Source organism: Trachurus japonicus, chromosome 8 (genome assembly GCF_045865225.1).
Source record: "Trachurus japonicus isolate A0001 chromosome 8, Traja_1.0".
In the NCBI taxonomy this organism is placed as follows: domain Eukaryota; kingdom Metazoa; phylum Chordata; class Actinopteri; order Carangiformes; family Carangidae; genus Trachurus; species Trachurus japonicus.
This window is the reverse complement of record NC_140914.1, coordinates 33,721,600-33,782,547: the sequence shown is the minus strand read 5'-3', so window position 1 is coordinate 33,782,547 and position 60,948 is coordinate 33,721,600. Positions and strand designations below refer to the sequence as shown.

The 60,948-nt window shown below is 42.4% G+C and overlaps 2 protein-coding genes across 5 annotated transcripts in view; one reads left to right on the top strand and one right to left on the bottom strand.

Annotated features, from left to right (window-relative positions):
• Window positions 1-11,495: 11,495 nt before the first annotated feature.
• gng13b (guanine nucleotide binding protein (G protein), gamma 13b) lies at window positions 11,496-29,408 on the bottom strand. The gene is made up of 3 exons (XM_085785259.1): window positions 28,809-29,408; window positions 15,630-15,756; window positions 11,496-13,887 (listed from the first exon to the last, which is right to left on the bottom strand). Exons 2-3 carry the CDS (start codon window positions 15,725-15,727, stop codon window positions 13,782-13,784), a joined length of 204 nt encoding a protein of 67 aa, XP_085641385.1. The 5' UTR covers window positions 15,728-15,756; window positions 28,809-29,408; the 3' UTR covers window positions 11,496-13,781.
• A 26,887-nt stretch (window positions 29,409-56,295) lies between these two features.
• The window catches only part of traf7 (TNF receptor-associated factor 7), a 16,906-nt gene continuing 12,253 nt past the window's right edge, over window positions 56,296-60,948 (top strand). Inside the window, exons 1-6 of one of the 4 annotated variants that reach the window (XM_085785258.1) lie at window positions 56,296-56,379; window positions 59,771-59,942; window positions 60,084-60,141; window positions 60,269-60,357; window positions 60,533-60,649; window positions 60,774-60,866. In XM_085785258.1, the coding sequence (XP_085641384.1) occupies window positions 59,829-59,942; window positions 60,084-60,141; window positions 60,269-60,357; window positions 60,533-60,649; window positions 60,774-60,866 (471 nt within the window). In that variant the 5' untranslated portion in view covers window positions 56,296-56,379; window positions 59,771-59,828. Of the gene's footprint in view, window positions 56,380-59,770; window positions 59,946-60,083; window positions 60,142-60,265; window positions 60,358-60,532; window positions 60,650-60,773; window positions 60,867-60,948 lie in introns of all 4 variants that reach the window. The other 3 variants (XM_085785257.1, XM_085785256.1, XM_085785255.1) reach the window with 3 other exon arrangements.

The following is a 60,948-nucleotide window of genomic DNA, read 5'->3' as shown; positions in this document are numbered from 1 at the left end:
TTGCTTGCACCTGCTGTATAATCCCCAGCTGTTCTTTTTTTTGTTTTGTTGTACTATCGAGTTTCTGTTGTTATAAATTTTCCTCACAGCACACTGCGGATTAATATTGGGAAGGAAGTATGAGGGATGAGATGGATAAAGGAGAAAAGCCTGGGATAGACAGAGAGGGTGAGAGACCAAGAGGCACTGACAGGGTGAAAAAAGTGAGAGCCCTCGTATATCTCCCGCTTTCTATTATTCATGGGTTACAAGAAGCAGTGGAGGGGACGGAGGAGAAGAGATTGGAGCTTTCTGTCTTTGCCTTGAAAGTGGCCCTCATCTGCCCCCCCCCTCATCTCTGCCTCCTATCTTTTAATCTCTGCCACTTCCTCTCCAGGTCTCTGCCTCTGTCATTCATGTATCTCTTTGTCTGCTCAGGAAGATTTGAACTTTAGAGTTTTGCTGCAGGAGACAAAAAAAAACTTGCAGTAATCAAATTAAAACCTTGTGCTCAGAGCTAAAGAGCTGCAGCTGAGGGGAGAAGAAGAAGAGTCTGAAGGCTAGCACTCTGCTGCCTAAAAATAGCTGTTTCATCACTGCCCTCCATAATCGCTTCTTAACTAGACAGCCCAACACGTTCTCACTCCCAGTGCGTCAACCCCCTGACGAACGGTCACTGTCCCTCCTCGTCACATGCCTGACTCATTAGGTACCCGTTTTTCGTCATGAGGTGACGAGCGGGGATTTCAATTCATTCCAATGCAACCCCCTTCGCGGCGATATGTGACGCTCAGAGTAAAGTGATCCAGCCGACCGGACGCGGCGCTGAACGACGCACTGAGCTGGAAAACTTTTTTTCCCCTTTGAAGCTTTATTGAACCTGGTGTGTCTGACATAGCTTTCATCCAAGCCGTCATTTTGGTTATTATTTATTTACTGATCTTGGCGTTGGTGCAGAATAATAAATAAACAAACAAACAAACAAATAAATAAATTACATCCTTGTCGGAAGACCAGACGGGGTGGGGGTGTGTAATAAATAAATAAAGAAATAAATATTTTTGTCCCGTGCGTAATTGTCAAGATCCGCATTTCGATTAAACTCGCCTTTCTTCTTTTGTACGAGTTGTTGGACGACTGCATTTTCATTTTATTTACTTATTTCCCTGTCCTAAGTCATGTTTATGGATACACAGTTGAACATATTGTCATTTTACCCTCGGCATTTTCCCCTCACTTTGCTGAATATCTGTTGATTCATGTCATAAACACGTTTTGTTCATTAAAAATATGTGGTGTTTATTAAAAATATGTTGTTCATTCAAATCGGTTGTTGTTCATTGCAGAACAATAGAATATTAATACGGTGATTTATATACAGATATTGATCGCGCAGTGTGACCACAATCACTACGCACGGAGGCGTGAGGGACATTTGAAACAGCTGCAGCGACTACTGACACTTCAACCTGTTTTGGCTCTAAACTTCAAAACTATGACATTGCATAGTTTAGGACCTGTTTATGTACGAATTCATCTGTTGTTAGGTCATATTATTATTGCATGAAACACACAATACAACTTTTGATCACAAAAAAACTACCGCACGTAACATTTTACTTTCCGTAGTAAAAAAAACAGGTTCGCGCTAATAACTTTTGAATGGCGTGACGTAATTTCACAAGCTTTCCCAGGATTGGTCGGTGTTGAGTGCTGAACTAGAGGATGTGACGTCATTGCAACGGCGCCACCGGTCGCGACCATAGACTGCGACACTGCCATCTACGGCGTCTGGACGGAACTACAACACCTTAACAGTGTTTGTGATCATGAGGAGTGGAAATTAAGCCATGTTGATTTAATTCAACAGCATGTGAATAAACAGTGAGGAATCAGAACAGTTAGACAGCTCTTTTTCAACAAAGTCCAAATAATTCAAGTAACTCAAGTCATATAGGCCTTTTTTTTTTTTAATTGCAGAAAACAACATTTCTCCCCCCTTCTCCCTCCTCCCGCCCAGGAACCTTAGTTTATAATATAGTGTAGAATGAACCCATCCACTGTAGTAATGTTTATGCACAACTGCACCACTTTAGCCAGCTCCTTTATTTCTGGTTTTACATTGGACAAACTGATTAAGGCTCCATTTTCAGGAGACACAGCTATTCTTTAATAACTTCCACATTCGTTGGGTTACGTTCAGAGGTTTATCAGGGCAGGGCCTAGGGTCATCCAGTGTTAGCAATTACAGACCCATCTGACCTTCACAGGGGTCACAGGTCAACTTTTCATGTGAAATTTGACGATTTTTGCTATCAATTCAGGCATAAAACACCAATACTTGGAGCTGGGAAGCTGAAATCTTTAGATTCTAGTCCAGACCTTGGAGCAGATTGACGGTGCCAAATATCAGAGCTCTGCTCCACTCGGAAGTGTCCAAAATGGCCAAAAAGCAGTGTTCATTTCTAATCCCCCATTGTGTACAAGACTAAATTCAACAGATAGTCTTTAATAACTTCCACATGCTTTGAGCTGGAAGTCTGAAAGTTTCAGGGTTTTGTCAGGGGCCTAGGGCCACCCATTATCTGCAATTTCAGACCAATCCCACATTCAGAAGGGGTCAAAGGTCAAGGTTTAGTGTGAAATTTGACGATTTTTGCTATCAATTCAGGCATAAAACACCAATACTTTGAGCTGGGAAGCTGAAATCTTTAGATTCTAGTCCAGACCTTGGAGCAGATTGAAGATCAGAGCTGTGCTCCACTCAGAAGTGTCCAAAATGGCCATGGTAAGTGTCAAAGGTCACAGGGGTCAAACATCAAAGTTAATCCTAACAAAACACACACGCTTTAAGTAATCATCATGAAATTTAGATGAGTTGTATATCAGAGAGTCCTCTATCATTATATTGTATTCCCATTGCTCTGGGGGCCACGGGGGGCCCCTGGGGGCCACTTCGCTTTCCCATGCTCTCACAGATTTGGGTGTCGGGTCAGTGGATAAGGGCCTCACAATGAGTCCACAGGCCAAGTTTCAAGTGATTCGGTTGGTTTCTATGGAAACAGCGGCCTCCTGGAGACAGAGGAATGCGGCTGTTTGAAGCCCCGCCTCTCGAAAAGTAATGGCTCAATCAGGACCGAACGCACATCAACGCGTTCGTCTTGGGCCCCCGGAACCACTGATATCAAATTCAGAACTGTACGACTTTTAGAAATATATTTCATCCATTTCAGCTTTTCTGACTCAGAAGGTCTCTCAGGCATTAAGTCTGAGAGGCTCTGAATCAGAAAAGCTGAAATGGATGAAATATATTTCTAAAAGTCGTACAGTTCTGAATTTGATATCAGTGGTTCCGGGGGCCCAAGACGAACGCGTTGATGTGCGTTCGGTCCTGATTGAGCCATTACTTTTCGAGAGGCGGGGCTTCAAACAGCCGCATTCCTCTGTCTCCAGGAGGCCGCTGTTTCCATAGAAACCAACCGAATCACTTGAAACTTGGCCTGTGGACTCATTGTGAGGCCCTTATCCACTGACCCGACACCCAAATCTGTGAGAGCATGGGAAAGCGAAGTGGCCCCCAGGGGCCCCCCGTGGCCCCCAGAGCAATGGGAATACAATATAATGATAGAGGACTCTCTGATATACAACTCATCTAAATTTCATGATGATTACTTAAAGCGTGTGTGTTTTGTTAGGATTAACTTTGATGTTTGACCCCTGTGACCTTTGACACTTACCATGGCCATTTTGGACACTTCTGAGTGGAGCACAGCTCTGATCTTCAATCTGCTCCAAGGTCTGGACTAGAATCTAAAGATTTCAGCTTCCCAGCTCAAAGTATTGGTGTTTTATGCCTGAATTGATAGCAAAAATCGTCAAATTTCACACTAAACCTTGACCTTTGACCCCTTCTGAATGTGGGATTGGTCTGAAATTGCAGATAATGGGTGGCCCTAGGCCCCTGACAAAACCCTGAAACTTTCAGACTTCCAGCTCAAAGCATGTGGAAGTTATTAAAGACTATCTGTTGAATTTAGTCTTGTACACAATGGGGGATTAGAAATGAACACTGCTTTTTGGCCATTTTGGACACTTCCGAGTGGAGCAGAGCTCTGATATTTGGCACCGTCAATCTGCTCCAAGGTCTGGACTAGAATCTAAAGATTTCAGCTTCCCAGCTCCAAGTATTGGTGTTTTATGCCTGAATTGATAGCAAAAATCGTCAAATTTCACATGAAAAGTTGACCTGTGACCCCTGTGAAGGTCAGATGGGTCTGTAATTGCTAACACTGGATGACCCTAGGCCCTGCCCTGATAAACCTCTGAACGTAACCCAACGAATGTGGAAGTTATTAAAGAATAGCTGTGTCTCCTGAAAATGGAGCCTTAATCAGTTTGTCCAATGTAAAACCAGAAATAAAGGAGCTGGCTAAAGTGGTGCAGTTGTGCATAAACATTACTACAGTGGATGGGTTCATTCTACACTATATTATAAACTAAGGTTCCTGGGCGGGAGGAGGGAGAAGGGGGGAGAAATGTTGTTTTCTGCAATTAAAAAAAAAAAAGGCCTATATGACTTGAGTTACTTGAATTATTTGGACTTTGTTGAAAAAGAGCTGTCTAACTGTTCTGATTCCTCACTGTTTATTCACATGCTGTTGAATTAAATCAACATGGCTTAATTTCCACTCCTCATGATCACAAACACTGTTAAGGTGTTGTAGTTCCGTCCAGACGCCGTAGATGGCAGTGTCGCAGTCTATGGTCGCGACCGGTGGCGCCGTTGCAATGACGTCACATCCTCTAGTTCAGCACTCAACACCGACCAATCCTGGGAAAGCTTGTGAAATTACGTCACGCCATTCAAAAGTTATTAGCGCGAACCTGTTTTTTTTACTACGGAAAGTAAAATGTTACGTGCGGTAGTTTTTTTGTGATCAAAAGTTGTATTGTGTGTTTCATGCAATAATAATATGACCTAACAACAGATGAATTCGTACATAAACAGGTCCTAAACTATGCAATGTCATAGTTTTGAAGTTTAGAGCCAAAACAGGTTGAAGTGTCAGTAGTCGCTGCAGCTGTTTCAAATGTCCCTCACGCCTCCGTGCGTAGTGATTGTGGTCACACTGCGCGATCAATATCTGTATATAAATCACCGTATTAATATTCTATTGTTCTGCAATGAACAACAACCGATTTGAATGAACAACATATTTTTAATAAACACCACATATTTTTAATGAACAAAACGTGTTTATGACATGAATCAACAGATATTCAGCAAAGTGAGGGGAAAATGCCGAGGGTAAAATGACAATATGTTCAACTGTGTATCCATAAACATGACTTAGGACAGGGAAATAAGTAAATAAAATGAAAATGCAGTCGTCCAACGTCGTACAAAAGAAGAAAGGCGAGTTTAATCGAAATGCGGATCTTGACAATTACGCACGGGACAAAAATATTTATTTCTTTATTTATTTATTACACACCCCCACCCCGTCTGGTCTTCCGACAAGGATGTAATTTATTTATTTGTTTGTTTGTTTGTTTATTTATTATTCTGCACCAACGCCAAGATCAGTAAATAAATAATAACCAAAATGACGGCTTGGATGAAAGCTATGTCAGACACACCAGGTTCAATAAAGCTTCAAAGGGGAAAAAAAGTTTTCCAGCTCAGTGCGTCGTTCAGCGCCGCGTCCGGTCGGCTGGATCACTGAGCGTCACATATCGCCGCGAAGGGGGTTGCATTGGAATGAATTGAAATCCCCGCTCGTCACCTCATGACGAAAAACGGGTACCTAATGAGTCAGGCATGTGACGAGGAGGGACAGTGACCGTTCGTCAGGGGGTTGACGCACTGGGAGTGAGAACGTGTTGGACAGCCAGCTGATTTTCCATGACCATGAATGTTAATATCGTCATGAATATCACTGATACTGATACATAGAATGATTTCTTTGACATTTAATGAAGAATTTCTGATGGACTTCGGATGTATTTTGAGGACAGTAAGCCTGTGAATATTCTCATTTGTCCAGGTCATCGTTATCCCCAAAGAAATTTAAGTCAAAAGCAACTGGACTTGGTTATTTGTCTGGGAAGACGTTTCACCTCTCATCCAAGAGGCTTCATCAGTTCATGTAGCATCTGACCAGGCTGGGACTGACTAACTATCTGGTGTGGAGACCCAGGTATTTAACCTCTTGTGGGGGCGTTCACAAAACCGATTATGTCACTGGAAACCCTTTGTGCTCCATGTGCCAACGACAGTCGTTGGAGTGACAGTCGTTGGTGGGAAGTTGGTTTGGACTTCGTTAGTGCCCTACTGTGTTATAACGACAGTCGTTGGAGTCACAGGAGGCCACTTGTGAACAGTTGTTCTTTGAGATTAGATTGTTGAATCTCCTGGGAAGGGATGAAAGGGCAGCATTGTAAATTGGAGATAGGTGGTGTCGCAGACCTCCTCCTCTGTTTAGGGATGGTTTCTCTACTTTTACATAGATGGCTTATTTTACTCTTTCAAACCATCTGTCCTCTCTGTCCAGGATGTGGACATTGCTGTCCTCAAAGGAGTGGGCTTTCTCCTTGAGATGTAAATGGACAGCAGAGTCCAGGCCTGAGGAGTTAGCTCTCCTGTGTTGGGCCATGCGTTTATGCAGTGGTTGTTTTGTTTCTCCAATGTAGAGGTCTTTGCATTCCTCGTTGCACTGGACTGCATACACCAGATTGCTTTTGTGGGTGTGTGGTGTTCTGTCCTTGGGATGTACCAGTCTTTGTCTGCGTGTGTTGTTGGGTTTGAAATACACAGGTACGGTGTTTGTTAAAGATCCTCCTGAGTTTTTCTGATACTCCAGACACATATGGAATGACTATGTTGTTTCTCATGTTTTGTTTTTCTTTCTCAACCACTTTGCTGGTTTTCTTTCTGGAAGCAGCTGCAGTTTTCACAAAAGTCCAACTGGGGTAACCACACCTCTCAGGTGCTTGTGTTCTGCCCCTTGGGCCTGTGAGCTGGTGGACACGTTATCAGCTCTGTGTTGCAGGGTTCTGATAACACCAAGCTTGTGTTCCAGAGGGTGGTGTGAGTCTAAAAGTAGATATTGGTCTGTATGTGTGGGTTTTCTGTATACCCCAATGCGGAGGCTCCTATCATTCTCCATATGGACGTCACAATCTAAGAAAGGCAGACTATTGTCCTTGACATCCTCTCTGGTGAACTTGATGTTTTTGTCCACTGAGTTAATGTGTTCGGTAAAAACTTGCACCTCTTTGGTTTTGATTTTAACCCATGTGTCGTCCACATACCTGAACCAATGGCTTGGTGTTGTTCCTTTGAAGGAGTTCAAAGCCTTGTCCTCTACCTCCTCCATGTATAGATTTGCCCCAGTGGGGGATACTGGTGAACCCATGGCACAGCCATGTTTTTGTCTGTAAAATTTGCCATTAAACTGGAAATATGTGGTGTTCAGGCACAAATCCAGAAGTTGGCAAATGTGTTCTGGTTTGAGATTTGTTCGGTTGTGTAAGGAGTTGTCCTGTGTGAGTTGCTCTCTTACTGTGGCCAAAGCCTCCATGGTTGGAATACAGGTGAACAGGCAAGTCACGTCATAGGATACCACCGTTTCATCTGGATCCATTTTTTTTAGGACATTTCCTTGAAGCAGAGCAGCAAGAGGCTAAACTCTTTCACTGTACTGGAGCATCAGATGAAAGCCAAGCAAAAATGAAAGACGGGGGATGTTAAAAATGTTAAGGATAGTGCTCTTGTTTCATTTAAAACATATTTTTAATAGGCTTTAGTGACGTATTCACACCTGCAGTGTTAGTTACTAAATTTGGTCCCGTTTGGGTCAGTGTGAAAGCACATCACACTCTAATGCGCACCAAAACTAGTGCGGCCTGAGGAGGTGGTCTCGGCTCGGCTCGGCTCCAGCCGAACTCTGGTGCGCACTAGTTGATGTGTGAAAGCAACCGCACTCGGATGCGACCCAACTGCCAGGCGAACTCAACAAGTTTGAGCTAAAAGGGCTCCCGTAGTCGTTGACAATGGGTTAATGCAGCGGGGAGACCGCCCGGTGCTCTGGTCCCACGCAGCTCTGTCCCCACAAACGAAGCACCAGCAGCGGGGCAGCCGGTCGGTGCGTGTCCGCTGAGTCGCTCAGATACCGGACAGGCGGCTCCGTCCCTCGGGTCCGCGGAGCAGCTGATTACCGAGCTGCAGCAGCAGAGGTCCGCCCTTGTTTAACGTTTAACCGGGAACTAACGGGACCGAGCTGGGTGAACGCAACCGGAAACCAGCCGGAAGTACCAAACTAGAAAAGTAGATCGGAACTGTCGTTTGCCAAGAGTTATACATACAAACAATATATGACCAGAGCTAACAACCGGCTCTTGAGTCTCCATCATGAAAGTTTTATCAATCAGTGCTTCCAGATTTCAACCGGTAGTCATGGAGACATGACGCTCTCCAAGTTTGGTCCCGAGTGATAAAAAGCAGGTGTGAAAGCAACCGCACTAACTGAAAAATGAAACAATGTATCATTTTAACATTTGGTGCGCACTAAACAAAACAAACTAAACAACACCCTATGACTGGTGCATTGGTCAGTTTACAGTAAGATTTGTTATTTCAGCTCCACATCCTGTACTGTTGCATTGATCTCAGCTGGGGTTTTTGTGTAATTTTCTGTGATTTCTTAAACCTGTTTTGATTTGCCAACTGTTTTTTTCTGACTCAAACAGTAGAAGATGACACCACCTCAGTGAGCACAACACCACACCAGACCTGCAGTATTCAAATCGAGGTCAAGCACCAAGCTGGTGTCATTTTTTTTTTTTTTTTAATTAGCCTTTATTTAACCAGGTAAAAAGACCCGTGGATTTGCAGTGGAAAAGACACTTGCTGAACAGTTTATTATGGACACCATGCTAATACTGTTAAAACTGCCTTAGTTCTTCATGGCATGGATTTTTACAACATGTTGGAAACTTTCCCTTTGAGACTCTCCACCAATGTTGACATGATTGCATCACATTGTTTCTACAGATTTGTCAGCTGCACTTTCATGTTGCCAATCTCCTGTTCCGCCACATCCCAAAGGCCACGGAAGTTCACTGAACTCACTGTGATGTTTAGTTTGAAACAGCTTTAGCTTTATGACACAGAGCATTATGCTGGAAGAGGCCATTAGAGGATGGTAGCAGTCGCCAAAAAGAGATGCTTCTGGTCAAATTTCTCTGATAGATTTTTCGTCTATCTGAGAATTGGTCTATGAATTGGTATTATGGGGTCCAAAGTGCAGCAAGAAAACTTTACCCACACCATTACACCATCACTAGCCTGGACTGACACAGGTTGGGTCGGATTAATGGATCCATGCTCTTGATGCCAGATTCTGACTCGACCATCTGATGCCTCAGCAGGAATTCAGTCATCAGGCCAACGTACAATTTGTCAGCCTTTAACTGCTCAGTGTTGGCGCCTGTGTCCACTGCGGTTTCTGTTTCTGTCCTTGACTAACATGGACAAGGAAGGGGAAGAGAAAGTGGGGCCTGATATAGTCTCCTCCTGCTGTCCAGGTCCATCCACCTCAGGTTTTCTCTGAAAAACGGTTTTGCTATAAGCATAGTTGTAAAGAGTGGTTATCTGAGTGACCATATCGTCTGTCAGCTCCAACCAGTTTGACCGTTCTCTGACCTCTGTCATCAGCATCATCTTTCAATGTTTTTTTTCTATTTGGCTCCACTTTGGGTCAAATCTCAAGAGACTGTCGTGTGTGAAAATCCCACAAGACTTCAGAAATACTCAAACCCGTCAGTCTGTCTGGCACCAACGGTCATGTCTCAGTCAAAGTCACTGGAATCACATTAACTGAAGCTCCTCACTCATATCTGCGGTATCTTATTCACTGCACTGCTGCAACACGATTGGCTGATTGTGTGAAGAAGCAGATGCACAGGTGTTTGTAATGAAGTGCTTGATTGGTGTGTATTTATGGGACTCACAGAGGCGCACACAAAACAAAACAAAGACAACCAAGCTGTCTAAAAATCTTCTACTTTATTCAATAAGATAAATGTTTTTGTAAAACATTCAATAAAAAATGATTTTAATTTATTGCTCATTGTCATCTTTACGTTAAGGACTTGATCTGATGCATAATAATTTTTCCAAAGCACTCTCACGAGGAATATGTTGCTAGATATTTAGACAAGGTTTTATGCTGTCATTATAATAGTAGTAACATACATACGTACGCACGTTCTGATTATATAAAAACAAACCAAACAAGTAAAGTTACAGTAGCAAGACAGAAAAAAAAACAGACCAGGGACAGGAAGAATCAGAAATCCTCTCACGTACTACCATAAGTTTGTTTTGGGCTGATGTGACGCAGCATTTATAGCTTTCCCAGTGGTGGTGGTGTACAAACTTAAAGAAAGCTTGAAATCTTTAAATACAAAAATCATGTTGGAAGAAGGAATAAACTTAAACCAAACACTGGAAAAGCAAAAAAATGTGAACTTCTTTGCACCATGGAGGCCATTTTAAAAGTCCCTTATCATGCATTAATTACTAAGCTATTTTTAAAACAAATTACTAAGATACATTGAACTTTCCAACACCTAAACTAGGAACTTAAATCAAAATATCAAAATAAGGACGGTGTGTACATGCCTCTAATTGATCCATGGGACTTCTAAAATGGCTTCATTTGTAGTTCGTGTTGCATACAGTATTTGTACTGGACATCATAAATTCACCGGCCACACTTCAGAGTCAGTGACATGTATATACCCTAAATGTGAAACATGTTAGTTTGACTGGATGAAACCTTTGCCTGTACAAGTTACATGCAAGCAATAATTCAGATAAATAATTTATAAGCACATCATGAGCCATTTGATTGTTTTGATTGTGTCAAAGGAGGAACACTGAATATTTGAGTTACACATAAGAAGTCCTCCGAGCTCTGAGCAGCCATTAGGAAACCAGCTCGTCATGAGGAAAATGTACATGAGTCTCATTACAGTACTGAGATGATGTGAGGCTCTGCTTGTCCCCAAGTCTTTTAGAGAAACCCACATCCTTGCCACTCCTCCCCTCATACACATTCTCACTAAGCAGTGTGTGTGTGTGTGTGTGTGTGTGTGTGTGTGTGTGTGTGTGTGTGTGTTTTGTTGATCTGTGTGGCCTCAGGCCTGCCTGTGTGTTTGTGTTGTGTGTGTGATGCAGCTGTATGTGCATGTGTATCATAATCCACATGGGAGCCTGATGTCCAAATTGAAGCATTTTGTTTGAAAATATGCACACACACACACACACACACACACACACACACACACACACACACACACACATGCATATACAGACGGATCAGAGGTCAGTGGTGATGTTCCAACCTCATGCCATTATATTTACATTCTTATATTAAGGAAACTGTGTACAAGGCAGTAGTAGATGTGATCTGGCAAGGTGTAGTCGTCTTTTTTTTTTTGGGGGGGTCTTTGTGTTTTTTTTCTTCAAGTCTGGGAAGAGGGAGTGCAGACAAAGGAAACAAAAACTATAGGCGAGAGAAAGGTCTCATCAATAAATAAATAAATAAATAAATGAACCAAGTCTTGATCAATAAGTTAATAAGTTAAAGGGGTCTATCTGTACATGTGTGGAGTAAGATAGTGTGTGTGTATGCTTTGTTTGGATGTTGAATGTGCATGTGTGTGTGTTTGTGTGTTGCCTTAGGGTCCGTAGCTAAGGAGGAGAGGGAACAGAAAACTCCAACCCCCTCCAGAGACCCAGAGCTTCACTATGCTCTGACAACACAAACAGAGCTGCCATGACTCTCTCTGACCTCATGACACTGAAGCAAAAACAACACTGGTGGCAGATCTCTACCTCCAACATGTACATTTGCTAACCATGCATTACGAGCTGTAGGTAGCGCCGAAAGCTCAAAACAACATGACTAAACGCTGCAGTCGCGGTGAGCGCCTCTTGTGTTCATGCACGGCGGTTGTTCGGTGTAAAGGCTTCGTTCGTTTTGGTCGAGATCGCTGGGAGTAACATAAGTCTTGTGAGACTTTGTGCGTGTGTGTCAGGCATTCTCTCAAGATGTCAGTATGACTCACATGAACTGCAGAGGGAGTGGGGTGCGTTCAAAACCTACAAAGTACCGTCAGAAACTGAGCACAGTTTTAGCCTTCAATTCACTTCTCATGTACAACCAAATTCAACACTGTGATTACCTTAGATGATATATGGTCAGAAAGTGTGCGCCATTGTTACCCTCATTTTTACCCCTTTTTTCCAATAAAAGCCAGAACAGCTACTGACATCTTTAGACAATTAATGAACTTGTTTCCATGTAACAGATCCTTGGTATTCATCTTTGAGTGATCAGATCTGTAACAGTCACATTTGTCAGTTAAGTTTGTGGTTAACATATCACACACACAGAGAGAGTAATTAGACAATAATTAACATGTTACAATCAGTAAATGCACCATAGGAACCTATAACAACTTAAAATTGGTAGTAAGGATAATTCATACGGCTTATGATGGTTGATGGTTTTAGACCATAGGGATTTAATGTATTAAAACTGCCCCTATGATGACTGGCGTCAATGCAGACATCAAAAAAGCTAAGTGGAAATGTATCCAAGGAGCATTCAAGATGGACTTCAGTCTGATTGCTCAAATCATGTTAGAGGCTAGTCTATAAATATGATTCATCTTCAGGGGAATAAGCACCACCCTCTGATCTGAAACAGAGCCAACCATGATTCACATGTATCCTGGGAGAAACATCATATTCCCAATCTGACTCATGTAGCTAATTTAATGTGTAACAAAGTGTAAATGGGGCTAAAAATGTTGCATCTTATTTTTGTTGAAGCAGGCAAATATGTATGAAGACATTATCTTCAAATGTTACACAACTTAATGTCCTTCATCCGCAGATCCTCCATGTCTTGAAAACCCAATTTTTAACTTCATTTCTGACTTACTAAAACATTAAAAGCATGGTATGTAAGTCATCATTAGTAAATCATTGGGGTATGATCAAGTGGTATGGACTAAAAATGATCCTCATTTAATAATAAATCATTACAGGTTCTTCTGGCCACATTAGTTTAGGTTAAACAGCCTTATTGTAGATATTTCGTCAACCACAGACTTGAGCAAACCATTAACGTTCAATCTAAAAAGTACCACAATTTTGTTTTAGCTTTATGCGTGGTTATATGATTTACATCTCACTATAGAGCTCCCGTCCCCGAGCAGATTTACAGTCAGATTTTGAGAATCTGACTCTACGTTTCATTATGCTCATCATTTTATCATAAATGGAAGAAATAAAAAGTGCTATGCTCAGAATGAAGATAAGAGGTTACAGAAAGCTCATGACTGGCAGCTGCATAAATAATTATGTATTCATATAGAGACATGTAGTAGGAGTATTGATCATTGTCGTAATATCATAGTAACAATGCATTGCCATGGCAGGAATAAAGTTGCAGTGAATGTGTGGCAGTCGGGGGGGGAAAGCCCCAAAGTTTGGAGTGCAAGTGTGTAAGTGTGTGTGTTTTCTGTGCCCTTGTTGGGATGCGTGGTCAGGACAGGTCAGGGGGAATGGGCTGTTGTACATTCACGGTGAGAGGTTAGGAGGCTGGAGGATGTCCTGTCACTGCTGTGGCGGGACAGGGAGGGACAGGTTGAGGGTCGTCTGTAGGTGCGTGTTGGTCGGCGTGGTGGAAGTTGATAGGTCGTGACGGGACGGGTGCTTTCTTCTAGAGAAGGATGCATTTTCCTTTCTCCACCCATGGGTTGTTCTTCATCAGCTCCGGGTTCAAAAAGGGATCCTCTGGGACGCCGTCTTCTATCCACTTTACCAAACTTTGAGAGGAGACAGAAAGAGACAAGAGACATTTTTTAAATTCCACTGGGACTTTATTACCACAGTCTGTCCTCTATCCATTTCCTCTTTTCCATACAAGGCAAGACAGTGAGGAAGAAGCTAAGCAACCAGATGTGACTGATCACATTTACTTCTGCAGCTTTTGGAGTACTTTTGCTTTTTCCATCAATAACTGTCTTTTTGAGTTTTGCTGTGAAATATTATGTGAAATAAAACTTTCACTTTTTTGCATGCAAAGTAGATGAGATGTTCAAAAGCACTCTAATGTCTTTGGAACAATGAAACCACTCTAAATATGCAACATGTTGCTTTTACACTTCATGTTTGTACAAGTTAAACAAACAAAAACAAAATGTTAATTAGTGAGCTTTGGATGGGCAGAATATGACTAGCTGCTGCTGCTGACTGCTAATACGCTAATTTATGGTGAGCTAAGCTAACCTGCTGTCCTGCTGCTGCATGTAAAGAATCCTTAAACCTGCAGCATTTAGGCACTTATGGTTCCCTTGGGCTGGATTTTTTGGTTGCATGATTAAAAATGAGTTTAGCACTAGCTCAAGCTTTTACATTTTCCACAGAAAGCTGATACAATTGGTTAATGACACTAATGAGAATGTCATGTTATTTGGGAACATGCAAAACGCAAAAATGAAGTGTAGTAGGTTAGTTCAAGATCAACTACAAGATGTGTTAGCTGGTGTTTGTTAACTTAAGCTGCTATGACTGATACTGACTTAGTTTGGAGATTTGATTACTCTGTGTTTGTGATGTCAGATTAACATTTCAATAAATGCCTAGTCTTTAATTCTAGTTTTATAACAGATTTAGTGCCAGTTGCACAGAAGTAGCTGTTTTAATCAGTAATGACACCTAATATTAGCCACCACGACTACTTGGCATATCAGATGAAGTAGCAAAAAATCCTGAGAAAAGTGTATTACTGTAGCTCATGAATTTCATTTCCATTTGTAAGACAAAGAATATGTAATTTCTTCTCTGAAAAGTTGCATACTCTCACTTAAAATTCAGTTAAATGTCCATAAAGTGCACTCGTGCCATCAGAGCGCCTTCTGTTTTTTCAATAGTTCCTCTTTTTTGTTTTTTTTTTACATTCACAAGACTTTCAAGAAGGGTTTCAAAACACTGCCTGTGAATACTCTGGCACTTTACATGAAACACAGCATTAGTCAAAAGACAGTCTGCCTGAGCAGTGCTGATGAAGCCTCAGATGAAGTGTTTTTTCAGAGTTTCCTTGATTGGCCCTTAATCTACTGGCACCACAGACAAAGAGAGAGCTGCACAGATCCTAATGATGGCTGCAGCTTTGCTTAATGCTCAGATCTGCCTCTGGCTGACAGTAGCCTTCAAGTTTTAGTTAATGAAGTTATATATTGCTGCTTTATCATTGTGCTGGAATGCTTAATACTATCATCACCAAAATCATTACATTTATTGAATCATTGTATTTATTACAGCAAACAACAAGATAAATCTATGTTTTTGCAAATCAAATTGGTAACATTAGATCATAGCTGTATTAACCACAAAAAGATCTACTACTGATAACTCTAATTGTTAGATAATTTTGGGTGCGCTTATTGCATTTGGCAAAAAAACACATTTTATTTTTAACATCAGAACATATTGTTCTGTCCAAAGCTGTTTCAGCGGCTTTAACTCTGCCAGAAGTTTGAAGAGATATTGTGGAGTAACTACTCACTCAGTCACTGTTTTGGAGGACTTCTCTCGTTTGAAGGCCAGCTGGTACTTGAGGCTCTCCACCTCCTTCTTCATCTGGGGCAGGTCCATCTCATCCATGGTTGCAGTTTGATGTAGGGCTTCTCTACCTGTGCACAGCAAGAGGAGGGCAGAGTTATATTTATTCTGTTAAATAGTAGGCAGACACACTCAATACAACTCTGCCCTGCAGCAAGAACACCACCAAGTACATCTGATTTATAACCGCTGCTTAGAGATTCCACCTACAGGAAGGAGAATAGAGGCTGTTAAATTCGCAGAGTACAACCAAGTGCTGCCAAAACTGGCAGACCCACTTAACACCACAGGATATATTCAGTTGCCTTCTTTTGTGTCTTTTGGGCTGCATGTATTCACTTCATGGTAAGCCATAGCTTTTCTACAGCCTCCATAGTTGAATCTGCCACATGTAATTATGTTTGCAACCAATATGAGAAACATTTAACATGACAAACCTTGGTTTATCCTGTATGTTGCCACCTTTAGTTAGGTTATTTCATACAAAGATTAATGACAGTGAGGTAGAGTTGAACTGCTACTCAATACCTGAAAATGTTCTGCTTCTATAACCAAAGAGAAGAAAAGGGACACCATGTACTGGCTCTATGTCCCATTTTGTCGTATCTTATTGCATGTGCTTCAGAAACATAGTGGTGTCCCAACACAAAACTTCCAAATAAGTGTAAAGCCACCCACTTCCTTCCACATCCCACTGCATCCAGGATTATATGAAGAAGAAAAAATTGTATAAGTCAAAAGTGCAGCTTGAAACTTAAATTTAAACAAGTGGTACAAGTGTGGTCTTGCCTGACTAAATTAAATTATAAATTACATTTTAAAACATCAACATACCTATAATTACTTGTTTCAAGTCAGAGTATGTGAAATATAGTAAGCTTTTGTATAAATAGTATGAAGTCACCAAAGTAGTTGAAAGTATATTTAATGAGTTGAAACAGTTCTCTCAAAGTAAACAGTCCAACTCAACAGACTGGTGAAACAGCTGAAAGTAGGCCAATGAAAGAGTAAGTAATGCAGTAATGAATAAATGCATTATAATGACAATATCCATTTTTAGATATTCTTTGGTACTTTTTCTTTTTAGTATTTTTGTGTTTATTCAATCAGTAGTGTTATATAACAAATTGATTCAAAAGAACCGGTGTTGATGAAGGTGTGCTCGAGTTAATTTGATCATCCAATAAAGGTGGGGGAGGGGGGTGTCCTTTGCAGCTCTCTCACTAGAGAACTGCTCTGGACCAACTCACGTGACACAGGCGCTTCTCAGATTGCTGAAGATTAGATTTTCGACACAAATCTTGCACTGAGTTTCTAAAACTGTCTGCATCTGCAGAATCTGAGCCACCCACCCAGCATAATACGATCAGTTCTCCCTTTACAACCTGCACAGACCAAAGCGTCAGTAATATGCACTTTACCAGGTCGTATCCCTTTCGTTTTGCACTGCAACACAGCGAGAGGAAATGCATTTAGCTTAAGACAAAATCTAGCCTATGGAGACAAAGATGGCACATTTGTGAATGATCTGAAATTAAAGTTAAAGCAGATATCAGTGGAATGTTTTTGTTAATATAAGTCCTAAATAGTCCTATTTTCCGTCAGCAATCACTTACATGAAGTATTTCAGCCTAAACACGAGTCTCTCCGTCACTCTGCTCTGCTGTAACCCGAGGAGAAAATTTTCCTTGTGGGATACAAGTGTTATCCAATGAGGGGAGAGAACGGCATGAAGGGCTGTGTGTGCAGCCAAGGGATGCGCGTGAATGTGGTGACGTAGCACGAGGACCAATTGATGCCTGACAAGGGCGGGGGCTGCTAACTCATGGTGCGTTCAAGGAAACTCGTACTTTGTGGTTTTCCTTCCTGTGAAGTCATACCAGTTCGATCTGGTACGAGTTCACGGGTCGGAAGTTACGAGTGGCCGTTATAGGGAACTTTCACAGACAACAGGACGGTAAAAACACGAGCTACGGGTTACCTGGAACGCTACCAAGTCGTAGTTGTGACTTGAAGCTGTAACTTACGGTTTCAAAAGCCTGCCTTGAACACAGCATTAGCCGAAACGGCCGTGCCGATGATATCTGCTTTAAATATTGGTTAGTGATTGACAAAATGTACTGGATTTAAAATTGTATTCATTAACTAGAATTGTGGAAACTAAAATCACCATGTGCTGTTTCTGGTACACTACAGCCTTGGGTGAGTGGAAGAAAGACACATGTAACCAGGTCAAAGTCATTGGTGTCTAAACTCCTGTGTAAAAGCACTCTAGTATCCAGGTTAACTGAGCCACAGAGATGATTTAAATATCCCTTTAATATAAGAGTTCTTTCTTTCTTTCTTTCTTTCTTTCTTTCTTTCTTTCTTTCTTTCTTTCTTTCTTTCTTTCTTTCAGAAATAAATAAAACCAACAACAAATGAACTACACCTGCTGACACTGTCTGTTTGTATTGATTTATTATACAAGATGTGTTATAAAGATGATTGAGCTTCATGAGATGTTGATAAAAGTCATTTAGTGTTGTTTAGAGCTTGGCTGTTGCCTGCTGTAAATGCTAAAATGTCCTGGCTCTACTCAGCACACAGTTATGACTGTGGTGTTAATCTTCGCCACTCACTCTCAAAGGTCAATAGGCTATAGTCAGTATATGTAGTACATTTTACAGCCCACACATACACATTCAGTTGAAAGGTTAGAGTGAAGTGAAATGTATTTTGGGCCATGCACAGTTTACTAACTGGGCCGATTAGGAACAGAAAGTAATTCATCACATACTGTAGTCCATATTATAAATAATTCAACTCTGTACAGCAATGTTGTCTTCATTCTCTTCCACTGCACCTTTTTCTTTGTCTCTTCCTCTCTCCTGCTCCCTTGCACTCTCCACCCACACTCTGTGTCCACGATACTCTCTCAATAATACTCTTCCCTCCTTGAGTGTGTGCTTGTGTATGTGTACCTTTGCGTGTGTGTCTGTGTGAGTCATTTGAGGATTCGGGCGAGCCGAGTGCTTGTGTAGTCTGCACTCTGCTTCAACACAGAAAAAAACTATGGTATTTTTAAGGGACATTAAATAATACTTGATATTACGCAATTGTTCTTTATGACAGTTTAGTGAATGAGGGGGCATTTTTAGGCAGGAGACTGCAGCTCTGAATTCAACCACTTCACCATGGTCAGGATGCTAAACAGCCATTTTTATGTTTGAATGCTTCTCAAAATCTCCACTTCTGTTTTTACTGTAACACGCAGGCTGTGGTTGAGAAACTAAAATGCCAAATAAAAGTGAAGATTAATAAAAATAATTTAAAAAAGAAAAACAGACCAATGCTTTTGTTCTGAATCTGTTGTTTAGGTCTGTGCAATCTTCAACACCAGAATGCAGTTTAAATATCATTGGTTAAAAGAATAGATGAACTAATCTTTCTTGCTAAGAGGTGGCCTATAGAAGATCAATACGGATGTCATGTTTTTAACACTGTAAAGCTACAAGGCTACAGCTAGCTGCCAGTTAGCTTGGCTTAGCATAAAAAATGGTAACAGAATGTTTGAAGCTGCTTTCCCTCCTTGTTGCTACTCTTTACACTAAACTAAGCTATAACAAGCTGCTGGTTATAAGATTCATAACATATCAAGAATGCAATAACAAACTTTTTTTTTTTAAATCTTTTTTTTTTTTTTTCAAACACATTTAACACACAAAAGTTAGGCCTACATAATCAAACCAATTATTGTACCCAATTACAAATTATGCCTTAAGATGAGAAGTAGGTAATGATTCTTCCCTTTACAAAATGCATATTAAAACACGGGAACTAATCAAGTAGCCTTTGTGATAAGCTTTATGTATAGGCTACATGTGTTTGGCTGATTTATTAGGACAGACAAGAGACGGACTGGAGAAGGAAGTGTGTCCTTTAGCAAGTCTGAGGAAAACACCAGGTGAAATATTGAGGTGAAATAGTGTGTGTGTGTGTGTGTGTGTGTGTGTGTGTGTGTGCGCGCGCGCGTGCGTGTGTGTGTCCTACCAATATTAGACAGACAGAGAGAGGCAGAGCGACTGGCTGAGATCAGGTTTCAGCAGCATCCTCCAGAGACGACAGGAGGATTGAATGCTTTCCTTTTTCTTACTCTATCACTCACCATCTCCTTCATCCCTGTTTTCACTCTCTGCCTCTCTTCCACTTTCACTTCTATTTGTCCACTCTATCCATCTGTTTCTCTGCATCGGCCTCCCGTCCACCTCTTTGTCTCACTTCTTCTCAGTGTCTCTGTTTGTTTGCTGTCTTTACCATTTTTTCTCTACTAATTCATCGTCTTATCTTCTTTCTTTTTTTTCCATTCTTCCTCTGTCACCATCTTTTTGAAAGACTGCTGGGGTTGACCTGGCTGTAGGTGGCGGCTGATAGGACACCATGTACTGTACAGCTAAATTTCACTCCATACATGCCAGAAAATGCCCCAAAACACAAACCATCCGAATCAGCCATATTGATTTTGTATTCTGTAACAGCAGCTTTAGCATCAGCCTTCTACGACATGGTAGGTAAGTGCACCTAAAGACTATTGTCATTTCAATCCACAGAATCGACATCTGCAGGCTATAGATGGGAAGCCAACTATTATTACTGTACTTCTTTTTTTTTTTAGAACAATTTCTCTTCTTCATCTCAATGAAAAGTAAAGTCAGTGAGTGTTCAAGTGAATAGGAAAGTAGGCTACTGTCAGTTGATGGTGTCTGTTGGACACCACTGTATACATGTGGCCTACTGCAGTGGTTCTCAACTGGTGGGTCAGGACCCAAAAGTGGGTCGCGGACCCGTTCTGGATGGGTCGCGGACAGCTGGTCAAAAAAGTAAATAATATTTAATGCACATCTGATGTTGGACATGTCTTTTATTTTGAAAAATAACTTATTTTGAAAGGCACAGAGACACATGAACACATGCAGTTGTTATGGTCCTCCTCACTTTCTTATTATTTGCTCCATTTCTCTGAATGCAAAGATATCAGTTTCTTATTGATGTGGCCTGAATGCAGTTTTGTGGGTCTTTATTTTGTGCAATTTGATATTTATTCATTTTTGTGAATATGCTCTGAATGCGGAGATGCATTAGAAGTCAAATATATCGTTTTGTTGGTCTCCATTTTGTGCAGTTTGATATAACCCTATTCACTTCTGTACATGCAGTTGTCATGGTCCTCCTCAGTTTCATTCATGTGCCCTGAAATGTACTTTGCTCAATAAAGAGCAAAATGAGTTTTTAAAGGCTTTAAAAAAAAATTCTTGGTTTGAATTCTATAGAAGTGGGTCGCGACTTAATGACCATGGGAAAATGTTGGTCCCAGAGTGAGACTAGTTGAGAACCCCTGGCCTACTGTACATAAGGGGGACACAGTCCATCCATGTGTGCCATGCTGCTCAGTACAGGATGTCTGCTTTGGTTAAAATTGAACGTTATCAAGTTTTAAACATGTATGTTACTTGCATAACAGCTAAAGCGAGCCCACATATCCTCTTGGTGCACTCCAGTGGTTCCCCTAGAGCACATACCATAAAAGCTTACAGCAGCCTGTCATCCTCCCTCTCTCTCCTTGACTCTCTCTCTCTCTCTCTCTCTCTCTCTCTCTCTCTCTCTCACTGTCACTATCACAATGAAGGTAAAAAATGCTGCACTTATAACATGTATTTACCATTTGATAACCTCCCGAAGCACTACTTGTTAGTAAATCCAATCTATCAATGAATTATCAATAACATCCAGGTGGCTTAGGGATGTTTTATCTTTTTAAAATGTCTTTTTAAATAAATATGTGCCCTTATGTTTAAAGAAATATATGTATCCAATTTGAAATCATGGGTAGTTTGGTTGCAAGTTTACGATTACATGTTTATGTTGACACATTACATTCATGTAAGAAATGTAAGATCTTTGTGGTTTTTCACACTGTTTCACTCATGGCATTAGATTTTCTCAAAACATCTTTGTTGTTGGAAATCATAAGTATACAAACTTAATTTGTAGAGATGAGGTTACACACCTACAGAAGAGATTAAAACATGGATGGTCAGAAACATGAAGAACTGTTCTCCTAGGCTGTATTCGAAACCGCATACTATACTGCTAGTACGTACTGATTTGGCCAAAATGTAGTATGCAGTATGCAGTATGCAGTATGCGAACAAAAGCAAAATCTGCAGTATGCGAAAAGTTCCCGGATGTTGTACTGATTCGGAAAATATCTCCAGTATGCATCTGACCAGTCTACATCGCGTACTGTAACCCACAATGCAATGCTCCCCTGACGTCTAACCGTAACCAGAGCGTAACCAAAGACGGTAGTGTAGCCGTGTACCGTAACTATAGTTTAATAAAATAAAACTTAATGCAGACTGATTGGTTCATTGTAAAATATTTATTTATTTTTTGTAAATGTGGTGATTTCTGTACATAACGTTAGGCTCCAGAGCCCCGAGGCAGCGCTGCTTACACACAAGAAGCTTCACTTTACATTCAAACAAACTAATGCTACTGCCACAATTGAGATTTCATCAATGAGACCAACATTTATCTCCTGAAAATAATTTAACCAGCCGGTGGTAAACCTTTAAAAACCTGCGGGTAAGTTAATTAGCGACCGTTTTCTCCTCCGGAATGACGTCGTAGTGCTGGCCGGCCGAGCACGTCAGGAGCCGGGCTGCTGCCTCTGTGATGTCCTGGTCGCTGCGGAGCTTCACTTCTCCGAAAAACATCGGAGCAAACTTTTAAACAGCCGTCATTTGGATAAACTGGCCGTATATTTGGGGTCTTAACAAAAAATATTACAACTTAATAAAGTTACATAATTACAGCGCTAGAGCGAGAAATAAAACAGCTTTTAGCCTGTTTTACAGCTACTGCTACCGGTTGCCGTGAAATGCATTCTGGGAAACTCGTATACTGCATACTGCGATGAAAACGGCATCGGTCTGCTCAAGTAGTATACTGAATCCCACATTCAGTATGCAGTATACAGTACATATAACGCAGTATGTAGTAGGCAGTACGGTAGTATGCGGTTTCGAAAACAGCCCTACACTCGGGGAGAATATACTCATCTATTGTCACTCTATCCAATCCTCATCATGGGCCTACACATGAGTGGGGAAACAGGTGATGTTCAAGTCAGTTTAAACGGACAGTCCCCTATGAAAATAGTATGTTCCCATAGTATAAATTCAGATGTGAATCACCATATGAAATTTTACAAAAGCAGAAAGAAATGTATAAATATATAACAGTATTTCTGTATTTGTGTGACAGTAAGAATGTAGGTGTATGTCTTATAGTGTTGTCACGATACCAACATTTTGGTACCGGTATCGGTACCAACATGTTTTTCGATACTTTTCGGTACTTTTCCAAATAAAAAGAGAATACAAAAAATGTCATTATTGACTTTATTTTAATAGAAAATCTTAAAACTATAACATCAGTAAATCAGTAAACAATCACTGCTGCTACAGGATTAAAATTTAAATTTCCATCAAGATTAATCTGAACTCTTCCTAAATTAAAACATTAGTGGTCTTGTTTTAAAATGAATATCGACTTGTTTTCTTTGCATTATTTGAGGTCTGAAAACACTGCATCTTTTTTTGTTATTTTGACCAGTTGTAATTTTTGGGAGAAATTGTTATCAGTAGTTTATAGAATGAAACACAAACGTTCATTTTACTCAAACACACACCCATTGTTTCCCATGCATAGACCAATGTGTGGTGCAGCACTTTTTTTCCCCACACACACAAACACAGGCACATGGACAGGTGGCGCTGTAACGGTACTAATGTACTAACCCTAGAGTACTAACCATAATGTCTTATCTACATACATTTGGTAAAAACAATATTTCTAGACCATAATGAACCTCCTGTTTCTCCTCTCTCTCATGTATCCTGCACCTGTCACTATCCATTATCTTCTCTCCATCATTTTACCTTTTCCATTTTACTCTCCCCTTCTTCTTCTCAAATTACTCTGCCTGTTGTTTGCTCAATAACCGTTCATGTGTCCCTCTGTTTATCTTCTGCATTTCTGCTACCATCTAATTAAAACCTGGGCAAATTTTAGACCTCAGACGCCACGTCATGGTAAACATATCACTTGTACAAGTGGCTTATCCCTTTCTTACACTGTGAGGTTTAAATCAAAAACATGTGAGTGGGGGCAGGAAGGTTTTTACCCCCTCCATCGCCTTCTCACTTTCTTCCTCTCAATGCTCCGATATCTGTTTTCTGTCTGTCTCCTGCTGTCTTCCACAGATGACTCCTCACTAAGTGCTCCCTGTCCATTTTGACAAATTCCACACAGTTAATCCATTTCTCCACACATTAGCGATCTCTCTCTCTCTCTCTCTCTTCCTCTCTTTCTCTCTCTTTGTCACCCAGCTAGGAGCTTGTCAGCCATGTTTCTACCTGATAAAACCATCCAATATGACACAATACATCTCAACAAGCACTTGCATTTAAAGGTGATAATGACGTTTGTTGAAGAACCAATATCTCTTTTGTGCTGTGTCGTGATACGGCCACTTTTAACTAATTTCAAAACCTCGTCTGCTTACTGTCACTGAGAAGTCATTGTCTTCCCCAAATAAACTGCCAACCATCTGCCACTGACAGAAACTAAAAGCTTTGCTCCGTGCTGTCACAGGATACATTAAGGATGTGTATTGGCAGTATTCTGCTGGGTTTTGACTTCTATGTTGATACTTGCTCAGGATGTGTGGATTTACAGAGATACACAATGGTCTAAGTTGTATCAGCCCTCAGAATCAACTGTATATATTCATCAATCAACTTGACTGCGATGCTGCTGCTGTTGGTTAATTTATACAGTTTGAAGTGTTTTTTGGGGGTTTTTTTGCTGATGATGTAGGTCTGTTGGCTTCACTGAACTGTGACCTCCTCCCTCCACACAGGGGGCAGTTGGCAATCAAGTGTGAAACAGCTAGGCTGAGAGTCAGCACCTTCAGGTCTGAGTTCATGGTACTGCAAACACTTGATTTCTCCCCTGTGGATTGGAAACAAGTTATTGAGCCAGGTGAGAGAGCTGGGCAGAGAGCTCTGGATCTTGTTCATTCAAGAGTTGGACACAACATGGGTTTTCAACATAGACTGTGAAAAAGATGGATGTCGCTTTTGCAGCAGTTTTGAAGCCCAAAGTTGGCTCCTCAGCTGTCACCATCTTGCCAGTGCTCCAGTAAATCGCCAACATAAAATGAGTCAAAGAGAAGGGGGGGGGGGGGGGCTATCAAACCAAGAACTTTGGTGGATGCTGGCTTGTGTGACCACGCCCTAATTTAAAGTTACCATCCCGGGCTGGACTAAGGATCTGATAAGCACCCACCCCCTCCGTCCATTCAGGAGTCACCAAAACTGTTAAACAGACAGTTGCTAGGGACACCGCTCTGGTCAGAGTAGCACAGAGCAGAAGAACTATGCAGGATATTTACCATACGTTTCATTTTTGCCATCATTAAACAGCTTGGGACTAATAGTGATGTTAGATAAATGTAACTTGTTAGAGGGAGAGTGGAGGCTCTCTGCCTTCCACACCACTGCTGAGATCCAAACCTGCTGATCACAGCCCTGGACACCGTGAGTCTGTGACAAAAACCTGTCCCGTACACGTATATGATTTAGCAGTTTGACTGACAGACGGGCCATCCAACCAAAATTGTCTGAGACTAATTTGATTGGTGGGCCAGATTTTGGCCCCTGTTCCTTACACAGATGACCAAATTTCGTCATTGATATGTCAAATCACTTATGTCATCAATTACTGTCTAATACTTACCAGATACACTCAGATTTTATATTTTTGCCAAAAAATTAGCCGCCCGGAATGGAACCTTTAAGCAGAACTTTAAGCCATAAAATATGTGAGTTACCGTATATGAAAAATGTATCCCACGTACTGTTGTCATGAAGGATGAAATCAGCTGTGGAGACCAAAACTACTGGGTCCATACATGTGGGAGAGAGGTGGATCAGTTATGTAGGAATTATATAGGATCCACGTTAGTCTGAGGCAAGGCGAGGCAAGGCAAGGCAATTTTATTTGTATAGCCCGTTTTTACAAACAGTTTGTCTCAAAGGGCTTTACATTGCATCACAACAACATCCTCTGTCCTTAGACCCTCACATCCACTGAGGAAAAACTCCATGGAAAACCCTTTTAACAGGGAAAAATAGGAGAAACCTCAGGGTGAGCAACAGAGGAGGGATCCCTCACCCAGGACGGACAGACGTGCAATAGATGTTGTTACATACAAGAAAACAGTTTAGGCCGAGGCCAAAAAGAACTTGACTGGTTAACGCACAAATTTAATTTTTTACCTAAAGGTGGCGCTAAAGAAAATGTTAAGGGATCAAAGTTATTAGGGTCCATGCTATGGGCAGCATTAATGTCTGTGTCAGATTTCAGGACAATCCATCCCACAGTTGTGAGGACATTTTTATGAAAAACCACAAATGTGAAGGTCGTGGTGGCAGAGTCAGAGGACCGCCAAGGTTATTAGGGTTCATCGGCTGGGCACCATGAATGTGTGTGATAATTCAGTTGGGACCAAAGTGTTGGGCGGCCACTTGTGTTCGCCTGCTGCACAGGATCATAGTGTACTGTATGAGGTGTTTTCGCTGAATCACTGTAGAATAAACTTCCTGTCATCTCATACATAATGTGTACACCGTCTGTACCAGCGTCTGTGTCTGTGTTTGCACTGAAACAACAGAGCTGTGTACCTTCTGGCTGATTCACCAACAAGTCTGACTGACCCGGAGCTAAAAACTAATGAATAAACACGGTTGGTGCAGAGGCCGGTCTTCATGGCAGTGGTGTCATTTTTGCACAATTCATACTAGAATTAATGATTCACTGTTGTACTCTCGGCACATTATTCCCTCAAAACTGGAGCCATTACAGGTGGTGTAATGTCAAAAATTAAAACATAAAGTTGAGATTAGCAGTGTGAAGTGTTGGGTTCAGGTCTGGGTGTGTGTGCAGCCGTTTCTGCAGCGGAGATGGAGCTGTGAGTCTAAACTGGGACACGTCTCCACAAAGCGAGGCCACATTCGCCTCAAGATTTTTGCTCAAGTATCATAAAAGATGTCAAAGTTAATTACATTTTCTTTATTAACATTATTTTTGGAGAACTTCTAATCAAACATTTTCTTTCCCTCTACTCCAGCAGCTTCACATGTTTCAACAACTCACCACGCGACAATGGAGATTTGTTGTTCGGTCACATTGTGGCTTTCGGTTCGGCGTCCAAAAGGCTGTTGTGTGTGTGTATCTGTGTGTGTGGTGTGGTGTGATGTGCTTTTTGAGATATATTTGGGTGGGTGTGTGGAAGCAAAAGTGGGGTGGTTGTTTTAGGGAAGGGGTATGTAGGTCGCATGGTGATTTGGGTCAAAAGCATCCAGAGATTAACCTCTACCCCCGTCTCCTCCACAGCCTCTAACAGTGATGTAGTGCATGTGGGGCAGGTGGCAGTGTGTGAGCTGCTACCAGTGTTTCATGTGTTAAATTGCTCCGTTTTGACTAGTTGAAGGTTGAACTGTTAAACCTTAAAGGTAAAAAAAGGGACATACAGAGGTGAAGGTGAGTGAACGATGTGCAGATTGAAGGAATACGATCAGGATGAATAAGAGGTAGAGAGAGACAGATGAGGAGAAACAGTGAGCAACTCTTCTTGCCTCTATAGCTACTGCATTGTAAATAGAGACTAAAAATAGAAAGGAACAGGCAGAGCGCCTCTGACCAGCTGAGAGTGGAGACTAAGACAGAGAGAAGAGGCGCCGTGCCGTTAAACTGAGGAGGAGATGCTGCTGAGGATAATAAATGCCAGGCACTGACGGATGATGTTTGAGCTTTTACAACCATGGCGATCTGCACGGCACCTCAATGAGCTCCGAAGCCGCCGGGACCAGTCCAGCTGATACCACACACACCAGCACCCGGCTCCAGCAGTCCAGCAGTCGATCACATCTGATCAATACAGGCCTGAACCAGACTGGATGGGATACATGTGTGCATGTGTAAGGACACACTAAGGTCAGCCGTTAACATCTGCCTCCACTGCTGCCTCAGAGCGAGGGAGCCAAATCAGAGATCTGAGAGTGTGTGAGGGGAGAGCGCGAGGTGGAAAGTGGGGACTGGCTACCACTGCCTCAGTGAAGAGGTGGTTGTTAGTTGGCTTATTAGTATCATGGATGGATGACTGAACAGGCCCAGGGGTCCATGGACTAGAAAGTCAATCAAATGAACACAGATGAGATGATTACAAAGAGGCATATAACACAAACACAAGAGAGACACTAATAACTATAAAGAGAAAGAAAATCATTACAGAGATGCACAAAATGACAAAGAGAGGCAGAAGAACCCCACTGAGACACAAAAAGCAACAAAGAGGCACTTAAAGCTGTCATGTAATTAAGAAAGAATTTGCCATCTCTTTTTTTTTTTACACTAAATTAATTGTGTCTGTTATTCCTTGTAATAATACCCAATTAAAATTTGAGTCTTAGCAACTTTAATGCACCTCCTTTATTTATGAAAAAAATAGTCTGTCCCACTCTATAGCAGAACCAGGCCAGAGGAGAGAGGAGGAGGAGGAGGAGGAGGAAGGAGAGTAGCGAAAAAATGTAAGTTTTATATAATATTCGTGGGTACTAAGGCGTGTGTGTGTGTGTGTGTGTGTGTGTGTGTGTGTGTGTGTGTGTGTGTGTGTGTGTGTGTGTGTGTGTGTGTGTGTGCGTGTGCTGGGGAGCTGGAGGCGGACAAATCCTCCACCCAGGTTGTTGCACTTTGTGAAGTATAGCCTGCTCTTAAAATAAACTACTGATGACACACACAGCAGCATGTGTAAACAGTCTCTCAGCCTCCAATAAAGAGCAGGAAGGATTGGATTCACCAGGACATGTACACAGCCACTGTATCATGCAAACTGATGTTCTGCTGCAGAAAGGCCTGTAGCTAATGTGCAACCACAGACCCCCCCCCCCACTGTGGTGGTGGATGACTGGAGGTGTAGAGTGTGTGGCTGAACGGAGAAAGTCGCATCTCTTACCTCACTGATGCGCCGGTGGAGGCTGTTGCTCTTTCCAAGTCTGGCCGGTGCAGTTAAACCGGAGAGAGAGGGAGGGGGGGGGCAGCTGGAGCCGCACGCCGACAGCAGGACTTGGTGTCCCCCGGTGAGAGCAGACTAGTGTCCGTGGAGTTTGTTGGTGTCAGGGAGGCGGCGCGCGCTCTCTGTATCCACTGGAAAAGATGAGGGATAAAATCCGCAGTCTCCCTGGAGTAGAAGGAGGCGATGACGACCAGTCTGAGTCTGAGTCTGTCTGAGAGCTGGAGGAGGACTCTTCTTCTGCTTCTGGATGGCCGCTGAGGCTTTGCCCGGTTGAAAGAAGGGAAGAGGAGGAGGAGGGGGGCAAGAGATAACGAAGCGGACAAGTTAACGAGACGGTCCGGTGCGCGCTCCGCCGTACACTGGCCGCTCCGCTGCTGGGATCCTCCTATATGAGCGGCTGTGCGTGTGCGCGTACACGCGTGTGCGCGTGTGTGTCTGTGCAAGAGAGAGAGAGAGTTGAGTGAGGGAGGATGCGTTTAGAGAGTTGACCAGGCTGAGGCGGAGGGGGGGTGTGGGGGAGGGCTGAGCAAGTACCACAGTGCCACAGTCAAGGAAGCAAAGACTTCAATCTGTCCTCCCTCTCCCTCTCTCTCTCTCTCTCTCTCTCTCTCTCTCTCTCTCTCTCTGTGTGTGTGTGTGTGTGTGTGTGTGTGTGTGTGTGTGTGTGTGTGTGTGTGTGCGCGCGCGCGTGCGTGTGTGTGGACCCTTTTTCACCCCCATTGCCAGACTCTGGATTTCTGCCCTAATATGGCCACTTATAGCTCCATCTGCAAAAGGCAGATTTAGTTTCCCACTGAGAGGGGGAGAAAAACATATTTGGGTTTGTTTTATTTCACATGTGAGAGATACTGCATTAGAGCTGAGACACTACTCTACAGTACTATACATGTTGTGTGTAGCTTCACACCTCGACCTGTGTGAGACAGACTGATGTATTTTAGTTCACAAACCCTTCCCAGGGTGCACTGCTGCTTTCAGAACATTTTCATAAGACCATTCAGTCGGCGGCAGAAGAATCACTTTCTACATTGATAATCATGAAAATTAAAATTCCGTTTCAGAGAACAGACTGAAAAGAATGATAGACATGAATAAAGAAAGATCACGGTCAAAATCAAGCACAAAAGCAGCTGGGAACAGAGCTCTGATCACCAACTGGTGAGGTGTATAGAAAATATTAGATTTTCTTGACTTTAGTATGATAAACTCACCAATGGTTGGTTGAAAACCACCAACAGTGGAACCACCAGAGGTTTTTTTTTCATGTAGTTAGAGTAAATTGTTTTCAGTCATTGAATACATTCATCTAGCCCATAAAAACAGATGCACACATAAGGAATGTCTCATTTCACTGGAGAATCAATGTTTGATTGTTAAACCTGACAACTCAATCAGCTGTGGCTCATAATTAATAAGAATATGGTAGATTAATAAACATGAATAACTACATCTCCATGGGATATTTCATATGCAGAACTGTCAGAGTATTAACATAGTATTATGCATATTGTACGTTCATTGTGAGACACAATTTCACAAATTCACATGTGCAGGTCACACGCCAGTCTTAGTTCAAAATGAGTGTAGGTGAAACATCTGGAATAGTTGAAATACATCACAGATGCTGTGGTTGAAATACAGGCACTGGATTTAGTTGAGTTAGCAGCTAAAACACAAGTTAAATTACCAAATAATTTGTTATTACTGAGTGAAGTTGAAGAGTCAGCAGTGAATGAAGTTGTGATGTCAGCAGAAGACAAAGTGCTGCAGAGGTTGGGAAGTCAATGGAATTTGAAATAGAAGTGAAAGGAGTTGAAGTGTCAGGTGCAGTGGAGGTGCTGAGAGATATTAAGGTTATTTCAACTGAGGGGCGATGTGAGTTGAAGTGTGAGCTGAAGTGTAAGAAATGAATGCAACAACAGCAGCAACAGTGATTTATTTGTAATAAACAAGTAGATAACATGATTGGTGACCTGCAGAGACTCAAACAGGAGGCCCATTAAAAGACATAGCTGTACTTGACAAGCATGGGTCGCTGTAGATCTCACAATACAGTAATTAACATATGTAAACATACATATAATTGATTACTACCCCTTTAAATCGATTATGAACAGTAGTGAGGAGCAGTCAGGGAGACAGTAAGTGGTGGCTGCATCTGTCCTGTCCTCAGAGTTTGCATTCAGAGCACAGCAGCAGACCTTCCTGCTGATATCCACTCCTGGTTATCAACAAACTGGTCTACAGATAGGAGTCCAGTCCAGACAGCACTCCACTCGCTCTATGATAACATCACACTAAATGACTTTCAGCCCAGTGTTTTGCCTAAACTGGTCATCTGAAAATGAATCAGCAGATTTGAGGATGTTGGCACCAGCTGTCAGCAGTGGTCCTGTAGTATGAGACAGGACCCAGGACTCGAATGCAGCATCTCTAAATCAGATGATGATTTGTGCTGATAGTTCAAAGACAAGATTAGTATGAAAACATGGTTTAAAGGACTTGTTTGGTATGTTAGGAAACAGGACTACTGACTTGCCAACAGTTGGAGTAGATGGTAAAATAATATAAGCCTATGTAGTTAGCTTAGCTGAACATAAAGATTGACAACAGGGGGAAAAGGTTAAAGCAGAAGTAAGCGATCCGGTGGTTTTGGCTAACTCCCTGTCAGCAGATGGAGTTAGCAGTCCCCACCCTCGTCCCTACGTCACCACATTCACGCGCATCCCTTGGCTGCACACACAGAGAGGACCGCCCCTTTATGCCGTTCTCTCTCCTCATTGGATAAAAGTTGTATAATACAAGGAAAGTTTTCTCCTCGGCTTACAGCAGAGCAGAGTGACTGACAGACCCATGTTTCAGACCAAACACTAAGTGATTGCTGTCGGAAGATAGAACTATTTAAGACTTATATTAACACAAACATTCCTCTTACTTCTCAGTCTGCGCACCTGCACTGGCTAAAATCATCTACGTGTATAATCATATATTTACCACAATACCAATTCTATACTAATTCCAAAATACAGAAAACAGAGGCTGCATACACACACCTACACATTGTCAGTGAGCAAGGAGAAGTTTAAAGGGATAGTTCAACATTTTGGCAAATTGGCCCGTTGCCATAATCCCTATAGTCATAGCAGTAGGTTCGTTACCTTCATTTGCCAGTGTAAGATATGTTTAGAGATAACGACGTGGCTTACATAGATAACTGGACCTCCTTCTGGGGAAAGACTGGTCTGATTCGGAGAGATGGCGTCCATCCTACTCTGGATGGCGCATCCCTCCTATCAAGGAATATAGGGAACTTTATTCGCCATGCTAATCCCTGACAAGCACCCAGAGTTCAGACCAGCAAGCAGAGCCGCAGTTTAACACGCCCCTCTGCTGGGTCCTTCGTGTTGTCACCCACCCAGCCTATAGAAACTGTGTCTGCCTCGAGGCTGTCTAAGCCTAAACCCGAATCTAGAGGAGTTGTCTATAGCAACTTAGTTAAAATCAAAACCACTGCTCCAGCAAGCCAACCTAATAGAACTATTAAATGTGGTTTGCTCAATATTCATTCTCTCCCATCCAAGTCTCTCTTAGTGAATGACTCAATTACAAGTCACCATATTGACATATTAACACTAACTGAGACCTGGTTGCAGCAAGATGAATATGTTAGTTTGAATGAATCTACCCCTCCTAGTTACATTAACTGTCATGTGCCTCGTAACACAGGCCGAGGAGGAGGAGTGGCTGCTATTTATCAGTCAAATCTGATTATCAACCAGACATAATAGTTCATATAATACATTTGAAAGCCTTACTGTCAGCCTCTCTCACCCAGACTGGAAAGTAGAAAAACCACTCTTACTTGCTGTAGTGTATTGTCCTCCTGCACCTTATTCTGAGTTTAGAAGAATTCCCTGACTTTCTGTCAAATTTAGCAATGAGCTCAGACAAAGTCATTATAGTAGGTGACTTTAACATTCATGTGGACATCGATGATGATTGTCTGGCTACTGTATTCAAGTCACTTTTGGATTCAGTCGGCTTCTCTCAGAGGGTAAACAAACCCACTCACACTTTTAATCATATCCTTGACTTAGTACTCACTTATGGAATAGAAGCTGACCGTGTCACAGTTCTTCCTCAGAACCCCGTCTTGTCTGACCATTCTTTAATAACATTTGAATTTACTTTAACAAATTATATCCTACCTGGGAAAAAATCCCGCTACAGTAGATGTCTATCTGACACTGCTGTTTCTAGATTTAAAGAGCTTATTCCAGCAGAGCTTGCTGCCACATCCTGTAACCATATTATGGGCAGTGATGCTGATTTCACCTAGCCTCGTAAACCAGCCTCTCGCGGAAGTGCATTCCATTTCATTCCGAGGGAGAGTCTGGCCTCATCCCCATTCTAAGCGTTTGGACTGAAACCCTCAGAAGGCCGAGCCAATCAGCGTCGCCCGCTGTGATTGACACAGCACGTTGGCCAATCAGGGACCGACTGGTGCAAAGCCCCGTCACTACACCAACTTGCTGATTGGCTGAATGGGGTTGTCTGTCAACGCTACTACCAAAGATATTAAACCGTCTTTGCTACTACTCCCGCCCAGCTCCTGCCCACCCCAAACGCTTAGAGGGGGGATGAGGCCAGACTCTCCCGAGAAATGAAATGAAATGCATTTCCGCGAGAGGCTGGTTTACAAGGCTAGATTTCACCCCCACACAGGTGGACTATCTTGTGGATAGCACTGCGGCAGCGCTCCTTGGGACACTTGATGCTGTAGCTCCCCTGAAAAAGAAAGTTATCAACCAGAAAAGAATAGCTCCCTGGTACAGCCCAAACTTGCGCTCTTTGAAACAGAAGACCAGACAGCTGGAAAGGAAAACACATTCCAGCCAACATGAGGAAGACCGTCAAGCCTGGAAGGATAGTTTATTAATATATAAAAAAGAACTCCGTAATGCTAGAAGCAATTACTATTCATCTTTAATAGAAAAGAATAAGAACAACCCCAGGTTCCTTTTCAACACTGTGGCCAGGCTAACCAAGAACCATAGTGTCGTTGAGCCATCCATCCCTCCAACTCTCAGCAGTAATGACTTCCTAACTTTCTTTACCGAAAAGATAGTTAATATTAGAACGAAAATTGCTAGTAATGGACCACAGATTACAGTACCCACCCAGCACCTCCCAGACTTGGTACACACACGCAGTACCCAGGTCCAGACTCTCCACTCGTGGAGACAGAGCCTTCTCAGTCGCGGCTCCTAAGCTGTGGAACAGCCTACCTCTCCATGTTAGAGCTGCACAGTCTGTTGAACATTTTACAACACTTTTAAAAACGTATCTTTTCTCCTTGGCGTTCACTCCCAGCTAAGCAAGCAATCTTGGTTCTCTCTCTTTCTTTCCCTCTCTCTCTCTTTTATTCTTTCTTTTTAATCTAGATTTGTTTTAAAGTGACTACTATCCCTTGTGTTGTTTTTAATTATTTGTTGTTTGTTGTAGTGTTTGTGATTAACTGTGTTGTGCTTTTGCAATTGTACAGCACTTTGGTCAACTGAGGTTGTTTTTAAATGTGCTTTATAAATAAACTGTGACTTGACTTGACTTGACACTTGGACAGCTTCTCTCCCATCGACCTGTCAGACTTAACTTCTGCAATTACTTTTTCCAAGTCAGCCACATGTCTGCTGGATCCAGTCCCGACAAGAGTACTTAAGGATGTCTTCCCCTTAATTAACATTTCTTTTCTGAACCAAATCAATCTTTCCTTAGCCACAGGCTACGTGCCACAGGCCTTCAAGGTGGCTGTCATTAACCCTTTACTTAAAAAACCTTCTCTTGACCCAGATGTCCTAGCCAACTATCGGCCTATATCCAACCTTCCTTACATCTCTAAGATCCTTGAGAAGATTGTCCTGAAGCAGCTACATGAACATCTGCACAGCAACGAGCTCTTTGAAGCTTTCCAATCTGGATTCAGAGAACACCATAGCACTGAAACAGCACTTGTCAAAGTCTCTAATGATCTTCTTATAGCTTCAGACAGAGGTCTCGTCTCTGTACTTGTACTTTTGGACCTCAGTGCTGCATTCGACACCATCGACCAGCATCCTGCTGCAGAGACTAGATCATGAAATTGGGATTAAAGGACCTGCCCTAAAATGGTTTAAGTCATACTTATCTGACAGGTTTCAATTTGTTAATGTTAATAACGACCATTCAGAGTATAGCAGAGTTACGTATGGTGTACCGCAGGGTTCAGTCTTAGGGCCAATCCTCTTCATTCTTTACATGCTCCCATTAGGTGGCATCATTCGGAAGCACTCAATCAATTTTCACTGTTATGCGGATGACATGCAACTCTACTTGTCCATGGAGCCAGATGACAGAAGCCGCCTCATCAATCTGCAAGACTGTCTGAAAGACATTAAATCCTGGATGTCCTCTAACTTCTTGCTACTGAATTCAGATAAAACTGAGGTCATTGTGTTTGGACCTAAACATCTCAGGGACACTTTCTCTAATCAGATCGCTACTCTAGATGGCATCACCCTGACCCCGAGTACAACTGCGAGGAACCTTGGAGTCATTTTTGACCAGGACCTTTCCTTCAGCTCCCACATAAAACACGTGACTAGGACCGCCTTCTTCCATCTGCGCAGTATCACTAAGATTAGGAATATCCTCTCCCAGAGTGATGCTGAGAAACTAGTGCATGCATTTATCACTTCTAGGCTAGACTACTGCAACTTTCTCCTGTCAGGATGTCCGAAAAACTCTCTAAAGAGTCTCCAGCTGGTCCAGAATGCCGCAGCAAGGGTTTTGACAGGAGTTAGGAAGAGAGAGCACATCTCTCCCACTTTAGCTTCTCTCCACTGGCTTCCTGTAGGATTTAGAATAGACTTCAAAATCCTTCTGCTGACTTATAAGGCTCTTAATGATAAAGCTCCAACCTATCTGAAAGAACTAATCATTCCTTAGCCCTTTGAGACAAACTGTTTGTAAAAACGGGCTATACAAATAAAATTGCCTTGCCTTGCCTTGCCTAGAGTGGTAGAGCCGAGGGAAACCAAGGAATCCCATTAGCCTCCGTAGCATAGCTCTGAGCAGCTCGCCGCTCTGCTCTGCCATTCTAAAAATAGCTTGCACCGACAATTAAAGTTAACGAACCTACTGCTATGACTATAGGGATTATGGCAATGGGCCAATTTGCCAAAATGTTGAACTACCGGTATGCCTTTAAACTCATTTAAAACACATCAAATGAAAATATTAATTTCCAAAGTCAGTATTATATTTCAACAGGCTAGACGGTAAACACAGCCCACTAATGTTGTGTGACAGCTCATATTTAGAGCTGTCGCTATACGTTAGTCTGAACGAGCTAATGTTTGCCTTTGTGAATGCTGTATTTAGAGCATTGATACATCAAGTAGTAGTTGTTTCAATTTCCAAACAGAAGCATGTTATTAAGTCACCCTGATTTCTGTGCACAGATCCAGATGTTTGTCCAGCTACTGACCTACACTGTACCTATAGGCACTACTGTAAACTAAACATGACTAAACATCTCCATACACCAGCCCTGGTGTGTTTCTTGTTTGTTTGTTTTCCACAATTCGGACCTGTTGCTGCTGCCATTCTACATTTAGTTATTATTTCTTATTTTATCATCTCCTTCTCTTCAGAGGTACCATACTGCCATCGTCCTACTCAATCTATCACAGCCTCGGTACCTACAGCCCTGAAGAACTGGCTTTCATGACATCCCTGGTTCCGTCTCACTGGTTTAATCCATATGTGGCAGGATGAAGGAGGGCCCGGGCGGGGTTTGAAGCCTAGTCTAGTAAGAGTAAGAGTAAGGGCCCTAGTTTCTTGGCGCAGCGCAGGTGGCGCAAGGTAACGCAGCTGGTCTAATGCAAGTTTCGACCAGCGCAGCCTAGCGCAAAGTCAGATTGGAAGATTGGCAGATCGCACTGCGCTGAGATAGGCGTGGCCGCGCAGCAGGGGGAGGCGTCACAGATTCAGCTTGGTGCAGTGGAAGTTTTGTGCGAAAATGTCCCGCCGAGGTTGCGCTGAAAGCTCGCCACCTCCAACCAGGTCTACTCTCAGCGTAGGGCGGAGCGCAGCAGGTGCAGTGGAAGTTTGACTGACTGACCTGCAGTGCACACACGTCACCAAGACCTCACAGGCAGGTTTCCACAGTTCCAGACACATTTCAATGCAATAAATATCCACAATAACCACTATTTAATGCAACTAACGGAATCAACACGTGAATTTATATCTATATAGATTGTCCCGTCACATCTGACGTCAGATCAAAGCAGAGATCAAAGGCTGTCGGTGCGTAAAGGAAACTCCACCTGAATTAACACAGCAGGGACGAACTGGCACTGAAAAGCAGCTGTGGATGTCCCAAGCAGGACTGAGGGTGGATGACTGTCGCTGCCGTGTTGAGATACCACCCTGCCCTTGTGATGATCGCTTTATTTATTTATTTACTTATTAATTCATTAGCGCGAGCGACCGCATCACGCAGCCGTAATGAAAAACAAAACACAAATCTTCATCTCTCTTAGTCCACCACAACAGCCTCGGTATCAGATAGTCAGTATATAGCCTACTACAGTATACTCAGCATCTCTATCACAGAAAAAAAAGAGAAAAAAAGAGACGGACAGAGAGAGGGAGAGAGAGGAGGACAGAGAGAGAGAGAGAGAGAGCGTCCTTTACGCTGATTTCATTCCGCATGGTGTTTGCTTATGTTGTGATTAGTGTAGCCTACACCTCTCATCTTGCTTACACAGGGTTTGAATAAATGTGAGTTTCTTTATTAGTTTATTAGTTATTAGTTGTTGTTTCTTACACTGAGCACCGGTTCTCAGTGTATCAGATCAATCCTGGTTAAGTATATTAGTAAACTCATTATTGGTCACTCTGAGCTCGGACCTCCGGACCAAAACAGCTGTTTCCTCCTGGGAGAGGTTCGGCCTCTGGCGTCGCTGTCTCCTCCGTCCATGTCAAAGTATAAAATGACAAACTTGCAGTGCGCATCACCCGCGGCGCAGTTAAAGGTGAGGAGAGGAGCTCCTTTGATTGGTGAAGATCCGAATCGGCTGTGTTAATCCCACTTCTCCTCCTCCTGTCTCCCTCCCGCCCTCTCTCCTCCCCCTTTGCCGTTTGCGCCGGTGGGAGGGACGAGGGGAGGGCTTGCGCTGGTCTAAGTCTGACTGCGCGGCCCACCAATCTTGCGAAATGGACCTGGGCCACACCCCGTTGGCGTGGCGAAGCTGCGCTGATGTTAGACTTCACCTGGTCTAAGAAACTAGGGCCCCAAGAGTCTGGTAAGAGTCATGTGCGTTGGGGCGGTGCGTGGCGCAGTGGGTAGAGCGGCCGCCCCATGTAGAGGCTACAGTCCTCGCCGCAGGCGTCCCCGGTTCGAATCCCGCGTCGGGCAGACCTTTCCTGCGTGTCATTCCCCCTCTCTGCCTCCCCATTTCCTGTCTATCTCTACTGTCATCACTATCAAATAAAGGCAAAAAGCCGAAAAATATACTTTAAAAAAGAAAAAAAAAGAGTCATGTGCGTTGACCATTCGACCAAAGGAATATCCCTGTGGCCAAGTAGCCAGGCCACATGATCAATTGGAGGTTGGACTGTCAACTGTCAGCATGGAGAGATCGCCACATTCAAGGCTTGGTGTGACAATCACCATCTTATGTTGAATACCAAAAAGACCAAAGAAATGATCTTCGATCCCAGGGGAGTGATGACCCACGACCAGGTGATTATTGATAATAATGTGATTGAACAGGTGCACACTTTCAAGTACCTTGGTGTTATGATGTGTAACTCCCTGTGCTGGAGCGCCCATGTTGATTATCTGTGCTCCAGACTAGCCCAAAGGCTTCATTTCTTACGCAGGCTCAGGCTGTTCGGAGTCCGACCTGAGATCATGCTCATCTTTTAGAATTCTGTTCTTGGTAGCATCATTAGATATGGAATGGCGGCATGGTTCGGCACACTAACAGTCGAAAACCAGACTGGCAAATATAGTGAAAACAGCAATGAAAGTAATCGGGTCAAATAACCAACCCCTGCCCTTGCAGTCTGTTTATGAGACTTCTGTAATCAGACAGGCAAACAGAATCTTGGGAAACGCTTTAGCAGAGGTCTTCAACAGGGGGTCCGCGACCCCTAGGGGGTCCGCGGAGGTACTGCAGGGGGGTCGCGAAAGTTTTGGTTGAGGGAAAAGAAATATGACAAAAGATATGGAAGTTATGAAAAAAAGATCTATAGGGGCGTTCCCTGCTGCTGAACATCGGATTTTTACATACAAGTCCTCTGTTTTCCTATAATATAGGTGTCAGGCGAGACTTTGTATCGCATCTGATACAAACACTGCGCACCGTCTCTCTCTCACTCTCTCTCGCTCGCTCACTCCCCCCCACCCCCCTCTAAAATCAGCCCGATGGCGGGCGCGCGCACACACACACACACACCGCAGTCAGTGGTGTTGTGTGACACTTGGCCCCTGAACCGTCAGCTACACAACGATGGGACTTTAGTTTTCATTCTCCATACACACTCGTTAATTAACAGGACACACTCATACGATGGTGACATTAACGTTATCATGTGCTTGTACTGTGATGTTGTTGTCATGTGGCTGTTGTGTGCTACCATGTGTTTCCTGTGTTGTGTTTGTTTGTATGGTGATACAGTCTTCAGTCTGCACTTCTGCCCACAATGAATTTCCCTCTGGGAGAATAAAGTATATCTTATCTTATCTTATCTTGTCACACATAGTCAAACCAAAATGTAAAAACAACAATTACTGAAGACTCTGCTGGTTGCCTGGCAACTGCTCCATGCCAAGTGTAACCCAGGTCCCATGTAGTTAAAATAAAGCTAGAGTGGTTAATACTATGAGACTGGGCCTGGGCTCGTTGTAGGAAAATACAACTTTTTTTATGTTACTTTTAGAATGTGTACCTTTAATGTTTACTACTTTAATAATAATGACCACCACAACTGTACTTTAAATGCAAAAATATTCCTTCACAGGTATTTATTGACACAAAATAAGAAATAAGATTCAAATGCATTCTAAGAAAAATAAATAAAAGCACAATTCACAGTATGACTAAAGAGATTTTGAAAATAGACTTCAGTTTCTTTCATCCTCTTCACACTTTCCTTTAACTTAAAAGAAAACCTTTTTTGTTAGACACTTTCAAAATAAAATACCTTCAGTACCTTTTTAAATACTTTTGTTACAATCAAAAACACTTTACTTTTCAAAAGAATACCTTTTGTTTTTATACTTGAAAATAAATAATATTAATCCCTTCTCAGAATCTTTAAGTTACCTTCAAAACAGTACTCTTTAATTCACAACAACACAAAACTCAGAAATGTACCTGTGGGCCCACACATTCATATGAAACACACTTTAAATGAGAGTTACCGTAAAACTTCAAATAATGGCCGAGTCCCAAATTGCCGCCGGTCCCAATTAACCGCCGGGTGTAGCAAAATATTTTTTATATTAAACGCCCACCCCATATAAACACCGGGTCAAACGTTGTTTTTTCTGGTTGCCAAAAAATATTCTCTGCAAATATAGCGGGTGTCTCTAGACATTAAAGTCGGCCGAGGACTGACGAGACGTCAGCTGGTTGCTCCTGCCCGGTCTGTCCTCCCCTCTCATCCGCACTTCAGCACCTGTCCTGGGCTGCACCGTGTCGGCTCGGCTCGGCTCGCTCCTCGTTTTAAATGACTTCACTCCTTTTTTTTTTTAAGTATATTTTTCGGCTTTTTTGCCTTTATTTGATAGTGATGACAGTAGAGATAGACAGGAAATGGGGAGGCAGAGAGAGGGGGAATGACACGCAGGAAAGGTCTGCCCGATGCGGGATTCGAACCGGGGACGCCTGCGGCGAGGACTGTAGCCTCTACATGGGGCGGCCGCTCTACCCACTGCGCCACGCACCGCCCCTACTTCACTCCTTTTAAAAGTAGCGTAAACAGCCTACTGTTATCTGATTACTCATGCGCGTATTTAGTTAGGCTATAGCTACGTTGCATTATTATTAGTTATAGACCTACTTCATTCAATCAACAACAACAACAAAAAAGAATAGAGGAGCGAGCCAACAGGTGCTGAAGTGTGGGAGAGGAGTGGAGAGACTGGGCGTCCGCAGGGTTTTTGCAACTTGCGGCAGATCAGAGAGGGCGGAGGACCGACATGACGGGGGTCTCGGTCTCCTGGTACCTGTGCGGTCCAGGGCGGTGGAGGTCAGCGAGACCGAGAACGAGTCCGCCCTGGCCGTATTTACAGTAATGCCTTGAGAAACACACGTATCGTTCCACCGCCGCCTGCCGCCACAGAGTGAAGCCTCTTTCCCCAGAAGGAGGTCCAGGTTGAACACTATTAATAAACGCAGGTCCCAAATAAACGCAGGTCCCTAATAAACGCCTGTTGATTTGAGCGATTTAAGCAAATAAACGCCCGGGCCTTTATTTGGTGTTTTACGGTAAACCCGTTGCAGGCCTGTTTATTGAAGCTTGTGTGCGGTGGGGCCTAAAAACTGTAATGGCCGCTTCACTCAAAGCTGAGCACAAAATAAAAGCACGTGCATGTGTATGTTAGTACTCACGAATCCAGGGTTTTAGTTAGTAGGGGTAGAAGGGGAATGGGGGATGAAAGTCTCACGATGATAATGGCAATGGCGGTGGCAATGATGATCCAAACACACATTCGCGGGCAATGGCGTAGCGAAGGAAGAAAACACACAGCAGCAGCAGGACTCGGCACGACACAGCCGAACGCAGAACAGGGCAGAAGAACACCGGCAGGGCCACCGGCTGGAAACCCGTCTCTCTCTCCAACGTCCGTCTCCGAATTGAGCCACAATATCAAACGCTATCTCATGTCGAATTGGCATTAGCTTTGCTTTAGCTTCAAAAATATCACAATGCAAAAGCTACGATATGCAGGCACATTAGCACTGAATGCTACCGCTAGCTAGCACGTCGCTAACCTCGTTACACATTCAGTCTCGGTTCACTATAACAGTTAGATATAGCACAAAATACAGGCATACACATTATATTCACCTCTTGCAGGTCACACAGAAGTTTATATCAGGACCACGAGTAGTCGACCTCCACGATAAAACTTAATGCTTCCCACACAACACGATGCCTCCTCTCTTTAGCTCTCTGGTCGATAGCTTCTGGCTCTTTCCTCATGCGTGCTCACTACTTCCCACACTAACCTGCGGCACTAGTCCCGCCCCTTACACGGTGACTTTACTCTGATTGGCTCGTGAGTTTTAACTAACCAAAGGTAAAACAGGAATGAAATGATTGACAGGTGACAGGTAACAGGTTAGGTTACACACATAAGGCTAGTTCGAGATGAACTGCGCCTCGTCTGGACGGTCGGCGAGAGCAGGCGGCAGCAGCAGGGGGCGGTGACAGAAAGCTGCAGTCAAGTCGGACAGTTTCCAGCCGCCGTCAATACAAATAGGAAGTCACCAAAGTATATATTTCTTATGCTGTACTGCAGTTGTCCAATAAATAACCAATATATTTCTCAGGATATAAGTTTGATTCAGTGTGAATATTTTTTTAAGCAGTATAGGCCTACAACATGAGATTCATATAATCTAGCATTATACAACGACACGTAGTGTTTGCAGTCCTAACTAAGAGCCAATCAGCTCATGATCCGGCGGGTTTCCCATCATGCCCTGAGGCTGCAGGCGGTAGCAGTCGGTGGAGAGCAACTGCGGCGCCTGGCTCTAAAAACTGCGGCCGCCTTGATCTCGTGAGGTTATCGTTGCAGGCGCGTGCATGACGTCAGAGCAAGTCGGGATCAAGTCGGACACAAATCTAACCGGCATGCTGATCACCGGCGATCGATTCTGCGCACGCCTGGCTCAATCTCGAACGCACCTAGTAACACGGCTTCTTCCTCTCTATTTTTTATCTCGGATCACAGATATTTCACCGATTTAATGAACTTAAAGACCTTTATATGAATTTATCTTTTAACTATAAATAGTCTTATTTACTTAACTGTACATTATATTTATGCTTTTAACCAGCACACATTTGAACAGTTTTTAACAATTATGAACTCTATTTATTTATGAACTTTTTTAATAAAGCATATTATTATACTGTTAATTACTTTTTATGCTCTGTAACTTATATGATTTTTGTGCAGGGCTACACAAGGAATAGGTTTTTTATTGATTAACAAGATATAGCTAAAAATGTGTTCATCAGTGAGCTATAGATGTTCTGGTGGGTGAATGGTGCTACCCACCAACTGAGGTCCAGTGTTGATTTTACAGATTGATATCAGGGCCACTTCAGGCATATTTTAATCGTATAAGACCAAAATCTGATCCTTTCCATCATAAATTCTGCTTTTGCTTGTCCACTTCAGCCTGCTAGTGTTGGAGCAGCACACCACTATCCTTAGACAGCTCTATAGTGTAAAGACCAAGCGAAAATTACAAGGTGTCTGACAATTGCTTCTGACAAACAAGTTGGCAAAATACATGGATTTTGACAGAGCCGTCATCTCTCCCCCAGTGTAGAAAACATTCATGTAGCCGGGGCACACAGACACACTTACTTTCTAAATGAGAAACATCACCCGTGGTAGGTCATTAGATGTCACTAATTAACATCAGCTCCAAAATTAAACTGGTCTGTTGTCATGTTTGTGTCTGTACTCGTCAGATTGTTTGTGAAGTGAAAGGGGCATCACTGTATAATCACGAGCAGACTGTTTGTGGAGTCCAACAGAGTGACTCTGATGGTTTTTGATCACCAATCACTTTAGGTCAGTTCACATCATGTCTCATTCTCCCAGTGCAGCTCTAATCTCCATCATCTTATCATCATTAATTATAGTTTTGGATCAAGTAGCTTGTAAAACGAGCTGACCAAAGAGTTTCGGACTGTTTTGGTGAATATAAGACTGGACTGGATGTCAGCAGATATTCCATATTAAAGAACTCAGATCAGGATCAGGGCCAAAAAAGCATGATGCTACTAACGGCAGCCTGGTTCCATCTGTTTCCAGGCTTTATGCTAAACTAAGATAGCCATCTGCTTCCTGTAGTTTCATATCTATTCTTGGCAAGAAAGCAAACAATTGTGTTTCCGTAAGTGTTTGATGATTGCTTTTAATATCTTTTACATACTCTCTCTCTCTCTCTCTCTCTCTCTCTCTCTCTCTCTCTCTCTCTCTCTCTCTCTCTCACACACACACACACACACACACACACACACACACACACACACACACACACACACATACACACACACAAATGCACGGTGAGTTCTGAGGAGCCCACAATACTCAAATTGGTTTGTTTGAGCCCATTACAAGTATAGCTCAGTATTAATAATACAACCAAGAAGCATTTACATCCATAATATTAAAAAAAATAAAACAGATGCCCTGGTTTAGTTCTGTATCTTTTGGTCTATGTGAAGGGAGCTCATATCACCATCATTGCTGCTCCACACTCAGATTCACACCCAGGTCTGTATAGAGACGTCCTCCCAAGACGCTGATCTGGTTTCAGTCCATCAACTTCCTCTCCTGGGAGTCCCTCCCCCAGTCGTCATGCTAATGGCTGAGGTTAATGGAATATCATTAGGGAACACTATCGTCACTCTTGGCTTGTCCTATTTTTAAAAACCAAAACAGACACATTTTATTTGTCTTTGATGACATTTTTTCCCAGCATGAATGTAAGTTGTCACATTGTGGAGAATAAATCCAATATGGAAGAAGGGGACTGGGAGAGATAAAGAGAAAATATATTTAGATGGAAAAATCAAAAATTGTGTGCTCTTCTCACACTTTCAAGAATATCACACTTTACAGGCTCCATTAAGAGCTGTGACCGTCATGGAGAGTGAAGATACCAGGATGTTGGCTGGATGGAACTGGTCCCCTTCACCTTTCAGGGTCATGGTCTGCCATTCTTTAAAGTCTCCCTGGAAAAAAAACAAAAACAAACAAAAAAAACATTTTCACTGGATGGCAGATGATTTCCTGTACCTGCCACCTCTGTGCTGCCGGAGCCAGAGAGCATGCTGGGAGCAGAGGCGGTTAACCACTTACACAGAAGGTGTGAAATGACCGGGAAATTGGCTGTCTCAGTGTCCTAGAAAAACCTGGAGGTGTTTCTTCCCCCCTTGACACTATATTGATTCAGGAGGTCAGCAAAAGAGCTTTGCTGCCCCCACTCTCATGTATATATATCTATATATCTATATTAATGCCATGTCAGCAGAATAGCAAAAACAGGAATACGACAAATTGTCAAGACTTACATATGATAACTGCTGTGTTATGACTGTGACAGGCCTGCATTCTTCTAACGAACCAAGGAGATGAAGAAAATGATTGGACGCTATTAGTCACTGTAAAATCATAATCAATAACCCACATTTTCAGTGTCTGACTGGTTGTTTATTGGTCTGTTTCATTGGTTTTTATGATGCATGCTGCTAATACTTTCAATAATAGTGGATATCTCTGGTTGCCTGGCTTCTTCAGAACACATATTCTTGCAGCACAGTCTTATCTCTGATTGGCTGCTGTGTTTGTGTGTGCAGACGTCAGGAATCCAGCATCCTAGCTCCCTTTTTCCATTTGCTACACAACTAATTGTGGAGGTTTTTATGTTGAAGAACCGAGTGCAAATCCTATGACTGTCGTACTGGAAACACAGTATGAAAGCATGCTCTGTTTTCAGAGTTTTATAAGATCTCGCTTCTCTATCATAAGGATTCATTCCCTGGGAAGTGGACCACATAGGGCCGCCTGCAGAGGCTACATCTCTCAGCTGTTGTGGCATATGACAAAATAAGCCAGTCATTTCTTGTTTAATGATATAAAAACACACATCATGAGTACTGATATAAACTACTTCTGTGACTATTACAACTTATTTTGCAGATATTTCCTCTTTTTCATTAACAATGCATTGCCAGTGTTGATTGGAGGAAAAGCTAAACTAATGTTATTATAGAGTATTTCTGATGGAAACACCTGCAGGCTTCAGGCTGTTGATGAACTGTTAGGTTTTTAATCCAGGAAATCTCCATGATTTCACCCGTTCCTATTAATCTGATGTAATTTATGGTGTGACACATTTTATGAGTCCTCACAGTCAGGGAAGAGGGTTAGGATTAGATTAGATTACAGCTCTTTGTGTAAATGTGTGTGTGTGTGTGTGTGTGTGTGTGTGTGTGTGTGTGTGTGTGTGTGTGTGTGTGTGTGTGTGTGTGTGTGTGTGTGTGTGTGTGTGTGTGTGTGTGTGTGTGTGTGTGTGTGTGTGTGTTCTTGATGTGTTGTGATTAGACGTCCTCCAGTAGATTACTGGTTTTCCATTAGGGAAAGTCTGATGGTGGAATAAAACCAGTTGACTAAACACACTGGTGATCACAACCACTGATAGATGTTAAAAAAAAAAAAAAAAATGCAGACCCAAGATGCAGGGGAAAAAAACAGCATCTCTCCACCATCAGTTACTTTTGCTTTGGTTGTGTAACTGAATTCACATGAGTGGTGGCAGAAGTAAAAAATAAAGCGGTCTGTGTGGTGTTGTCAGACAGTAGCTGTAATAAACAGAGTAGAGGAAGTAGAGGTCACAAACTGTGAACACAATCGTTGTTTACCAATTGTCAAAAAAATCTCTAACAAGAAGAAGCAGAAAACTTTAACCTTTGACGAGAGGCCATCAGGAATTTGTTTTGTGTTGAAAATTGAAATGATCCTTTCATGCTAACTACTATTGGCTATGACATTAATAAATGCAATACCTGCACACAGCAAGGGCCATGTCACAACAGAGGCAGCCTCCTCTTCCTCTCTTCTTCTTCTTCTACTTCTTATTCTTCTCTAGACGCAGCAACAGCCGATCAGTCATTTCATATATTTTTTTTTTAGTAGGTTCAGTACAAAATGCCATGATAATTGCACTTAACATTTAAAAAATGGAAACAGTGCTTTGGAAAATGTGTGTTAAAAATAGTTCAACGATGCTTTCTTGCTGAGCGTTAGATGAGGAGATGGATGTCATTCTCTGTATTGCAGCGACTAATTAGTTTAGATTAGCACAGAGACAGAGAGCAGGGGTGATACAGCCAGCCATGCTCTGGCCTAAGGCAACTAAATCTGCCCACCAGACTTAAATGTTCAATTAAAACAGCATCTTTTTAGCTGCCAGATGACCTGTTTCCAGTCCTCATGCTGATATAAACTAACCAGTAATTGGTACGAGCTTCATAATTTATGATTCAACAATTAGGCTATATGCGTTATTTATTTAAACTTTCCAAAATGATTTCTTTAAAGGGGCTACGTGTGAGATTTCTGTAATTGTTGCATGAGAAGGGATTCACGGGTGTTGTCTCATAATACAAGAGATCATTATACAGCTACAAGTCGCTATTAGAAGGTCATATCCACCGGTTCACCTCTGGAGACAGATGTTGGTTGGTAAAGGAATGAAGTTTGATACTGAACTTCCTCTAGACAGAGGGGGGAAAGGTTATATCTGGGATTTAACTGTTGGTAACTGTCGGTAAAGGGTTAATGGCCTCTGCTTGTGTGCAGGAAGGTGGAGCATAGTTAAAAGTGGAAACACACACACACACACACACACACACACACACACACACAGATGGGGCAGCAGTGGTGGTGATGTGGGCACCAGCAGCACTTAGAGAGGGTCTTACTCAGCACTGATCATTAATTCATAACACACATCTCGGATGGAAGTTGAGATTAGGAACCTCATCTTTACATTACAGAGGGAAAAAAAAAGACAAACTGAAAATTGGGGCGGAAAAGAGAGAGGAAATGAAGGAAGGGTTCATTTGGACTGGTGAATTTCTAAAGCAGAGAGGATTGCCTGCGTGTTTCTTGCGCTGTTTCTAAAAACATCCACCCTTCCACATCACGTCCCGTAAGGGGAATATTCGATTCCTGCTTGAAGCCTGTCTCATCTTCCCTCTCTGCACTAAAACTTTGAACTCCCCTGACCCCAGCCCCCGCTTGCCAACACTCCCAAACTTTTCATCTCAACGAATGAATAAAAAATGTCTTACTTTGATGAGAAATGTCAGACAAATCTATTTGTTAGCCTGTCTCCCTATGAATAGACTCTGGGCGAACAATCAATGGAATTAAATGAGAGCGACACATAATACCCAGCCGTTAATATGTTTACAATATAAAAATGGAACCTTCATGAAAATGGATTAAATTCCTGTGTGTGTGTGTGTGTTTTTTCCCCCCTTACCCCCACCCCTACTCTGCCTCCTCCATCACCAGCCCCCATGCTCGCCCCCACCCACTCCTCCATTATGTGTGGCTGGCTGTCTCTCTGTAATCCACTGTGTCTCTTTGTGGCTGTACAGCATGTGGCTCAGCTGCACTTTGGCCTCTAATGGACCCAGTCAATGGGGAGAACTGCCACCCTGTTGTCTCTATCCAGGTCAAGTTTGTAAGTGTGTGTGTGTGTGTGTGTGTGTGTGTTTGGTCGGTTATGTATGTTTTTTGTTTGCATGTGCTTGGTGACAGAGTTATGTACTGTATATGTGTGTGTGTGTTTTTTATATATATATATATATATATATATATATATATATATATAAAAACGGAGGTACTCATATGTTTATTATATATTTATTTTACTTACACTAGCTTGATAGTATAACAATATATTAATATTTGTTTGCTGGATTTGAAGTGGTCACATTCAAAGATTTCCATAGTTGGTCTCATTTTTAAAGCAGAAGTAAGCGGAATGTTTGTGTTAATATAAGTCTTAAATAGTTATATCTTCCGACAGCAATCACTTCTATAGAGTGTTTGGTCTGAAACACGGGTCTGTCAGTCACTCTGCTCTGCTGTAAGCCGAGGAGAAAACTTTCCTTGTATCCTACAACCTTTATCCAATGAGGAGAGAGAACGGCATGAAGGGCTGTGTGTGCAGCCAAGGGATGCGCGTGAATGTGGTGACGTAGGGACAACGACCAATAGATCCATGACGAGGGCGGGGACTACTAACTCCATCTGCTGACAGGAAGTTAGCCAAAACCACCGGATTGCTTACTTCTGCTTTAATGTTCTGTTCCTGAAATAAATGAGTTTATATGCATGCACTCAGTGACACCTGTGCCTGTGTGTGAGTGGGTGACAGTGTTTTCAAGTTACTCTCCATGCAGTATAGAGCAAAATATAGAAAAACCTGCACAATAAGCCGCTAACTAACTAAATAAAGTTACTGTTACAGTCCTGAGAAAAAAAGATTGGATAAAACATCAGTGCATATTATTTATGAGAACTCTAAAAATCAGCTGACCTGTGTATTGCTACTGTGTGGGTGTTTTTCTCAAATCATCATTTGTATCTATGATTGTTTTATGAGCTGTACTGGAGCTGTAACAGACTGAATGAGTCACTAGTGGATTTGTTAACTGTCTGGAAATCTCAGTTAGTGTAACTCAGTGTAACTCATGAAACATACCTTTGCCTTTTGAATCTATAGTCCTCTTTTTGTTCAGAAAATGAACTAATAGACTCACTGACTTCACATTTTCATCTTTTCTGTCATGAAGTTGTGTGTGACATTAAGTGACTCTCTGAGGAGAGCTATAACAATTTACTGCCTCTGGTAAAAAACAAAACAAATAAATACTATCATTCATGAATTTGTTTGTATATACAGAGGTATGGCATAAATATGAATGTAAATGGAGCATATCAGAACACAACATATTCTCAAAATGATATGCAATAATATACATCATATGCTTCTTAATATGCCTGAGTTGTGTTTTTGCATGGGGTGAGCTTTAATTAGCATTCGCCACCACAGCAGAAACAAACTATGAAGACAACACACACTTATATACATAACTTTCAAGCTGATACAGCATACCTCCGCACAAACACTTGTCTGTTCACGCATCCAGCAGATACTGTGCAACATTAGCATCATTTTAAAGCCTAATTATTTCCTATGTCTGGCCTACATGTGAATTTAAAGGTGTTCAATCCAATATTTCCTCAACAACATCTGGATCTTTGGGTGTTAAAATGTTACTCTATATTCGCCAGCTTAAATTTTTACTGTGTATAAAATCACTTCCTCATTACCACACAGTACTCAACATTTTCCTTCTGCCACTTTATGTGAGTGTTTCAGTGTATCTGCTGTATAGAGCCCTCAAAAATACCACAATGGAAAAAAAAAGCAATGCCCACGGCCAAGTACACTTCATTCCCACAAAGCAATGTGTCATATTGTGTCTATGAGAAAATGACCATCGTGCATCTCTACAGCTGTCAATCATAGTGCAGGACGATGACCATTAGTAGCTTCCCCAGATCTAAATATACAGCTCTCATCTGAGTAAACTAGTGTTTATAAGTAAGTGCATGAATCAACAAAGGGGCAATTTCGGACACAATCTTTGTCTGATATTTGCTGCTGGGTAGATATTTGCATACAGTTTTTTTCTGCATGCAATGCCTGAAGTGTATATTTGAAGAGTTCATTTGCAAAAGCAGGTGCCATTTTGAAAAAAATGAGCTGAGGCTTTGTAATTATTCTTTGCATAGTGTTGTTTTCAATAAAACTTTATTTTTTTGAGATATGTCTGCTTTGTTACATCTCAAAGTCACTCAACTTTGGTTTGGCTGATATCACCTTATGTAAATAAAAAATAAAAAATGAAGATTCTAGAATTTTTTAAAAACGGAGTTATCTGCTTTTGCAAATGAACTCTTCATTTGCAAAATGCAAACTATAATAATGAGCTTATTAGATGCGCCACAGGGTGAGGGACAATTCTCTGTTTGTTTGTGAATGCGATCCATTGTTAAGTATAAAATGTATATTGAAGTCACCTTTATTGTAATTTCAAAAGAGGGGGGAACAATTCACAGTGCAAAGGAATTTTTTTTTCTTTCAGATTCTACACATCAGCTTTTCACACATCTCGCCTCTTTCAGGATTAACAGCTGCAAAAGTGCAAGGCTTTTTGTTCCAAGTTCACATAAAGAGAGACTGTGGCTGAGGGACTGTTTACTATAACTGAAGATACATCAAAACACCTTCACTCACTGGTCCACTTGTGTATGTGCTGTGCTGCTTGTGATTGTGTGGGAGTGACTGAATATATGCAGACAGCTGCTTCTGATTACTATAAAATAACTGTCACTATGACTCAGTGAAACATTTTAATGTCACGTCGGATGCGAGCTCATGTGGGAGAGCTTTGTGCATGCTGTCAGCTGCTACGGGCATGGTTATCAGCACAGGAGTGCAAATGTTTTGTGAATGAAGACTGAACTGACGTGACACAATGAAACCTTTTGTAATTGCATTACATTCGGAGAGGCCGGCTCAGAAAGTTCCTAGCTGTTGTCAGCTGTTTGAGACGTCTTATCAGCATGAGGGAGGAGAGGAAGCTTTTTTTGAAAATGGGAAATGAAGCTGAATCACCGCCTGTGAACTTGAGAGGCTGCTATGCTGTTGTGATCGCCATTAAAACAGCGTATCAACCCGTCCAAAACATCTGCATCATGGAGACAGAGGGGGGCTGTCTGCATGCCTGTGTGTTGTTACTGAAGCTGGTAGTTAGTGTGCATGTGTGTGTGTGTGTGCTGGGGGAGGTGGAGACAGGAGTCTCTTCAGTGCTATCTAACACAAAGAAGATAAAACTACTAATGGCCTGGGCTTCCTCTAATGGAGCTGTGTGTGTGTGTGTGTGTGTGTGTGTGTGTGTGTGTGTGTGTGTGTGTGTGTGTGTGTGTGTGTGTGTGTGTGTGTGTGTGTGTGTGTGTGTGTGTGTGTGTATTTGGCACATGCACACGTGCACGTATGCACACACCAACAAAGCTGCATTCATATCATCTCTTATTCATGGCTGCATTACGGCATTCAGGCCCGGTCTCTGTGTATTTCTATTTACAGCTCCCTCTCTCTGTATGTGGGCATCTATTCACATGCACCTACTGTTTCCAGGCTGCAGAGCAGCACGCTCTGGCCCCATGTGTGGTGATAAAAGATCCACTCTGCTTCTTCAGTGTCCAGCAGCGTCTCTCTCCTCCCATGCACATCACATCCTATCACACCGCTGCAAGAATTATCAGAGGTTGAGCTTTTCTGACGACCTGGCGCTTTCAACACTGTAAATATGTAATGTTGTCCTGGGTCAGGGTCAGGAAACAATTTGTAGAACAAGAGACACATTTAAAATGTGTTATTTTAGCCAGTGCACTTACTTAAGTGATGTATTTATCACCAATACTGAGATTGTACTTGACTGTATGGATTACGCAATCCAAACAGTAATATTGCAACACAGTCTAGTCCAGGCATCATCAAATGGCGGACCTCGGTCCGGACCCGGACCGAGTGATGGTTTGATCCGGACCCGAGACCAATCTCTAATAAGTTAACATTTTCCTGGAGCATTTTTTTCCGACGGGACAGCGGGCTCCAGTCAATACTGCAGCTTCACTCAATTGAGCCAATCAGATCGTTTGTTTACCCTGCGCGACCAGCGCGTCAGAGAGGGAAAGAGAAAGGAGACGGAGTGATGACAGCATGTCTTGCTCCAAAATTTTAAAAAAGTTGATGCTGAAGTCAAAGGCGAGCCACCGGGCGTTTGTGGCCGCCGTCGCCGCCTTGGTTAGGCGTGTGTGTGTGCGTGCGCGCGCGTGCGGGCCGTTCAGATGGGTCTCTTGTTGCGCGCACAAGCCCATTACTTTCATGTGCGCTCACAACCGAGAGCGACGCCGTAGTGGTGCGTATTCGGTGCACGTGCTTGTTTCCTGTTTCTCCGCCGGTGTTGTGTCAGACCCCCGGTTCTCCCTCGGTCTGTAAACTTTTTCACGTGGAGCTCTGCCCCGTTTGAAAGGAGAAGGAAGCCCGTATGCGGGAAGACGTCGCTTCAGACATGTAGAATGTGTGTTGTAGAAGAGAAACACCTATTTCAGGACTACTGACCAGAACAGAACAGACATATCCTGTGATTTTCAGCCTCCCTCCATATTTAATAGAAGGGGACAATGCAATGACAGTGCAGCTATCAAGATGCTTTTGACACCTTGGCCTCAAAAAAAGAAAGAAAAAAAAAGCACCAAACAAACAAACAAACAAACAAACAAACAGGGAAACCCCCTTATTTATTCTGTTTTGTTCTCTTTAATTGAAATAACAGGCCTTAAATTAATTTGCCTGGGGGCTACTTTTATTCATGGTAAAAAAAATAAAATAATTTAAAGCTAGTTGTTTACTATACAAGTGCACTATGTTAAATGTTTCCTGTGTTGAAAATTGACAATAGATATGAAAATGCACTTCGTTGATTTTATTTATTTGACATAGGGGTAGGCTATAGCTTATATATAAGACACCATTTGGACTTTATAAGGTTCGGACCTTTCACTTGGATGAAAGTTTAGTAACTGGACCTCAATGAATTTTAATTGAATACCCCTGGTCTAGTCCAAATATTGCAATATCATTGTATGGTATATTATTGTATGGCTTTTTTTAAAAGCAGTGAGAGTTGGGTTTATGATGTAATTATATTGTTATATTTTATATTGCTGGTGTAAGTGATGCTGCCACTAAACAGCAGTTTAAACTGAAATGAGGGTTGGAGTTGGCAAACGGCAAACTGCAAAAAACAAAACAAAAAAAAACCTCTAAAAATATTGTATGTGGTGGGAAATATCATCTGATATTGAATACTGTATCTGCCTAAGCCTACTTGAGTCTTTTCCATTTGTAAATCCATTTGTACCTCAGTGTGTATACACATGCATTAACCCTATGTATGCTATTAAAAGCCCCACACTCACACTGGTGTATTCAATCACTGTCTTTGATTAGACCTTGGTTCAACAATGCTATGCATCACTTCAGTACTTCACTGTGCACCAGTAAGAATAATAAAAATGTAATTTGTCCCACCTCAACAGGAACAGTCATTTCCACACAGTCCAGTCAGCGGGTCTCATGAGTCAAACTAATTACTGTAAAATCACATAGTTTGTTGTGGATCTGCAGGACCTTTTAATGTAATTTGTGACTTTTTGTCAGCAGATATATCAGTTAAAAGTAACTGATGTAACAGTATGGCTCTGTTGTGTTCAGGAGTCCCAGGACAGTGAGCCAGCATGCTGTACCAGACCTGATGCAACTAAATGGAATCCAAGCATCATTAATTTGATTATTATCACCTCTGTCTTCCGAGGTGCCTGGGCCTGTTACTTTACCTGTAAATCAGCCACTGTTAATAGAAATGTTGTATTTGTATTTATTACTCAGCCTTTTTAAGAGATGTCATGAAGGAGTTGTTTTAGCCCAATGCTCTGACTACATCTGGTCAAGCAGCGCCCTCTGCTGGTCAAAACAAGGAGTCATCAATATCTATTATACTGCATATTCTTTATATAGGCTACTGTAGGCTATTTTCAACAATCATTTGTTGATTTCAATCAAGGACCAGGGATTTTAAAAAAGGGCTTAAGTTGCTTTCTCTTGCAAAATGTCTGCTCTGTGCCACAGCTGTTGCATCAAGCTGCTATTAAGAAATAGATGTTTCTTAACTTGACACGTCACCTTCCCCCACAGAAAGGTCACATTCATCATTAAAAACAGAGCAACTTGATGTCTTCAGTCCTATAAGTGCAGTGAAGTGACATAGATGGCAACAAATAACCAAATAACACATTCTTCTAAATGCTCAGGGAAAACGCAAGTAAACTGTGTAAGGATGGGATTTGTGCAAAGATTTTCTTGGAGTGGAAGCTTCGTTCCAAGCAAATGAAAACGCATTGCACAACACATCTGCTGCACTGGAGAGGAGTTGCAACATGGACTCACTTGAGAGATATAACAAAGAAGAGAGACAATTACGTAAAAAGGTCTGCTTACCGGTGGTCTACCTTTAACTACAGCTTCAACAATTCTAGGCATTGAGGTGGCCTAGGCTCTTACTGCACTGGTGTGCTAAATACTTGACTGCACAGCTTCAAAATCATCAGAGGTGACGCTGAGTCCTGATGAAAGGTGGTGATGCAGGACTCAGGAGAGAGCATCCTTCACAATCTGAAGGAGTGGTGACACATAGGTTTCATTATTAGACAGAGTCCGAGCTTGTTACATGAACACACATCCATCTCCCAACCCATCACTCTCTTCTCATCCTCAATAATCCTGTGGACCTGCATTAGCTATACAGTTTCACACTGTTACATTCCAACAGTCAGTGCAAGTGTTGATTTGTCCTGGTTAAGTGTGATGTGCATGAGTGCTCTTTAAAATGTGAAAGTGTGCACTGCATTGAAATGTAATTTGTATGCATATGCAATTAGCGCAGAGGTCTTCAACAGGGGGTCCGCGGAGTTACTGCAGGGGGGTTGCAACATTTTTTGGTTGATCAGACATTTCTTTCATTTCAAGTTTTTCATTTCCACATTTATGTTTAGAATGAAAATGTAAATTTGAATAGCTTGTATCTGCATGATTATCATGTAGCCTAATTGACAGACATTGTTGATATTGGTATATCAATAAAAAGGTCCGTTTATAAATGGCAGAGGGATGGTTCCTCTACTCACCATACCTTGTACACGTTTTATTTATTTTTTTAATTAAAAAATAAAACCATGAATATATGAACCTGTGTTTAGCTTGAATGCACAACAACAAGGTAGGCTACAGGTATAGGCTACATGGCACCAGGCCCAGTTTAATATAGAACACAATTTTATACAATATAAGGGTCCCTGCTTGGCTTGAAAAACGTTGAAGACTACTGCTTTAGCGTTTTACCTTGATGGAAAACATGCACTTTCAAAGGGCAGTATAAATACCATAAACGGTGATGATGTATAATCATCATCAGTTATAGAAACACATTGTGCAAGGAACATTTCAGTTTCTATTTGTCTTTTGGTCTTGCTATAACAATAAAATGTCTCTTCCATGGATGCTGCGGCATGCTCCAGTATTTTCCAGTTCCTCTGTGTTGTTGGCCAGTATCTCTCCACATCACACCACCGTGCACGTGCGTTCACCGTAAAACGTGATAGTGGAGTCCGTCGCCTGATGGTTCGGTCCCGACGAGAGCCAATAACGACGCGGAATCGGAGAGAAAGTGGATATAATTGGGAATACCGAGCTTTGCTGTTGGTTTGCGGAATACTGACAGCAACGAGTCCAATAGCAGCCCCACGCAGTGGATTGTGGGTAGCGCAGTCCAACCGCAGAGAGCCGGGTTCTCTTGGCGAGGGCAGCTGTAGGCGTTCTACTACATGTCCCAGAGTGCATTGCGGGAATTCAGCTGCGTGTTGGTGAGGCAGAGAGAAGGGGAAGATTTAGGGTATCGTCTGCAGTCTCTGTGCTGCGCTGTCACAAAAATAATGGTAAGTCCACAAACTACAAACGCGCTGCTTTCAACAAAATCACATCAGCGACCACAGAACAACGCGGAGTTTCTGTCGGTGGTTAGCAGAGTTTGCCAAAGACCGTCAGCGTTAGTGATTGCACACAAAACAACATTAGCTAACTTAAGCTAGCAAACAAGCCGCTTTAGCCCGCTAGTTATCGCAGTTTAAAATGGTCGTTAACAAGACGAGGGGTTTGTAAGAAACTGTGGCGTATGTTGTTGTTGTTGACAGTGACAAACACGTGTGTAACTGTTCCATTCGTGTTCCGTGTGTTTGGACGTTTAGCCTCTTTTGCTGTCAGTGTTCAACTTTGGGTCGTTGTGTATCCGCGGTCCGCCCCCTCCTCTGCAGTGACGGGAAAAACGGCGTTACTAACGCGCTACTTTTTTCAGTAACGAGTAATCGAAAAAAGTTACTGTTTCCTCCGTTATAACGCCGTTCGACAACAAAATGCGCCGTTCAAGAAGTCCTGTCACAAAATAATACACCCGTTAAAATGTACTGTATAGACACATTTTTTTTCAGTCCACCATCTAGTCGGAAAAAAGCCGTTTATCTGGAACTAACCAACTCACTCGGTATCCCTCCGCGACGTTAGCTCCAGGTACGGGAGGTTAGGGGGGCGAGTCTCGAGTCTAAGTTGACATATTTGAGTTTTTTATAACGCAATAGTTACTTTCCCTGGTAATTAGTTATTCTTATTATGTAGTAAGTTACTTCAGTTACTAACTCAGTTACTTTTGGGGGAAAGTAACTAGTAACTATAACAATTACATTTTAAAAGTAACGTGCCCAACACTGCTCCTCTGTGTCGAGGCTCCTCTTTACGGGAATCTCCTGGCCTGTGAACCAGAGACAGTGACGCTGGTGGGAGCAGATCAGGGGTCCGGGATAGTTTCACTGGCAGATCGTGCAGCTTGTTACCATATGAGCTGACTGTCCGCATGCCTTTGTGTTTACATCAGTGTGTCTAGTTATCCGGATCACCGGTCTTTTGGTTGTTCCGTCTCCCCCCTCACTTTGTCTCTGTGGCCCCCCTCCCTCTCTGCCTTCCTCTGGGTGTTGGAGGGTTTGCAGATGTTTCTCACTCTTGGGGTCAGTGCTGCATGCAGTCACACAGCTGTTGTTTGTACATCTCTGGGGAACCAAGAACTAACTTCTGTCAGAAAATAAATTGTGTATAGGAGCATTGCTGCTTCAGGGACGCACAGGATAAGTTTACTTTTGCAGTGTTGGAAATTGAAAAGAGAACCAGTTATTTTTGCAGTGTTGGATTTCCTGTATTTCACTATTGCTGCTGACTAAAGTTGTAACTTGAATTTTGCCTGTAATTTTATACATGTGACTGGAGGATGGATGCACAGAGGAGACATGGGCAAGAGAATTTCATCATGATAAAAATGACAATTGAAATCTTGACATTGTATTAGTCATTTTAAAAAATGAACTGGATTTAATGTTGATTGTTAACCCTGACCCTGACTGATACCATCCTTGGGCATCACTTCACTTAATTCTCAGCCTAATAGTTTTCTTACATATATATCCTACTTCTCTACATTGTGCACATTAAAGCAGAAGTACCGTAAAACACCAAATAAGGGCCCGGGCGTTTATTTGCTTAAATCGCTCAAATCAACAGGCGTTTATTAGGGACCTGCGTTTATTTGGGACCTGCGTTTATTAATAGTGTTCAACCTGGACCTCCTTCTGGGGAAAGAGGCTTCACTCTGTGGCGGCAGGCGTGGAATGATACGTGCGTTTCTCAAGGCATTACTGTAAATACGGCCAGGGCGGACTCGTTCTCGGTCTCGCTGACCTCCACCGTCCTGACCCGCACAGGTACCAGGAGACCGAGACCCCCCGTCATGTCGGTCCTCCGCCTCTCTGATCCGCCGCAAGTTGCAAAAACCCTGCGGACGCCCAGTCTCTCCACTCCTCTCCCACACTTCAGCACCTGTTGGCTCGCTCCTCTGTTCTTTGTTGTTGTTGTTGTTGATTGAATGAAGTATAGGTCTATAACTAATAATAATGCAACGTAGCTATAGCCTAACTAAATACGCGCATGAGTAATCAGAGAACAGTAGGCTGTTTACGCTACTTTTAAAAGGAGTGAAGTCATTTAAAACGAGGAGCGAGCCGAGCCGAGCCGAGCCGAGCCGACACTGTGCAGCCCAGGACAGGTGCTGAAGTGCGGCTGAGAGGAGTGGACAGACCGGGCAGGAGCAACCAGCTGACGTCTCGTCAGTCCTCGGCCGACTTTAATGTCTAGAGACACCCGCTATATTTGCAGAGAATATTTTTTGGCAACCAGAAAAACAATGTTTGACCCGGCGTTTATTTGGGATGGGCGTTTAATATAAAAAATATTTTGCTACACCCGGCGGTTAATTGGGACCGGCGGCAATTTGGGACTCGGCCATTATTTGAAGTTTTACGGTAAGCAGAATGTTTGTGTTAATATAAGTCTTAAATAGTTATATCTTCAGACAGCAATCACTTACATAGAGTGCTTGGGTCTGTCAGTCACTCTGCTCTGCTGTAAGCCGAGGAGAAAACTTCTTGTATACTTCCTTGTATCCTACAACCTTTATCTAATGAGGAGAGAGAACGGCATAAAGGGGCGGTCCTCTCTGTGTGTGCAGCCAAGGGATGCGCGTGAATGTGGTGACGTAGGGACGAGGACCAATAGATCTATGACGAGGGCGGGGACTGCTAAGTCCATCGGCTGACAAGAAGTTAGCCAAAACGACCGGATCGCTTACTTCTGCTTTAAGCAAAACTGTCATAAGAAAAACATTATAACAAGCTTCCGTCATGAAACCTTTTTTCTTATTAATTTAACCTGTAAATTTCTGACTGAACTTTGAACCCAGGTAAAACTGAATTTGTCTTCTCACTCTGTTTAAGATTTTTTATGAACTATAAAAAATCAAGTTGCAAAACAAAACCATGAACAAGTCCTCTTTGCTGTAACGATTTCTGTGGAATGGTTATGGTCGATTGTGTTGTTGTCCCTGAAGCCAGTAATGTAGGTCAGACCTCCTTCAGCCAGTGTAACTCAACTGTACAATCTCCATGATGCACATATTTCTCACTGCGTTTCCTTTCCTCTCGTCTTAGGTAGATTTAATCTGTATTGTAGCTGCTGGCATTTGCCATTACTTTTTGGGCCAAGTGTGGGAGTGTGTTTTTCTCTGTTCCTGTTTAAACACGGAGGCAACTTATGGCCAACATTATGTATTTATACTGTTTTAAAACACAGGTGTTATTACTTTGTGTCAGAACATGTCTCTCCCAATCTTCTCTTCACTAATGCCCTTCGTTCCTCTTCACCTCCCTGCACGTCTCTTTGTCCTCTTCCCAGGCCTAGCCGTCCAGCTAGCTGCTAGCGTTTCCCAGTGCATGTGTGTGTGCTTCGGGTTATGAGCAGTGGTAAAACACCTCGCTACAACCGATACTCCGGAGGAGCGGCAGCAGCTGCTGCCACAGCAGCCATCCCCAGCAGCCCTTCCACCCCCCCAGCAGACTCCAGCAGTGTGGTGAGAGACACTGTAGCGTGGAAACCGATTTTAATGAGATACCCTGACTGTACTTGTGTTGCACTTTTGTAATAATAATAACTCTTTTTTTTGTTAACTGATAGTTGACTCCATTGCTCCGTACTCTCTTCGCTGCAGAGCAGGATGGAAGCCTCATTCGGCCCAACCTTCTCAGCGGTGGCTGCTGGAGCCAAAGGTGACACTGAATTATCTTCTCTATTCTAAATACTCTTTCCTCCTCTGCATTTTCATCTCTGTTTTTCTTTTTGTCCATCTGGTATTCTATTCTTGCTGCTGAAGTTGTTTTCATGTGTTTCCAGCAGAAGCGTCCAGCACCTACAAGCAGCATAGGAGAACTCCCTCCTCCTCCAGCACTCTGACCTACTCCCCCCGTGACGATGATGATGTAATGGTACATACGGACACCTTTTACATCTTATGTCTTTGCAGTTCAGCACAGTAAAATTGAAAACTGCTAAACATATGTAAAAAAAAAAAGGCTGTCAAATCTGATCATGTATATATAAAACACTTTGAAATGTATTCCTCTTGTACAACTTCTTCTTCTGTCCTCTGCCCTCCCTCAGCCTCCTATTGGAACCCCTCGGAGGTCTGATTCGGCTATCTCTGTCCGATCTCTCCACTCTGAGTCCAACATGTCTCTGCGCTCCACTTTTTCTCTGCATGAGGAGGAGGAAGACACGGTAAACATATTTCTCACAGTATCACATTTATGACAACAAACATAAACAGATCTTCCCAATCACATCTGACAATCAAACAGAAATGACTCCACAAACTGACAAACTGTTTTGCATTTGTGTGCAGGAACCCCAGGTGTTTGCTGAGCAGCCATCAGTAAAACTGTGCTGCCAGCTCTGCTGTAATGTCTTCAAGGACCCTGTTATCACCACATGTGGGGTAAGTTAACTTACCTAAAGCTTCTGAATAAAAAATAATAGTATATGTGCAATTAGTTGTGTTAAAACATACAGTATTATCA

What these genes read in the sequence shown, in the direction of transcription:
- gng13b (XM_085785259.1), bottom strand. Translation starts at nt 15,727, where the DNA reads ATGGATGAGATGGACCTGCCCCAGATGAAGAAGGAGGTGGAGAGCCTC. An exon ending in TCCTCCAAAACAGTGACTGA is followed by an intron (nt 13,888 to 15,629) that starts GTGAGTAGTTAC and finishes CTCCTCTCAAAG; the next exon opens with TTTGGTAAAGTGGATAGAAG.